The 71255-nt window shown below is 45.4% G+C and overlaps 6 protein-coding genes across 6 annotated transcripts in view; 4 read left to right on the plus strand and 2 right to left on the minus strand.

The window, feature by feature from the left end:
• Positions 1 to 18195: 18195 nt before the first annotated feature.
• Positions 18196 to 19804, plus strand: LOC128708319 (coiled-coil domain-containing protein 63). Its single transcript, XM_053803292.1, has 3 exons — positions 18196 to 19261; positions 19337 to 19508; positions 19579 to 19804. The coding sequence occupies exons 1-3, from the start codon at positions 18196 to 18198 to the stop codon at positions 19802 to 19804; spliced, it is 1464 nt and encodes a 487-aa protein (XP_053659267.1).
• A 703-nt stretch (positions 19805 to 20507) lies between these two features.
• On the minus strand, positions 20508 to 21700 carry LOC128707622 (protein-S-isoprenylcysteine O-methyltransferase). Its single transcript, XM_053802581.1, has 5 exons — positions 21503 to 21700; positions 21119 to 21380; positions 20936 to 21045; positions 20760 to 20867; positions 20508 to 20690 (listed from the first exon to the last, which is right to left on the minus strand). Exons 1-5 carry the CDS (start codon positions 21698 to 21700, stop codon positions 20508 to 20510), a joined length of 861 nt encoding a protein of 286 aa, XP_053658556.1.
• Positions 21701 to 22086: 386 nt separating this feature from the next.
• Positions 22087 to 22631, plus strand: LOC128710151 (39S ribosomal protein L20, mitochondrial). The gene is made up of 3 exons (XM_053805191.1): positions 22087 to 22173; positions 22255 to 22546; positions 22615 to 22631. The coding sequence occupies exons 1-3, from the start codon at positions 22087 to 22089 to the stop codon at positions 22629 to 22631; spliced, it is 396 nt and encodes a 131-aa protein (XP_053661166.1).
• A 291-nt stretch (positions 22632 to 22922) lies between these two features.
• LOC128719033 (succinate--CoA ligase [ADP/GDP-forming] subunit alpha, mitochondrial-like) lies at positions 22923 to 24858 on the plus strand. The gene is made up of 4 exons (XM_053812653.1): positions 22923 to 22962; positions 23322 to 23767; positions 24287 to 24571; positions 24643 to 24858. Exons 1-4 carry the CDS (start codon positions 22923 to 22925, stop codon positions 24856 to 24858), a joined length of 987 nt encoding a protein of 328 aa, XP_053668628.1.
• Positions 24859 to 26518: 1660 nt separating this feature from the next.
• On the plus strand, positions 26519 to 40351 carry LOC128719129 (myophilin). The gene is made up of 2 exons (XM_053812752.1): positions 26519 to 26572; positions 39839 to 40351. Exons 1-2 carry the CDS (start codon positions 26519 to 26521, stop codon positions 40349 to 40351), a joined length of 567 nt encoding a protein of 188 aa, XP_053668727.1.
• Positions 40352 to 46999: 6648 nt separating this feature from the next.
• The window catches only part of LOC128710152 (uncharacterized), a 32556-nt gene continuing 8300 nt past the window's right edge, over positions 47000 to 71255 (minus strand). Inside the window, exons 2-12 of the mRNA XM_053805192.1 lie at positions 59641 to 59697; positions 59226 to 59315; positions 58177 to 58570; positions 57962 to 58092; positions 56473 to 56643; positions 54807 to 54932; positions 53214 to 53690; positions 51706 to 51882; positions 49652 to 50925; positions 48920 to 49581; positions 47000 to 47657 (exon numbers count right to left, since the gene is read on the minus strand). Coding sequence (XP_053661167.1) covers positions 47000 to 47657; positions 48920 to 49581; positions 49652 to 50925; positions 51706 to 51882; positions 53214 to 53690; positions 54807 to 54932; positions 56473 to 56643; positions 57962 to 58092; positions 58177 to 58570; positions 59226 to 59315; positions 59641 to 59697 — 4217 coding nt within the window. The remainder of the gene's footprint in view (positions 47658 to 48919; positions 49582 to 49651; positions 50926 to 51705; positions 51883 to 53213; positions 53691 to 54806; positions 54933 to 56472; positions 56644 to 57961; positions 58093 to 58176; positions 58571 to 59225; positions 59316 to 59640; positions 59698 to 71255) is intronic.

Genomic DNA, 71255 nt, shown 5'->3' on the forward strand with positions numbered 1-71255 from the left:
TGTTGTTTTGTTTTTCTTGTCGAAGAGCAGAGGAAAAAAAAAACGCCCTACCAAAGTGAAAAGAAACAAAAATATTGTTAAAATAACAATAACAATAGTAACGATTCGGTTAAGCGCGAATTAAATACCGTTTGCCGTCATCAACGCGTGGACTTCACGGTAAGGCACACACCATACTGGGCCCAGCTCCACCATAGCCGCAGCTAACTGTGTATGAGTGATGCTCGTCTTTTTTTGTTGTTGGTGTTGCTCCCCCCTATCCCACCCCCCTTGCTGGTAGATTTCACCCGCACCCGAGACAGACAAAGTAAGCGAAGAGCAGCACTGGGGCAGCACTCGTCTTCGGATGACTCAACTGGTGGTGGCTTTTTATTTATAGGTGAACCAATCGGAGTAGTTCCGCTTTGGCGTTCCGCGACCACCGTAGCAACTTTCGCCCGGCCACCGCGTTCACGGTAAACCGAACAAACGTCAAATCAATGGCCCACGGCGGAGGTGTTGGATCGATGCGTGGCTCAAGATGGGTTCTAGCACTGCTAGATGCCGTGCCACCTGACGCTGACTCACGGCACTGGTGGCAAAACATTTAATTTTGCCGCTTATCATTTGCCCGTTTGTGCGACAAATGACCAACAAACCGCGCACGCTTACACGTACACACGTACCTTGTTGTGCCGTATCTTATCACCCCTAGTGGCACGAGATAAAGAGAGTACCAGGCTGCTGATACGGCCAATAAATTGTATTTTACGGGATGAAAGTACCTCGCTGCCTCCCAGCTGCAGGTGACACGTTTTATGCCACCAAATCGACCAATGCACCACTTCAACACTACTAATCGATCAAATGCGACGTAGTTCAATGTCAACCAAATATGACACATTGAGCCGTTCTTCCCGCACTTACAAGCGGGACACTGGGCGATGATTAAGTAATGGCGACAACCGTCAGGCCAATGTACGCTTGCCTGCTCATCGGCCGGTCGATGGTGATGGTGACCACCCGATACCTTCCCGGACGAGCGAGCTGACCACGAAAGCGAAAAGATCTCATCGTAACGATTACAAGCCCATCTTCCATTCCCTACCCCCCAGTTCGATCACCGCTCGCGAGGGAACTTGAGGGAAGCAACGAAGGCAAAGATGTATATCTAACAATCGATAAACTTTATAGCTGTTTGGAACCCACAAAAAAAAACTAAACAAGGGAGAGTTTAAACACAAAAGAAAAAAAAAGATACACCGGACATGGACAAACAGTTGGATGAGTTGATGCATTGTAATGATTGGCTCGTTCACCCGGTGGGCCTTCTGAACGATAATTTCCGTTTCATTCCAAACTGGATTGCTTCCTGGCTGAATAATTTAGTGCACGATTTGTGTTTATTTCGACTGGCACGGTAAGTGAGTTTAATATTTTGGTGAGGCCATGTTTGTTTTTTTTACAGCCGAAAAGCCTTTAAAGAAGCTTTTTTTCGCATGACTGACTTTCCAAAATCGATCGCTGCATTCATTGCAAACGCCCCCGGGCGACGTTGACCTAATTCCGTATCGACCGGTAACCGGGAGGAAAATTGCACCAACGGCTGGAAAATCTGCCTACACGGGGGAAGAAAACTCCACCAAAACTCGGGTGAACTCGCGCTTGTAATACCCGAAAGGGGCCCCAAGGCATGAAATGGAAACTTCAAATGTCAACAATAAAACCACAAACCGCACTGAACAAAAAAATGGGAAGTGATAATGAACGGTGATCGAACCGAAATTTTGGAAGGTTCGGCGCTTGGTGAAGCTTGAAATACAAACGGCACAACAAGGCCCGAAACCAAAACAAACGGCGGAAAACAACAGGCAAACGGGCGCGGCAGCACCCAGAAAGTCAATTTCCCTCAACGAGAGACCTTCGAAAAATTCGATTGTCTTTGCGGTGGTGGCGCTCGTGTCCGGCGGTTCGCGATTGGTTGCAACCCCGAACAACTGTTGACCTCAAACACCTGGGCGGCGGGTGAGATCGCTGGCAAAGTGTGCTTCGATATTAGCAGCAGGTTGACACCTGATAAGCTGCAAACCGATCGTATTTTCACGTCGTCCAAAAGCTCACGTTACGATCCAACTCACACACAGTTTGTTTGTGCTACACTTTCGATGGTGAAGGAAAGCATTTTTGCTTTCATTAATTGGGCTTTTGCTCATTACAAACTCAAAACCTTACCGAATGAGCACCATTGCCTCATTCCTGCCCAACGATAGTGTTAATTTACTTTATCTTTCACCAAACAGTGCAGCAAAGTGCCTTTTGGCGCGATAAAATTGCCTTGTTTTCCGTTTTCTTCGCGATCTGCCACAACAACGCTTTCATAAATGTGATCGATAGGTGCTGAATCAAGCTTTGATATCACAGCCAACGAGACCTAAACAGGGGTCGGCACCGTGAGGCACTTTCATTGTGGCACAGCGTGGAAAATGATCCAAAAAATGGTATAATTTTACCGTAAAATGTATTTGAACTTTTGAATCTTTTTGTGTGAATTTTTTTTCCAGTTCAGGGACATTAGAAGCTCAAGAGGTATAAGCCAGCCATTTCTGGATTACTTTGCTGACCACTGGACGCTATAATTAAGTGAAATAAACCCACGATCGACTTATGTGTTTGGCGTGGCGTAAAATATCGCTTCCGACTTCCCCCCATAACGTGTGATTAATTTGCCTTATTTTGGGTGGAATGTTGGACGACATGCAGGAGTTTATTTCTCCTGTCGCCTGTCGGAAAGTTTCCAAACTTTGTAACCCCCCTTATGGTCAGCTGAGGCCAAGGACAACAACGAGCAAAGCCTCTTTCCATCCGCGTGGTAAGCGGCAAACACGCGCGCGAGCTGTCTCGGTCGTCTAGTAATGGCCTCGAAACCTCGTCATGCCATAAGACGTACCCCAATGGGGTGGTATATCGTGACCACACACACACACACACCCCAGCCAAACGCACCAAAAGGCAAGTCATGAAATTTTCATCGTTACACACGTAACACCACCGCACAACCCCGTGAGATGCGTCAGCTGGAATCGGTGGTGTCGGTGGCGTTGGACGGCGAAGCTTTCGCCTCTTCGCATCTTCGCGAAAGTGATGCACCCTTGCCAAGTCACCTCCAATATTTTCCACACACACCACACCTCACAAAAGGGGTGGTGAAAATGTACCAAATCACTCTCATATGTGCCCTTTGCTTTCATCATTTTCCATGGCCCATTCGCTGAAGGAACGCGAACGCATTTCGGCGAGCTCCAATTTAGCGGTTGCCAAACGGCACTAATTCCACAAAAGGATCCGTGGTGGATCATTCCCTTGAAACTACATGGGCCTTTCGATTTGGCAACGGAAAAAAAGCTTTACCTTCGCAGCTTTTATTTGCAGTTGGCGATGACGGGAGAAAATGCAATCCACGGCCAAACAAACATTCAATCACGTTCTGACCAGCTGCAGAGCCTCGTACCGATGGGGATTTATTTACCAAACGGAATACTCCCGTGTGGAAACGTGCCCATCAAACATCAACCCCAAGGCAAGATGCACCTGCAATTCCGATGGACTTATTTTACCGTTTCACTTCACCGCCCGAATATTGTCGAAACTGAGCCAAGATCCGTCGGATTTGCACATCGCGACAACACCGAACGGTCATCGGGGGACAGGTGTTTCGTGCTTAATATTTCGTCCCTTGCTTGCGTACACCACGCCGTGTTTTCGTGGGCTGACCATTTCATTAAAGGGCGCCAAACACGCCACCCGATTGCTTGCGGAACCCGACTCCTCCACCTTATTTGCAGGAAATTCCCTCATCGTGATGGACACGGGTGTAGTAATGTGGCGTTTGCATGTTTGCACTCGGTGGGTTCTGTGTTTGTTTGTGACCCCCCCTCCCCCCCCCCCCCACCCTTCCCATTCGTACCCCTTTCGTGTGCCGCCATGAATTTATCGATCAAATGTTTTTCCTCTTGCGGAACTTGGTTGGTTCCTATCGAACACCTTCAACATGGTTGCGCTCCGTCGGGGCCCCACATTGCGAGGGGGGGGGCAAGGTTGCTCCACGACTGCGTTGGCACACTGCATTGTAAACTCACGTGCTCCAATAAGCGACAGTGCGGTACGAAGGATGTGCATTTCGTTCCTACGCTGTGCGCGTGCTGTGGCCTGCTGGTATTTAATTTCTCCACAGGCCATTTTGCGCTTATTGCGTACCGCCATGGCTTACTATGCTTCTGTTGCGTTTTGCACAGTTCTTTAGTTGCTGCACGGTAAGTGAATTTTCCTCTCTTTCCCACACACACACACTCACAGACAGACACACACACTCGCTTGCACCTCGTTTTACAATCGATTTTGGGGTTCACTGTATATTCCAAAACGAAAAACAACAGCCACTGCACGGTGCTCTATGCTACAAGCAAGGAACTCGAAACACGAGTGAGCATCGAAGGAGGGCATCGTGTTCGGAGGTTGGTCACTTCCTTTTTTTGTTTCGCTATGTTCCTGCTGCTGCTGTTATTTGTTGCTAATCTATTTAATTGGCCCTTTGCCGCCGGATGGTTCAGAAAAGGGCTAGCCCTCCCACTTGGGCCCGTCTTTTCCAGGCTTGGCAGGCGGACTAAGGCGGAGGAAAATTGCGTGTGCGAACAACAACACCGAACAAATAAAACACGCGAACCAACGAGAGGCGAACGAAAGAAAGAAAGCGAAAAGCTGTGCTTAAAAAGCTTAAAAAAACAGCTAATCGAAGAAGACAAACGCATTTTTTGGGTGATTGGTAGTGGTAGTAACGGGGGGAGATGTATGGTGGTTCGATCTTCGCCCAAACAACCCCTCACCACAGCCTCCCGAAACCGAACCGAACACGTTTTGAGCGATTTTTCCTGCGGTTTATCACACAAAGAAGTGGGTCGCGCAATTCCGAATGAAACTCGATCACAAACGAATACTTATTGGCGCGTACTGTACACACACATACACTCACGCACACACACACACACATGCACACAAACGAGCTTAAAGCACATCGGAATGATCGACAGCACGGATGGCGGGGAAACACTTGCGTGAAGATGGCGGTTTGCATGATGTGGTAGGAATCGATGAACAGGAAATTATGAGCGTTACTTGAGACAATGCAGGTTTTGTTACAAAAAAAAAGCTTCCCCTGTTTGCATGATAATATTTCCAAACAATCACCTTAAGTGTTCCGTTTTCTGCGACGGTATCGAAAGGCCCAAAAGGCCACTTGGACCAAAACTATTTTTCGGTTCACAGTCAAACACGCTCCTTGGCAACGCGCGCGAAACACAACGCCACACAACACACGCACTGACACGCTGCGCAAACTACACCAGTACGGGATGCCGCAAAGGGGTTGCGATGAAAATAACAAAAAAAAAACTACCCCCCGACTGACTAACCACGCGCAGTAACAACAGCAACCACAACAACAAAGACAACAACGAAGTCGTCTCGACGTTCGCCTTTCCAGACGTGCTCCTGGCAAAGCCTACTCTGATACTGAGAGTGGAGAAAATAGACAACAATACGCAAAGGCCCCACGAATACGCAATGGTTGATGGTGCTCCCACCCGATTCATTGCGGTTGTCAGGTGAGATTATGAGCGGATTGAGCGAAGCGTCAGGGGTCGGCAAACCATTCACGAAAGAGGTCATATAGTGCAAGAAAAGCACTGAAACTGCGGGCCAGATACACCAAACAAAGGTAAAAAAAAAACAAGAATACGTTGATGCCATACATTTATGTTAAAAATATGGTAATACATTCTCCAAGCTGTCAACTAATGTAAGGGTAAAGTAAAGCAATAATTCATGTTGAAAAGTTAAAAAAAAAATATATAATGTTCAGATTTTTCATATGTTTATCCTGCCGAGCTAGTGGTTGAACCACCAGTCAGCAGTCAATATATGCTAATTGGCTGTATAGAACTGTTCGAAAGTTTAAAGATTCGAAAGCTCCAACAGTATGTTTATGGCAGCTATGGCAAGAACAGTAAAGGAATTTCTGTTTAAGGATTGTTCGTTCCGCCTAATTCATCCGAGAATAAAAAATAAGTCCTCCACTTCGTGTCAACCAGGTAAGATTGCGAGAATATCTAAAATATTCTAAAACTTGTGAAGAGAGTCCATTGAACGGAAGCCTGGTTCTGGTCTTTGGACCGTTTTAAGCGACAGTACACTACGGTACCGGTATAGATAACACTTGCTTATCCATACCAGTTTGTCAGTGGAGCCAGTTCCACAAGACAGGACCGATCAAAATCTCAACTGGACCATTCTTTCTTACGCAGGACTGACCATCCAACTACAGTTGAATGAAATTAAAGAAAGTCAGAAATGGTAGACTTCTTGGAGTTGTGGTGCCACTAAAGCAGAAGAGGTCCCTGTGGTTCCCAGCGAACGTGGTGGAGACAATGTAGAAACTCTAAGCCAATTCGAGAAGGAGAATATATTTAAATGATAATTCGAAAAAAAATGATTTGATCGCTCGATAAACGCTTCGGACAACGTATAATGTTGTAAGCAATGTCCTTACTAGCAATCCCTAGAAAGCTTCCTCATCAAACTTTTTGAGTGAACAATAACTTAATAAATTGATAAACAATACTAAAAAAAAACCTTCATAGATGCAGTTGGTGTCCACGTAGACCCACAGGTAAAAAACCTGATGTTGTGCCGAGATCTTGAGAGTTTGTCGTGAGCCACATAAAATCGGTTTGCCGACCCCTGTTTAAGAAGGTTAAGTGTGAGAGACTATCGAGCGAACCGTGGGTTTTCACAATTGTTTTTTTTTTCCTAGGGTTTCCAGCAACGCGTGAGCTGGAGAGCGTGCGAGCGGTGTTCGCTCCGGTGAGATTCTACCGTAGCTCACTACCGCGGATAAAATGATACCGGTCACGGAACGTGTTTGGTACTGAGGGCTAGTTCCGCATTTCAGCATACATTCTTCACTCTCTTCTCGTTCCTTCTTGTTGCTCTTGAAAGTTCTGTCAACCACTCTATCCTAACACATCCATGCTAATGATACGACTTCCATAAATTATGTCAACCTTTGGCGAGTGTGTGTCGGAAAGATTTCCAAACCGGGTTCGTCGCTTAACGTCACTTTACACGAGACAAGAAGGCCAATTCATTTCTGCTGATGAACCACAACATTTTCGGTCAGTTTTGCATTCGATCGATCACAAATAACTCCCTGAGGGCAATTTCACCATTCGACAACATCCGCATTTGGCTGACGTCCGACAAACACCACCCGGGAGCGGAAACTATCCCAAAGAAGTTCTTTGTTTTCCTGCGAGCGAACGGGCTCACCCGGGGCACGCATTTGGCGCGATCCAATTAGCGAAATAGCTTAGTACTACTCCTACATCCCACGGATGCGACAACGTTTGCCGTGACACGGAACACACGGGTATCACAGAAAACGGGAACGGAAGAGCGAGCTTAATGTTTTGGCTGGAAGTCACGTCGTCCGTTGCTATGACGACGCGCCAAGGTATCGCCGGCCCGTTTATACTATGGTCGCGATTGTGCTATGGTAACGGTTTGTTGAATTGCTTGGTGGAGTTTTTTTGTATTATTACCCTGCCCGAAATACCAACTCGCGGTATTTTTATCGATTAAAAACCTTCAAAAATCCCATCATATTGATTTTGGTTTTTAGCTCGTTGTTGCTTCCCTCCATTTCATGCCAATGGCTATATAATCTCGTTTCACGGGTGAATAACTTCGAGTTCTAGCCCCACCAAAGCCCTCCCAAACCGTGGATGTTTTGCTGAAAAATTTCATCACACGCGTCTGCTTCACGGTGTTCCACTGTGAACGCGCCCAGCCCCAGACAGCGATCACGAAACAACTTCATAGAATCGGTTCTACGTGACCAAGCATACTTCTGCGGTGACCAGAAGCCTCCGAAACAGATGCTGAAAAATGCTCCTACTCCTACCGGAGCCGTACGTACGAACGTGCCCATAATGATCGTCGAAAACAAAAACCCGTTTTGCGAACGAGTGGAATGATGCTGGATTGTTCTTTAGCGCCGGTCGGAATGGGAAGGACGGAAATGGCAGCAAAATCCACCACAAAGACCACCACCCCCCCGCCACCCTTCTATATCATGAGAAAAAAAATCCGATGAAACCGCGCTGCCGAAGACGAAATAAAACCCATTCCATTGATTGAACCACGCTTATGCTGTGGTCGGTTTTTGTTTCACCTTGGCGTGGAAACTGTGGTCCATTGACGTGACATCGGTATTGGGCGATTTTCACAGCCCGCCACGGTGCGATGGACGGTTTGCGTGAGCATTTGCACTTTTCACGATCACGCACGTCCCGTCTGGTGGCATTTCCGTTTGCGTAGGTCAACTGTCTTCGAACCCTGCCCGGGGGAAGATCACATCACGGCGATCGTCATCAATCTTCCGATCATAATTGTTTGTTTCTTCTAGCCACGCCGTGGCCCTCTGCCATCATCACACGCCAATTCGTCGCTCCCTTTGTGTGCTCCCTTTGCCCAAATTCAGGGCCAAACGGCGTGTAACAGCGGCGTGTACCGTGGCCATCTTATTTCATTGCAAAGCACCACGCAACCGTGATCATCATCCAACCAGGCCACCGGGCGTTAGATGCCGGTGACTAATCGGTGAATCTACAACCATTGTGATGTGCAGGAGGATAGTTACGCAGTGGAGCTTTGTTTCCCATTTGCGTATGGCGTACAGCAACAGGTGAAATCTGCATTTCACAATTCTTTCCACACGTACACACAAACGGCTCGCGAACTTTATCCGAGTGTTGCTGCGTACGCATTGTTTGGGTTGACACCGCCACACGCTACGTACATAGCAGAACGAAGAAAAAAAATAATAACAAGCAATAGTTGATTGTTTTCCCTTTTTCATTTGTGCGGAATTGAAATGTTTCACTTTTCCCAGCCCAGCAGCAGCAAAAAACAAGCGTTGCGGGAAATGGCATTTTCAAGTCTAATTTCCCAAAAATGTTACATCGCCCTCCGTCCGGTCATTTGTCACAGTGGACGAGGTTGCAAAAAGCGCTTCTTCGTGGTGTATTTTTTTTTGCCCATTTGCAAATGTTTTTCTAAGCTCTTGTTGAGTTGAATTTGTATTCTAATCTCAACATTGGTATTAGCAGTCGGTATGGTTTAGGCCAGTGGTCGGCACGTTCATTCTAGTTGTTCGGCTAAAGGCTCGTCTCCAAACTGCTCCAAACTTGCTGAATTTAGACCACAAATTGTAGCTGCATTTAAACTTAATTGCTGTTTCATGATAACAAATGGGATCTTTCTGTATCCGTTGCAATCTTTTACTTGAGGTTTGTGCCATACTACAGTGCGTCCCAAAATGATAGCCCCCGCAACCAGTTTTCCCCAATCTGGCGCCATGATGCAGCATCGGATGGTTATCAAGAGTTTATCAGGTATTTTTGTGCATTTCATAGATACTTTTCGTTGGTAAAAATGTCTGAAAATAAAGCAAAATAATTGTAGAAATGTACAAAAGTAAAATAAAAACATCCCAAAACGAGAGCCTCACTAAGTATTTTAATAGATTGCGGACTGAATCGATGGGAAAAAGGTTGGTTTAGTAGTAGTAGAAAAATGGGTTAGTAATCGGAAGAACCTCCTTCACAATTTACTACATGAAAAAAACTAGTTTAGTGACTCTTTATAGAGACATCGCCATCGACATCTTAGATAACCTTCTGGTGTCTAAATCTGGCTCTTCACAACTATTAAAAGCTTATTTTCCATCACTGTAACGCTCTTTGGGCTCTTTAAAACACATTGAATGTGCAGTTTTATGAAATTTAGCGCTCCAAAAAGTAGTTTACCACGACCACTGGATTAAGCCGCGGCTCGTTAAGATCCTGGACCTAAGGAAAGCATTTCCGTAATATGTTAATAACAACATTTAACTTTAACATTTTAAACTAAACGACTGTCAAGAAGCGAACTTTTGATTTCACACGATTTCCTGCTCATTACAGCCTGGCATTTGTTCATTCAACTTTGGGAACTTTTGTCCCCCGTTTGTTGGGAGACTTGCGCGTTCTTTTGCGCGGATTCCCCTCTTGATGCGTTTCTAATTGTTCGTCCCAAATTGCCCAAATGCTCACCGTCTGGATTGGTGCTAAACGCAAGTTTTATGCTCTTTTTTTCCAAGCGGAATCCACACGAAACCATACAAGCGTGTTCGTTGACTTGTGTGGCGTTTTTTTTTGCAGTATTCACTCAATCTGTTTTTTTCCTCTTTAATCCCAGCTGTGAACATTGCCGTCCATTACGCATCGCATCGGACAAGGCAACGGCACAAAAAACGCAAACGATTACACAAGCAGGAAGCGAACACTTTTCGGGTGCTTTATCAGCACATATTGCACGCCTTCTGGTCGCGGTTTTGCCAATCGATTATTTACGATTAATTGAATCAACGAGACGGTGTTGAAGCGTTTGTGTAATGGTCACGGTGGCACCATGCACACACAGCCTGCAACAAAGGCATCGAGATGCGGTCGCTCGATAGCCAAGCCCTCCCATCGCGATTCATCTCCAAACAAACGCATCTTAAGTTAGAGCTCTTGCGATCTTGCGGGAGGGGGGGGGGGGGGCAACATTATGCAACTGTTGCCAAATTAGCATTAGGCACAACATCATTCATTTGCATGCAATTGGCCCCTGAAGGCTCCTAGTTCTCCTCCTCCCCCAACAGATGCCACGATACGCAAATTCCTCTAGCATGGCGCGCAGAAAAGCGCCCACAAACGAATCATAAATTAGTGTTTTACACCACAACAAGCAGCGCCTTTCTTCGTTCGTCCAGTTTCCGTTGCTACTGGGCAGTCCGGGGTCCGGGGGGGGGTGGTTTTGATCAGCAGAGGTCATCGCGTTGGAATTGAAAAATATGCATCATCGCGCTGGTATGTGGACCGGGTTGGGGGTGGGAAGGTGGCTCCACACACCCGACAATCCAACAACAGCATCATCATCATCACCGTGGTCCATCTACATTAGCAACGGACACAATGCCAACGGTTTGCAACGCAAGCACCAACCGAATCAAGGGAAATAATAACAAACAACTCCATCAACCGTAACCTCGGGATTGACCGCTCTGACCGCCAATGGCACGCCTAGACCAACACGGGGGCTTAGTTCTCGGGTCGGTTCCGTACGTCATGTGGGCAGACGGATTGAAATTTTCGCCTCCAAAATGAAAACTCCAGTGCGAAACCAGCAAATCAATCTTAAAGGCACAAATATGACGCGCAAGGTTAAGAAGTAAACCAAACTTAATGGCTGTAGTGAATGACACTTTTCAAGCACGTGACTTCGCCCTTGAACGGTGGGCGAAATAATTCCCATAAATTCGATCTGATCCATGAAGACGATCGTTCTTACGGTTGGTAGACAAATCGGTACGTCCTTTTGGATAGTTAATCGATTAAGTACGGTCACAAATTACGGCCGTAGAACTAGCTCAAGAGCAGGCCATCGTTACAGGGCAGAGGAATGCATTCTAATTCCAAATGCTAATGAGATTCGCTTTGGAACGATCTTGAAGATCTTGTGGTATTGGATCTGTTCCCCTCACAGAATGTATCTTCCAACGGTTATTCTTATCTCAAAACTGCTTAAGTGCATCGGGGGAACAGGCAGCTCTTTGGAGCTTTTAATGCTCGCCTCCCCTAATGACCAGGAAATAGACACGAGCCAACCACACCACGCTGGCTTGATAGTGCAAATCTTCCAATTAGCCTTTTTTCAATTTGGTTTCTGCCCGTGTGTTCCACCAAAAAAAAACCTCCCCATTTCGGCCACCACCTTTTCAAAACCGACGCCACATTCGCGCACACATCTCGCGGTTGTACTCAAAGCCCATTCGGGGGAGGTTTGTCGCTTCCGCTACCGTTCAGCTCGAGTGTTTCGCAGCTTCACACGAAAACGCTCCATGGCTTCCTTCGACGCTTCCTTCCCAAAAAACAACGCACACAACCGACCGACAGATGTGGTTGTGTTTCGTACCACCAGCTTTGAACGCCAATTAGCTTCCATCAAATCATTATGAAACGCACGATGATGCCACTTTCGCGTCTGCACTCACCCGGTGGTCGGTTTTCTGTGGGGGGTGGGTTCGCACCCGAAACCGTACGAATAATTTGTTTATTGATTGGCAAAAGACTTTCACGCCTGCGCGCTTTCGCCCGGCAAGTGCGGGAAGGAGCATGCAGTGTGTTAATAATACTATTAACGATACGACATTGGGGCACTGGAAAGGTTGATTTGGTTGTTGGCGATAAGAGGTGGCCGGCGCAGCATCGTTAAGAGTTGTAAACAGAGCTTTTCATGGGGAAAAATAAAACACGGTGGGAAAATTGGCCCATTCCCATTCACCGCCGCTGGTGGTGGCTTCCCCGGCCCAGTACCAAGTACAAATATAGCTAAAATGTTTCATCCGAAAGGCCAATCGTTCAGTCCCGTAGAAAGCGTGGAGTGGATATCGTGTGTTTGCCGCAAGCCAAACAAGGAACAAGGTGAATGTGCGGTGCATCGTAAACCATAATTAGATGCATCGCTGCATCGGAGGCCCAATTTTACAAACGTACACAGGGGAGACGAACCATTCGGTGGCATCCCCATTTGACAGATTGCATCACGCTCGATTGCCGTTTGAATCGACGGAAGCGCAACAGATAAACACACATGATAGTGGCATGGTGGGTTCCATCGCCATCCAGCCAAACGTTGCCAGCATGCCGATCGGGGGGGTAGGTAATTTCCGTTTCTGTTGGTGCCACAGGAAAATGATGCAATGGAGGCTGTTGCACTTCTGCATGCACTTTTTCCATGCACCAGCCCATGGGGTGGATCGGAAATCGAATACGAAACAGTGTGCTATGCAAATGCGACCAGCTTCCAATGCTTTCCCGACGCAACATTGCGCCTCCCTGTGAAATGTCTTGTATTTCTGGTAAAATGTTTTATTCATTCGCTCTCCATGCATCATGCAAGGCTGCCCCCGGTAATAATTGAAGCCGTACGATTGGAAATGCAAACAAATGCAGCTAACAGCAGCGCGATTCTTTTCCTCAAATCTCAACTAATGGTCACTGTCGGGGCAAATCATAGCCCTCCTTTCGATCGATTCCACGCTGAACGGTCGGTGGCATATGGATTTGGTGCCACTGCGATTAATGCAACGAAAGCGGCGAACGAACTGGGCTGGGCGGGAGAGTTGTGGCACAAAACTTTAACTGCACACCGACTGGGTTTCGTCGTCATTTCCCCATTGCGCCTTTCAAATTCATTGGCCATGAAACAATTTGCTTGCAATTCGTCTTCCTGTTCGTATGTTTATGTGGCGTCCACGTCCACCCCATACCCTGATTTTCATTTCCCCCATCTGGGTGGCGTTCAAAGGCAGCCAAAATAGTACGATTAGAAAATGGGGTCTGACACAGAGAGAAGAAAAAAGAAATGCAAGTAAATCTACCAAACATGTGAGCTTCGGTAAAGCTCCCAGCGCAGTGCGTTCACGTGCGACTCGCATCGATCGTTTGAATGCAACGCATGCTTTGATGCGTGAGTAGGTGAATTGCTACGTTCCTGAGGTGCCCTCCGACATGGGCTACTCGGATGAACGATAAGCAAGAACGTGCATAGTAAAAATTTCAATTTTGACAGTTGTTCGACTGCAAAACTGTTCAAAACTCGACTGTAGAAATTCAATGTTATGTTTTGTTATTCATTCTTTATTTATCCTAAGAAACTTGTTCTATCGATTCCGTATCAAAAATGCAAAAAAGAGAACGTCACCCATATTTTGGGTGACGCAGGTTGCTGGAAACATACCGCGTCACCCATATTTTGGGTGACGCGATACGAACCGTATTTAATGTCTATTCGTCGCACAAGCCACTTTTGAACGCGCCGAACCGAAATAGTAATAACCACCGTAATGATGGTACTGAGACGCAACCATTTAGTACCGACACGCGGTGCCAACTTAACGGCATCCCCAACCGACGGCTCGTCACCACCATTACCAACAAATGCCGTTTCTTTTTTCGAGTGGCAAAGAAAAGCCACCGTGTGACGGCATTCATGTGGCTATTATTAGCATTATTACCATGTGCCAGCGTTTGAGCATGTGATTTACTGGGTCATACAAGAGGCCGCCCAATTTCCTCCCGCGGGTTGTGATTGAGCAATGCGCCACCTGTGCGCCACCGTGGCGTGACACCCTGTTCCGTGGTTTTCCTCCGCGGGAAACTCCCTTATGCTCTGTACGCTACAGAAAAAAGGTGTCACTAAAAGTGTTCCCATAGCGTCGGGAAAATGTCTCAAGCGATGGCGGGGGAATAAAGTTTATTATATGGGACAGCATTTGATACACATTTTAACTCCGAAATAAACAACAAAACCCATTAATAATAATAAACGTCTATCACGCTGGAAATCTCTGGCTGCTTGCTGCTTCTGTTCAAAAAAGGTTATTGTCCGGGGTCCCGGGTTTGTTCATGAACTTGTGTGCCTCAATGGCATTTATAGGTCCGCTCCAGAAAATGACCCCAAAAATAATGCGTGAGCTGCTCCGGATGGAAGTGCACTTGCCCAAGATGCACTTTTGACCCATGAAATCCCACCGTAAACAATGAGTGGATGGAGGGTTCGACGCAGATACCGCTTCTGGGCGGCAATTCTGGCACACAACCATTTCCCAACGATTGTTAATGTGCGCGCTCGGTGTGTACGATCGTGTGTTTACCCGCTAGCGGACGCACTTTTGACACGAAAAGTAGGTAATTAAGCAGTTCGCTGTGTTCAATTGTTTCGCGCCATGCCCCAAACGCGACCGCGATACCGAAAATCGACAGATATTAACGCTTTTCACTTCCGCCACCTTCCGGAAGGGTGGCAAAAAAAAAACAACCCAGCGTCTCCTTTCGCAAGCCCTTCCCGAGATGCCTGAGAACCATCCACACTGCCATCCGAAGACGCCATAAACACTGGCACACGGGTGAATGGTGGATGTGCGCAACAAACAAGATCGTAAAGAAAATTTCCCATCACGAGCTGCACACATTTTCCACCCAGTTTTATGGCCACCGGGAAAGCCCAACAAACCCATTCTCAGCTTATCACTTTCTCTCGGTGAGATTGTTTGGCCAGACCAGCCAGTCGGAAGTCTTTCTTGGTTGAAAGTAGCAACAAAAAAAAACAGGGTACGTTTTAAACGAGCGACGATCAGCACGATCATTCATCTGCATAAACGGGGGTGCTATTAGGTGCGCGAGCGCGGGAAAATCTTCTCCCGTCATCCTAATCACTCTATTGCCGTGGTTGGAGCAGCTACTTCTGGGTTCCGTTTGTTAAACTTTAACGAACGTCATTAATTCGATACCGTCAATACCGGGGCCGGTTACAGTTACAGCCGATAACCTTTGCGATCGCTAAACACGCCGAAAAGGTCTCAACACGTTGGAATGCACTGCTTCCGCGCTGTAGACCTTCGAAAAGGAAGATCACTCACAGTGTATGCTCGTCAACATCAAATGAAGCGTAAAATGTTCATTCGGAGTTTATCGGTTTGGCACAGAAGCTTAGGAACATCTGCTTGAGGGTCGACATAGTAACTTCGAGCGATTAATTATAAGGTTACGGGCCGTGCAAGTAGTAATCACAAGGAAGTGATCGCTGGTAGGTGATCTTGTACGTATTTCTTTACCTCACTCGCGAGGTGTGATATAAATTTGAACCGTTTACGCATCATGCAGACTTATGTAAATTGTCATAAGCATACCGGCACGGATCGAGCATAATTCATAGCACACCAACAATGCCCGGCGACTTGTTTCCAATGTTCTGTCCGCATTGCCGTCTCTGTAGAACAGGCGTAACAACGCTCGGTCGTATTATCCTCAACTCGGACGAGGCTCCCGAACCGCACGAGGGGAGCTCTTTTTCGAACATCGCACAACGCAACGACCTCTACCGGTGTGGTACAAGAAGATCGTGGTGCTCGATGCGAGCGTAGCCAGTTGTAAATAATTGTGTTCTTCAGCGTTGCGGACGGTTGCAACTTCACAAAACATACAATTTTCGCAACCCTCCTCCCCTGCACTCCGTTGCTTTGGATGCACTCGAGTGAAAATGCACCGTAAATGCAGCCACGTATGGCCTCGGGCAATGGGGTAAACTTGGAGCACAGATGATGCTATAATAAGGCTCTCCCTCCCCCCGCTCAGTCGGATTGCCATGTGTGTTTTCGGAGGCGCCCGAACACAAGCATTGTGACAGGGATTGCGTCAGCGTGACACATTGTGGCCGGTCCGGTGGTTGGTGTTTTGACGCAGGCCCTCCCAAAAAAAAAGGGCCAAACGCGCGGTCTAATGTGTACGGATGTTCGCGTCACTTGCCGACAAGTCTAAAAACTGTACCTATTTAGAGGTTAAATTGGTCTAATTTAGGGTTTTTTTGTGACCAAAAGCATGGTGAGTTATGATTTGTGTTAAGCCATTTTTACCAACAGAAGTAAACACGCTTAAACCTACTTTTTAATATATAAAGGAAATGTTACGCTACTAATTGCATACGATTACCTGCACTAAACAACACCAAGCTACCGGACGTTTTTTCGCGCCGAATACAGAACCGAACCAAAAAGCCTCATTACAAAACTTTACACACCGGAACTGAGACACTTTCTGAGACAACACGAAGCATGGTGGCCACTTTTCTGGCTGCATAGTTTGACCACAATAAAAAAAAGGTCAGCTGATGTCGAGTCCCAACAGGGAGGTGTCGGCACTTGTTTTATGACACTCCACCATTCTTCCGGAAGTGAATGCCGCGACTTTCAGGTATGCGGTCCACATTATTAGGTGCCCCTTTTTTCTCTATCTTACCCATCCCCATTTATATTGACAAAAAAGACTATCGGTTTGGAATTTTTAAAGGAAATGATTAAACCCTGTGTGCCGGCCGAAAGCCTCTCACTTATTGAGCTTGTGCAGTTGAACAGGCGATCATTCATCAGTGGATGAATGGTGCGACATAAATGCAACGGGAATAGCGATGAATGAAACCAAACAATAAAAAGGTCGCAATAGGCCGGCAGTATCGGATTCCACCCATCGAGATATCCATGGCAACGGTCAACAATGCAATCGATCAAACGAATAGCTCGATGGTATTTCGCTCGCTCTTCGCAACTTCCTTCTAATTCCGACAGAGAGTCGGAGTGTCAGTTGCTTGCCAACGTCCGCCATTCTTGGGCTGATTTGATTTTTTGTCGCGTAGAAAAACGCGTCAGTCTAGTTCCGGGTTTTCCCAGCCTCCAGCGCCAGTACCGATTGAAAGTGAAACAGTTCTGAAACAAAGGTAAATGTGAAATAGAAATCAATTGTTTTGTCGTGTGCAACTGACGCATAAATAGAATTTCCACTCAATCTCGCTTTTCTTTAAAGTGTCCCATTTGTCTTCAAGCGCTGTGTTTTTTTGTTGTGTCTGCTGTCCTCGTTTTTCCCCAACTTTTTGTCTTTTTGTGCGTATCCAGAGATAGAAAGTGTTTTTTTTTTCTTTTTTGTTAGAATTGAAGATCGCAAACAATATTCGCACCATTGTTTCACACCCGCAAACAAGTGCGGGTGGGATGGAGGATGGGATCAAGAGACTAGTGGGGGTTGGGGTAGTTATTTTTTCTTCTCTGCCACTTTCGGAATCTGTCGGTATTTTACTTCCGCTTGCAGCTGTATGCACCGATCACGCTTTACGGCAAAACTTTCACGCAAACAAGCAACCGCAACGATTGCGCTACCTTCCTCTGTTCATGTGTGCGGTGCATGCTCATCTTCAATCGAAAGATTTACTTATGCTAATTGTTTGCACCAGTTTTGCACCGTTGTTTCACCAGTTACGCCCCCGCCCTCTTCTCCCAGCTCCTCCCCCAGTCTTTCAACGGTGGTTCCGGCATGCGCATGTACGCAACTGTTTGTTTTCCTCATTAGAGGTTGCATCTTGTGCTCGTACTTTCAGGGGGCGTTGCAGTGTTGCAGAGACAAAAAAAACCACCCACCACCCAAAGACCGATCGTTCTTCACCCCGGGCACTGCTCACGGGAATTTCACAATGTCCAGCCAACCGAAGATGGCGTCGGAGATCGGGGCTGCCGAGCAGTACGAGATGGATCAGCTGGCCGAGGCGGAGATATCGCGCCTGCAAAAGCTGCTCCGAACGCTACAAAACGAGCGTGCCACGTTTCTGGACACGAAATCGAAAGCATTGCGCAAGTTTGAGCAAAACATTCGCGTGCTCGAGAAGGAAAAGCAGCAGCTGCAGCTGCAGCTCAACTGCGAGGAGAATGGAACGCACTCCAAGCGCGAACAGGAGCTGGAAGCGGTGCTGGAACTCGCCTACGATCAGCAGGAAAAAGCCCAGCAAGCTTTGAAGGCGAAAAAGGACAGCCTGTGGGAGTTGGAGGGACACATCAAGAAGATCCACCGTGAGATTGCCGAGATACGGAACAACGAAGTGACGGACAATCTGTACAACGAAACCATTGCCAAGGCGCAGCAGTCCGTCAAGAAGCTGGAGAACCGACTGGACGTGGTCAACAAGCGGGCCGGTGCGGTAATGGCTGAGAATGCGCAATTGCGCCAAACCATCGACCACATGCTGACCGAACGGGCCACCTTCAACATCATGTGGGAAAAGCTGGTCAGTAAGCTGAACGAGGGCAAGCGCTACATGATCGATCTGATCGAGCAGGCCACTTCCGCGTACGATACGCGCGAGGAATTGTGCACCAAGCTGCAGATCCTGAAGGATAAAGGGCAAAGCGACAAATTGGCCCACATCCAGGAGATGCGTGAGCTGCAGCGCAAGCTCGATCATGACGCCAAGCTGCAGGAGTTCCTCGGCATCAAAGGCCAACGGCGGGCGAATGCGGAGCTGGAAGAGCGGGAGGCACAGAAGCGCAAGAAGATGCTAGAAAATCTTGAGAAGCAGTACCAAGAGTACGAGCAGATCATGACGCGCATCATGAACTTCTCGGGCGAGGATGACATCGATCGGTTGGTGGCAAAGTTCATCAAGAAGGAGGAGGAAAACTTCGCCCTGTTCAACTACGTTAACGAGCTGAGCCACGAGGTGGAAACGCTTACCGAAAGTGTTCAAATGTTGCAGGACAACATCGGTAAGATGTCATGGGGGGAGTGTATCGGTTTGGGGCTTAATTAACACGTGTGTTTACCGTTATGCATTTCCACAGCGGAACAGATAGCAATCAACGAGTCGAAGGAACACTCGCAAGATGACAACATCGACGCACTACGCTTGGCCGAACAGCAGTGCCGTGAGGCGGCGGATACGGCTCAGGAAGTAAAGCTCAAGTTGGACGTTAAGCTGGACGAGCTCTTGAGGATGGCCGAAAGAATATACAAGTAAGAACGACGGTCGTATGAACTTACCACTCTGCAACAATGTCTGATGTCCTTCCGATCACTTTTACAGGCTGCTCATGTGCGACGAAGCGCCCATCTTGAATCTGCTCAACAACGAACGGCGGGTTACACTGAACAATGCCAAACTGTTCCTGGGCATCATCGAGCGACGCGTGTTGAGCATCATTAGCAACGTGACCTACATCGAACCAACGACAAAGATCCTTGGCAAGAAGGATCGCGTACCGAACTTTAACGTGAAGGAATCGGCCAAAGTGCGCATCGAAAGGAACTAAGAAGGGGAACGCACGTGCCTTTTTGTTACGAACAGTTTTGTATTCGTTTCCACTTTGCTCCAACCAAGTTTTGTGGCACCAAGTTTTGAGAATGGTTAGCTTTTTTGGTAGGAAAACGGAAAACAGACGCATTTGTATACACGTAAATTAGTACAACCACACTTAAGCTATGTTTTACAGTAGAAAATATAAATATACACCGTTTCGGTAGTGCTATCTTCTGTGTTGATTAGTGTGCTGTAGAGTTCACTGACTGCCTGAGGGTTTTTGTTGTTCTAAGGGAGACTTTTTTGTCATACCTTCGACTGACGTATGTGCTTTCGTCTAGTGAATAACTATACTCTAACTAAATAGCTAAAATATGTACGGTTTTCTGTATCAAAAAGAAAAAAAAAATGCAGCAATATAAAGTCCATCGGAAGGAGAATGAACCGTGTCGGTCCTACACCAACGATGATGCGTCCTGATCATCACAATTATCATACGTTCCCGAGTACCTTCGGTTGCGACTATGGTCCAAGCTAGCGCCACCGATACTACGTCTGCGCTCCACATCTAATTTTGCCATTTCCATCACCATTCTTTCATTATTGTCCTCGGCGCATCGCCGGACCGTGCCGGATCCTTCGCGCTCGTCAGTCTCATTGCGTATGTCCGTGTGGAAGCTGGTTTGATCCTCGCGGGCGGGATCGTGCTCGAAATATCATGGTTCCACGCGAAACCCTCGAATGAATGGCAAACCGGAGGAAACTCGTTCCTGATACTCGATGTACTCTTCGCCGAAAAAGTTAAGCAGAGTAATTTCCTCCATCAGTATCCGATCGTGGAAGAACTTCCAGCTAGCGATCGCGTAAATTACGAAGCATACGGGATTTGCTAGCGTTATCTGTGGGGTTAAGTACAAGGAACGTTTCGTAAAGGATCGCACGATTTACCTTTGATGCTACTTATCTACCTGTGTTCCTATCGACCAATAAAACCATCCCACGTAGGACGGATGTCGCATCCATCCGTACACGCCGTGCGTCACCAGTTCATGTTCATTGTGCCGTTCGAATTGAACCTAAAATGAAAATCAACCATTAATTTACATTTCTTACATTTGAAAGGATCATCCACGGGCGCTCTTACGATGTGACTAAAGTTTTTGCTGGCCGTTATCATTGCCACCTTCCGGAGTGATTCTCCCGCCAGACATACGAATACTCCTGCGGCCCACACCAGTTTGTAGGTTTTTATTTCTAAAATCAAAGATACACCATGAGTGGGAAGAATCAGCTCACCACACACCCACGTTGTGTTCACATAACTTACCAGGGAAATAGTGCGACTCGACGAAATATTCAACCCAACTAGCAGCGGCTGCCAGTGCGTAGTGAACCGAATGGTTCAATATGAACGAGTCTGGAGACAGCGTTTTGGGATTACATATGGCAATGCCCAGATACTCTGTGTAGTGAAATAGAGCCATGAGGGTGGCATAAATACCAAACGATTTGTACTGGTCCTGGGTGTAGAGGAAAACAACAACGCCAGCCGATAAAACAGTCCCGAGGAAAGCAGCTCTTACGGCAATCTGTGAAAAACAGTTTTATATTTTTAGACTATTTGATGCGTGCATTACATAAAGCAACGTTGCAGCTAGGGGTTTATCCAAAACACAACGATAAGACCGATTGTCTCTGGCCGCTTACTCACCTGATAGTCACGCGGATTGTACCTTATCCTAATGATAATGTTTAGCGAAATGTAGTAGCCCACCGAAAGGGCAACTTTGGTCCATATGCTTTCTTCGTGCAAGAATGCTTGCGCACCGTAGAAAACTAGCAAACTTGCCATTCCACCGAGAAAGCAGTAAAGGCTCAGCCTCCCTTCGTAACATAGCACCGTAGCCATGACTTTTGCGTTCCACAGCTCTTTCCAGCCTTACGAAATGGTTGTTTTGATTCGTTAATAGTTGAACCTCACACGTTCAACCTACTTGGTGTACATATTGTGCTTCAATATCGTTTTCACTGCGAAATACCACTCCTTCCCGTGTGATTCTTTGTGCAGCACCACCTAAAGTTACGATTAAATTTTTCCGGTTTTCTGTGGTGTTTATTTTGATACTGCTGGCGCTCTCTTGCGGAAAATATACGAACCTACGACTGACAACAATTTTTTATGAGCAATTTTGACAAGTACCTGACATTACGTAAAATTGCACATGTTTGTTTTGTTTTGGGTCGCTGCAGCATCACCGGGTTACGGCAAATTAAGCTAGTTTCGGCAATTTTAACATGGTTTTTACCTCGGTCGTTAACTTGGTGCGTTCTCGAGGGCCAGATGAGTTTTGGCGGAAGCGTAGAATTTTCAAACTAGCCGCAGTGAGTAAACCAACCGCTTGAAAAGCACCTCTTGCAGAGAACTGATCCCACTGATTGTTTCTTTCGTTTTATCAAGCGAAGCACTTTATTGGACGTCGGCGTAACTGCTATTCTATTGCAATTCGTAATGTAAACAGGGCTCTAGCCTACGCCACTAAAGGCCGTGAGCTCAAAAAGCAGGACATGCGAGAACTATGGGCACAGCGGGTGAATGCTGGCTGCGAGCAGCATGGTATGCAATTTGCCGACTTCCAGTACGGTCTGTACCAAAACGATATCTTGCTGAACCGGAAAGTATTAGCGGATTTAGCTATCTGGGAGCCGAGAACGTTTGAGGCACTTGCCAAGATCAGCCAGCAACTTCCCGAGAAAGGTGAACGAACACAAGCAAATCCCACGTGAATGCATGGTGCTAACCTTTTCGTTTTGTTTTTATTGCAGAAAGCGGAGACAAGTGAATTATTTGTTAAATTTTAGTCCATTTAATAAATCCCTGTATAATTACAAACGGAAATTTATTTTATATCCGAAAATAGTTTTTCAACACAAAACTTCATTCCCAACGAAAGTTGGCTCGTTACTGGCAACACTTCTAGCAAACTGGCAGCCCTGGCAGATTTGTTCGCGAGCTGTCAAGTTGAGTCGACCAATTGGTGATCGAATAATTCCGACGGTTCCGATTAAAACGCGACTTTGCACCTTACGGCCTCGGATTTTACAGCTAAATTCCGCATTTTCTGCTACGAAAGATGGCTGCCGCAAGTGCAAGGCTTTTCTCGCGGGTAAAAGGTAAGTTTTGGAACTGTACCGGTACAACGCAGAGCCATTCGGAGCGGTCTAATCGGGAAAACAGTTGGCAAAATTACATAATCCCAAATAATAGAAAGGTCCTGCGGTCACACCGCTGGCATTGTGCTGCGTGTGCGATTCGTAATCAAGCCGTGCTGCATCTATTATCAAAGCTGCCCAACTCGTTTTGCGCGATTAAATCTTGTCATCGAAAGGCGGTTTGTTTATTGCTCGCGCTTGTACTTTACTCCCGCAGCAGCAGCTGATGTGGTTCTGCTGTTTGCATAGGGCTAGTTAACCTGCAATGACGCATTGCCAGTCAGTAAGCTGGACATAAACATTTTGTTCTTCTATTGTAGATGGCTTCACAACCAGCGTCCGTTTCGCGAGCTACGAAGCTACGCGAAAGAACCTGAAGCTCAACTCCAACTCGAAAGTGATCTGCCAGGGTTTCACCGGCAAGCAGGGTACCTTCCACTCGCAGCAAGCCATCGAGTATGGCACGAAACTGGTCGGCGGAGTGTCCCCCGGCAAGGGAGGTCGCACGCACCTGGATCGTCCAGTGTTTAACACAGTGGCCGAAGCCAAGAAAGCCACGGGAGCGGAAGCTACCGTGATCTACGTGCCACCGCCCGGAGCCGCAAAGGCCATCATGGAGGCAATCGAAGCGGAAATGCCATTGATTGTCTGCATTACCGAGGGTGTGCCGCAGCACGACATGGTGAAGGTGAAGCACGCCCTACTGGCACAGGATAAGTCGCGCCTTGTCGGCCCCAACTGCCCCGGAATTATTGCACCCGAGCAAGTAAGTATATCGAATGGGCATTGGGTACAAATGGGAACGTCCAATCTGGATGCGTGTAGCGTTGTTTTTGTGTGTGATTACCGTTTACCATTCCACGGATGCATTATCTTCAATGAGACAAAGTTCAATACACAGCGAAGAAATGACCTCTTGCCGCGAAGCGATAAGAAATGTAACAAGCTACTGGTGCTGGATGCGAGACCCACATTGGAGTATGTAAACAAGATCCACTGATAAACCTGAGGGTTCTCCCAAAGGATCACGGAAGTTACTCTCGCTCTCTCAGACACATACACACACACACGCGTATTACATCGCTACTAGCATATGTTGAGGTTGGTTTTGTACCAAGTTTCAATGCCATATGGAACCGGTGAACAAATTAAGCAAACTGTCGTGGATAAAAATAGAACAATGTGTGAAGCGTTGGCACGAACTAATGCGGCAACAGATGATGCTGTCTCGTGATTACGTATAAATGAATGAAATGTTCGATTGTTTTCGCTCGAATATTTGCAGTGCAAAATCGGTATTATGCCGGGACATATTCACAAACGCGGCAAAATTGGTGTCGTGTCTCGATCGGGTACCCTGACCTACGAAGCCGTTCATCAGACAACCGAGGTCGGCCTTGGTCAGACGCTGTGCGTCGGTATCGGCGGTGATCCGTTCAACGGAACCGACTTCATTGACTGCCTGGAGGTCTTCCTGAAGGATCCCGACACCAAGGGTATCATCTTGATCGGTGAAATCGGTGGTGTGGCCGAGGAAAAGGCTGCCGATTACCTTATGCAGTACAACCAGGTTCGTTTCTTAGTCATAGAGATCGGTGCTATACCTCATTTGACTAACATGTGACATTCCTTCTTTCGTAGGGCATCAAAGCGAAACCTGTAGTATCGTTCATTGCTGGTCTTTCGGCTCCACCCGGCCGTCGTATGGGCCACGCTGGTGCCATTATTTCCGGTGGAAAGGGAGGTGCTCAAGATAAGATCAACGCACTGGAGAAGGCTGGTGTGATCGTTACGAGAAGCCCGGCGCAGATGGGCAAGGAATTAATCAAAGAGATGAAGAGATTGGAGTTGGTTTAGACACACAAAACACACGCATATGTCACCATCTCCCGGCACGGTTAAGCAAGAGATAACTCATAATCACTGAAGTACTGCGCGATACCACAAGCGCAAAGTATAGATAGTTATTTAACGAAGCCAATAATACTTTCGATAATACAGCTATTTTCCATCTCAGAACCACAGTCCCTTCCAATGATGTTCCGTTATAGTGGTGTCGTTCACGGTACTCAAAAGTTACCACCATCAGAGAAAAGAGCTGCTAATAGGGAAAACACGAGACACATTAATTTATTTAAATCCAAATTAAATGAACGCGTAATGGCACGTTTGGTTTGTTAGCTGTTCAGGTATTGTTTTGCTTTCCTTTTTTTACCAATCATTCACCAGATCGTTAGATTCTCCTTCCCGAAGAGGATCCGAATGCCGAAGAATTCTAGATGTTATGCCACCGAAAGTAACACTCATATGCACCAATGTACTTTATCTGCACGTCCATTGTATGTAACGCAGCACTATCCCACTTGCACGCCACTGTTCACGATCGATGATCATGATCGAGGATGATATTATAAATGTTAGCAGCTTTTATGTGATCCACACCGAAATTGTACGAACAACCACGGCAAACATGCACACTATCTCGATGTAATAGAATTCGGCGTGCCCAGAAGATAACTGAACGAAAAATTACAACATAAATACAGAACAATGCAGGTACGGAGCAAAAGCGTGATCATGTTGTTATGGTGCAATCGAACGCGAAATAAACGTTAAACTACGATGATACGTATGTTATTAATAAATATTAGAACTACGTGTGTTGGTATTGTTAAAACGCTAGTGTATTGAACTAACATAACATTATTTATACATGATTTTAACGTAAACGTAAATTTCTTTAAATATCGGTTTTACCATGAACTGGTGATCAGATGTGCAAACCAGTTGGGAATGTTAAGATAAAGATAAAAAACAAAGAACCAATTTCAAATTACTGCTCCTAAATATTTTTAATTTGTAAAAAAAAACACGACGCATGGGGTTTCATCTCGCATCGAATCCAAACTTAAACCTTGAACTACGTGCTATAAACCGACCTATTTCAATAGCGGCAGTTGCAATCCGGTTTCTCCCAGCTGCGAAGCCTTGCACCCGCTGGCCTCTGGCCCAAAAGATCTACGAGGGTTGGTCAATGTTTGTGTTTTGCCTTTGATAATCAACCCTTGTGAACAGGTGCCAATGATTAAGTTAATGTTTTCACATGTTAAGTTTCAAAACAATGCCAAACTACAGCAAAAAACTTTGCGTAAGTTTGAAAAGGAATAGGAAAACCACGGATTTAAATTAATAATATGAATTGTATTAGCGGTCATTGGCACCCAAAGGTTAGGCCAATACAGGTCTCCGCACATACAGGTCTCCGTGTGGTAGAGTGCGTGTTGCGCGTTTCAATTCTTCAAGTGCCGTGTTCGCGTCCGGACGTATCGCTCGTGGTGTTTGCGCTTTTGTCATCGACCCCGCTATTCCAGCTGTCCAAATTATTCCGCGTGTGCCCCGTTGCCTGCCGGTTTTCGACGACGTTTCGACAGCTTCTGCCAAACGGCCAACAACCCGATTCGGATTAATCAAAAGCCTATCGCTTCGTGAGTGCAGACAGTGCAATTCCATCGAAATCATGTCGACGCATCGTGCACCGAAATCCGGATTCGCCGCCGAAGCTCAGCGAAAGGTAAGTATCAGTGTGGTCGTCAATTGGGTGGTTCGTCCCCCCGCGTTGCGTCGTACCGGACCAACCCGCTTATGAAGCTCGTGTTGCGCGTGGGAGCCGTTGCATCTCAATGCTTTCTCCCATGCCAAGACAAACGTTTGCAGGAATTCCGTTTTGGTCAATCTGCATTTCTCCGCAGCGGCAGAGAACCTTCGTCCCACTCGAATCAAGCCGAAAAAAGACCGATTGAGTTTTCACGCGATAATACCGTCCCATTCTGTCCGGTTTGTTGTGCCGAGTGGTCCAGCAAAAGAGTGGGATAGATATCGGGATACGGGAATGGAATGCTTCCTTTTGTGAACCCTTCCATCCTGGGTTCTCCGTCCTTCCAGCCAGCCCGTGCGCCTCGTGGAGCCTCTGCTGGGTTTTTCTTTTCTTCTGTTGGTTATGCTTTTAGCTGCCTTACTTGACCCGGTTTGTACCACGACCGAACGCGACATGCATGTGGCTGCGTGCACTTTGCCTGCTTGTGATCCCGGTGCAGTGCGATGGCAAGTTGCTTCGGTGTGGAAGAATTAAATCGGCTTTAAAGAGGCTCTGCCACACGGGGCATGTTCATCGAGCTTGAAAATGGGAAAATGGGAAAACGTGAACACAGAATTATATGCACGATCGTTCCTTACAGAGTTTGAAATTGATTGAGACATCATAAAGCAATGCTAATTTCCGTTTACTGTCCCATTGGTGTAGTTAATTTGCGTCAAAAAAATTGTACATTCCAAGCAGATGTCACGCACTGGAATGGTTTAAAAAATGCGTGCTCATGCGAAGCAATCAATCAAAACCACTCCAGAAGACGCTAGTTCGTACCACGCCTTCGCCATAAAAGTGGGAAACAATTTCGATTACTATCGCGACACCGTTGTCCTCTTGTATGGATGTATGAACTACGTCCAAAATTTACCGCAACACGGACATATTAAACCATAAACCCGTTTATGCTCTTTCTGAATGCGTATAGACAAACAGGCCACCATAATATACGTCGCTTTGGGAAGATCATTTGAGATACATACAGATTGACCGACAACAACGCTTGTGTAGTTCACCACAACAGTCGTTTAATTCCTATTTCAACCAAAAACCGTTGCTTTCTTTTCGTTTTTATCGCGACTCAAAACTAATGTGTTTTCCATTATGCTGATTAGCAGCTTTGCCCAGCGTTTGCCCGCATTTCGCGTTGCAAATGCAATTAATTCTCAATTAGCCAAAAGCATCTGCTGCAAATTTAGCCCGCAGCACACACACACACTATCACAAAATTATCTGTTTCCCTCCCCAAAAAAAAATCATCTCCTCTTTTCCACTCGGCTCCATCCGTGTCGGCTAAAGGATGGAATGGCCAAAGGGAAGCTCCCTTAGCTTCAACTTGACTTGCGTTTCATTTCAATTTCCTTGCCTGGCTCGAATTAATGTGTCGTTCCCTTAACCATCAGCCGGACGTACCATCGTATTTCCGTTACTTCCGACTGATTCCCTTTTTTTGCGTGGCCTTCACATTATGCTCGACAGCCCGCACACATATCGCAACCGAGTCAAGGATAAGGACCCAAGAAAGGTTACCCATGGAATCCCTCCTTTAGTGGCGGAAATAAATCGGAACAAGCGCTACAAAACTGTGTGAGGTGTGTCGCGGATTCATATTATCGCGCTGGGCGCGCCTTCACCGTCCACAAGACTCGACATCGTTAAAGCTGAATGCAAAAAGAAGGCATCATATTTACCAGAAGAAGGAGCGAACAAAAAATCGAATAACTGGCAGAATGATGTCATCCTCTTCACTTGATCATACTTTGCGTGTTGCCTGTACGGTTCTTCCCCGTCACGTCCGTTTCCGTGGCAGATACATTCGAGTTGCTTCATATTCCAAACCATTTATCCGGGCGTCAGTAAACACGGATGTTTGGCGTCCTTATTCCTTGTGCCGCACACGGGGTGCAATATAAAAAAATAGCATGAGAAGCAAAAATCACGAACAAAGAAGATCCCTTAAAAACCCCCACCAGAATAGATATCCCTCCATGTGCCAGGTGATGCGAGCGTGTGTCTGTCGCCTCTGTCGGACATGTGCCACATGTAAATGTTACCTCAAAAAGGGATGATAATACCACTTTTTTTTTCAAACAAACTAAAATCACCCTAACGTCTTATGGTTGATTTTTGAACTCGAGGTCACCGAACAACAGCGTTGCCGTCTTCGGAACGTTAGTTGCCATGGCAACCGAACCACGCTCGCACGAAACGTCCGTCGCGCAGCGAGCATTTGAAATTCGAATTCAAACTCAAATGAACGTTCGCCAACGGTCGGGGAATGATTCACGATCGCCTACTGCGGTTTGCATAATCTCAACTCACATTTTTCGATGTGAAGATCGAAAAGACGCTTCGAGCGTGTACTTCACCATCCCACCAACTTTTGGCACATGGCACTGGAAAAGTGCTACCACTCGCATTGTAGCTGATGGCGATTAAAATTTGATGAGGCAATAGGGTGAAGCAAAACGTCATACCTCCCCTTCCTAGTGCTCCACTCAGCTGCGTTATGATTATTCTGAGGAGCGTGGGATAATATCTCAAGTGTCGCGTTCAAGGACAGTAAGCATTCATACGTCGGACGTCGGTAGGTTAGGGGGATGGAACTGGATGGAAGAAAGTAATGGTGTTTCCAGATAGAATTTCTGATGACTTCCAGCGAACGAACCGAGCTGACTGTATTACTTCTTGCTGTAAATAGCGAAACCTTGGCTTGGTTTGAATAGCCACCGATGGGCCTTGCACAGCCCTGACATAAGCACCTAACTGTGGCTTGCTTTGGAGCACATCGTGAAGATGACCGCCAAACACGGCTCTAACCCAGCGGTGATGTTACGCATCGTGGTCAAAGATCGCCCTTCAGTGTTGCGAAAGGAAGTTACGGAAGGTTACCAACATAGGGGGGGGTGCAAAAATAGAAAAGAAAACACACCGCTTTAATGCAAACCAACTCCATTCCATCGCCCGCTCCAGCACACTCTCCCCAGGGAGAAGTTTGTTTGTTTTCCGCCGTATAACATCATGGCCCCAGCATATTCCCAAAAAAGCCCATTCAGCTGCCAAGCGGGCGGCACGCGATTTAAAAGAAGGAGAAGGTTTATGTGGAAAACTTGACCGTGAAAGCGTCACGACAAGACGACACGAACGTTCGAGTTTGATAAAGTAATACAATAACGAAAGAGTGTAACAGTTTTAAGTGCAGCCTATCACAGCGAGACTACTAGTCGTGTGTTGGGCAATAGGTTTTGTTACTGACGTGTGCAATTGTAACTGAGATTGCTACTTGCATACGAAAGCCAAAGCCAGAGAGATAGTATTCCTTCCCACTTTCTGGCTGTGCGTAACGCTGCACCGGAAACGATCTACATCAACAGTCAAGTCATCGTCTGGGATGCATTAAAGTTTAAGCTTGGCCTGTACAGCAGTACTCTGCCTAACCCGAAAACAATGAATTCATGCGTGACGTGTTGGTGCCGTTAAGCGCTGAAGAGCAGATCTGGAATCTAAACCTCCTCCTACTATCTGCTCGTAGCGGTTTTTTATATTTGAGACAAACGTTCGGTGGAAGTTTCTCGGTTCGAGGGTTTAGAGTGATATTTTTATTGTTGGAAGTGTTCTTTAGCACGTGCACGATCATTTCCAACTGGGATCTGTAGTCGGTCCCGTTACCGAGACCTTCGTTTATGGGGGCCTCCGAGATTGTTGGATAAACTATTATTTATTGTTTTCATAAACAAGGTAAGCTTTGGTTGTTATCAGCCACTATCGCACCCTTACATCTGCAACCACTCTTCAACGTATCGCGGTACAATGCGTCCATGTGGCACACTGGGAGGATGCATTCCTTTGAACAACTACTTGGATGCATCACTTCCATCCCAAAAAATTAATAATTTTGTGTTGGAGATGGAAATCATAACCCAAAGACGAAAGTGATCAGCTACATCAGTTGATGCTGTACGCACTAGTGTTAGTTCGGAGTGTTATTGAATTTTTTTTTGCATTTCCTATCAAAAAACAGCTCTAGAGATGCTATCACTGCTTAAGAAAGTAGGCCATTTATGCAAAAATTGCCTACCCAACCCTCGAAGGTGAGGTCGGTAGAGATGCCAGACACCAGTGCCTTAAAGTTGCGCCTCATCGCTCTAAAATCTCCAGTTACGACGGGTAGCTAGTAGTGGGCAGTTCATCATCCGAGCAGTTCCCTTTTCCAGCAGCCCATTAGCACAGTATCTAATTACTGCGCACCCTCACCACCGACAAAACCACAGCGGAACTGTTTAATTGCCGAACGAATGTAAAACGGCACCAAACATTCGGCACCTAAAACCCGGCGTGCCCCAAGAAACACGCCGATCGACATAGACATAATTTGAAAGTTTCGGGAATCAATGAGCTTTTGTGCGAACTGTGGACGAGATCGCGCGCGAATAGTCGAATAATCGACCAGGTACGATTTGAGTACCGTTTTGGATAGGATATGATTAATTACTTTCTATTCGCCGTGAAGATTACCGCACCACACTGCCTGCAGGCTAAGGTGCTGCTGAAGCAATTTAATTATATTTTTGAGATCATTTTACTGTGCCGCTTTTCTTTCCTGCTGTAACGTCCGTTGCACAGATTCGAGATAAGCTTGACCTTTTTGTCGGGAAACGTCGGGCATCAACAGACGGTTACTGGACTGGCCCGAGGAAGGAGAGACGTTCCACACCGATATGACACTATTGAAACCCAATAGTCAATTCGTTCCCTTAGTCTTACTCCCATGTGGATCCACCTTTAATACCTTAATCCGATCACTTTTCCCTGTCTGGAAAGTATCAAAATCCTTTCCCTGCTTAGCCCAAGCCCTTGCCGTCTCTAAGGGACGCAGGTTGCCCACCTCCATATCGTGTGGTTCTTGCCCCAGAACCGCCCATCTAATGGAATTCGGTGTGCGGTGCTGATAGCGGCTATCTATTGATTGGCCCAAACAGCACGTAAACAACGTCGTGCCGTAGCGTTCAAGGTGTTCACTTTGACTTACTCACGATCACCACCCATGCACTGCGTTCCACCGACGCCGAGAGATAACGCTCGCACCGTCTGCAATTGGGGGCCGGCGTCGTCCACAGGCCATGATGACGTATTTCCTGTCTGTATGTGTGTACGACCAAAAAAACAACAACAAAATGCACAGCAGTATTTGCCACCTCGGACACGGGGACAACACATCTACTGGAACGCAACCCATTTCGATGTCGCATCAATCAACGGAGTTTGTTAAACGGCGACTTCCTTCCGCGACTCCGCGACGGAGGTCCCTGGTACGGGTGGTCCGGGTTACTGACACGGTTACCCTTTTTTTTGTTGCAAGATTTCGTGTTTGCGCACTGCAATCGTAGCTAAGTATTTACTGCACAGGTTAGCAGAAACGCCGGTGGGAATATAAGTTCGTAAACTCTACCAAAAAAAACGGTGATCCTCGTCTGTATTTGTGTATTTTATGAGATCATTACATGCTGAAGTCATGCCGTGTGGATGTGGGTCAATCAATCAAATGGAATATTTTTTTTTTCCGCTAATAGACAGCGTGCTGCTCGATGGCATCATGGCGTCCAATTGTTAGTGAGCTGCTGGTGGAACATCCATGCGAGACACTCTCCATTAGCGCACGATTAGTGCGAGGATTGTCGTTAACTCGTGTGCTCACTCACACATCACGTCCAACCGTAAACATGAGAAAAGGGTGTCTACGGACACTGGTAAATTGTGTAAATCCGTCGCAAGGTTTCCCGGTGCTTGGGGTTGACGTTTGTCAACATGCGGAGCGTGCACCGGTGACGTTATGGATTTCATTAGCCCGCTAAATGAACCATCGAAGAAACGAGCGGGAACAAAATACAACATGCATAGATAAGCAACACCGAGTCGCCGCCGCCGAACGAGAAGAGTTCTTACGGAGGCGTCGCAGGGTTACTCCAGTTGCAACGCGTACTATTCCACACGACCAGATAAGCTGGTGACATCTCCCCATTAAACCGTGTGCGACAGTTAGTTAGTTTGTGTGGCTGCACTTGTGCCACGGAATACGTGCCTTGCAATACTCGTCAAACGATCGATGTTTCAATAAAGTCCAGCGGGACTGTGTACCATATTTCGAGCGATGAAGTCATCCGTCCCCGTATCAGTGCTTTGGTGCCGCACTTCCAATGGGAGAACTTGACTTGTTTGCGCACCATAATACCGGAGAGCTGTACACAGAGCACGGAGCACTACACCATGTCATCTTCACACGTCCCCCGGGACACGCTGTTGGAGTAAATCGTTTCTAAACACATTATTTTACACTTATTCATAGTGCTGGGAGTGTGCTGATTCACTGCAGTACTACAACTTGTCACCGAATGGCTACGGATGACCAGAGCTACCCCAGCTCCCTCTCTCTCTCTTTTAATGTTAAGTGATAAGGTGTAAACATGTTTACTGCAAGTAAACAGTTGCATCACGATTTAAAATCCCTTGCCTCAACGATAAAACAGCCGTCATTCCGATTCGATTTTGTACCGTGTAATGGTAACAGCAGAACATTCCACACTCGCGATCACGACCCGTGAATCATCTCCATAAGACACTTCATGACGTCGTGTCTGCGGTCAGCCCGACGATGGCTGAAGATGTATGGGGCAAACTACTAACCACAGTGCCCGATTATTGTTTATCGAGCAGTTCGAGGTGATCCCGCTCACAATAGTACTGACATTCTCAGGCACCAACTCCGATGGCAGATCCTATGGCAGTTGCCTTGAGGCTTTGGCAGTGTTGATCCTAAGCTGCACAGTTGACCCTGTGTCTGTTGAAAGATCTTAAGATTAATTGAAGCGAACGTTCCGATCAGTGTTTGGACGTACACGAACGCAAAGGTCGCAGGGAAAAAATCGCCCAAATCAAATCAAACGCCATGATTTGGCAGTCTTGCTTTTGCGGTACTAGGATGGTCTCGTGATGAAGTTGATTCGCAACGCCCCGAAGAAACTGCGTGGCGTTCTATACCAAGGGGAAAAAAATGTAGCGGCCTCAAGATTCCAGCTTCAGCTGAAGTTCTCCCCATTCTAATCCTCTTTCAATCATAAATCGTTGTTGGGGAGCTCGCCGGAATTGGTGGTTGTTGATAATTGTTGTCAGTTGCCTCTGACAGACAGACAGCACACGATGAGCTGTTGAGATCTCGTGCGCGTAGTTACGGTTCCTGATGCGAGCGTTAATATTCAGTGTAATATTTCAGCTCAGCATGGCGTTAAGAATCGATATCTTGCGGGAGCATGTTAAATTCGGGGCAAACAACATGAAGTACCCCTTGTCGCAGCTCCGAATCAACTGATAATAGTACCTCCAAACTAAAAGCACTGCCAACACCTGTCAAATGATAAGCGTTTGATGTCGTCCCAAAGATCATCATCTACCGATGAGATGGTGAAGCACATCGGACACAGCGAAACGGTACTACTGGAAGAGGCATTTAGCATTTACAGAAATAATTTGACCATTTCGCCACTGGAGAGAACTCCGTTCAATGAATGATGCTTAATTTCGATCATTTACCTCTGCTCCCGACAACATCGCCATCATACGCGAATAGGTTGGAGAGGGTCCAGGAACACCGAATTTGAAAGTAAAACAAGTTATCTGACCCATTTTGACGTCTTTTCGGTGCTGAAGCGGTACCAGCACAGCGTGTCTCGCTGTCCCTTACGAAGGAACCGCTGCATCCCCGGCTCCTGCCCGCCTTTCACGGCCAGATCTCTAGCTCGCGTCCGGCGGTGACGATGGTGATCTTAACCAAAGCGCCGAGCCCGAGGGTTGTCTTTGTTCTGCTTTCCCCTCCCAGTTGGACAACCTTTTTCCCGTCGATCATCATTATCATTACCCCCGTCACGCGGTACCAACCCGGTCAGTGACGTGTACAAATCGATTCCGAAATGTGCAACGGCACAGTCGTGATTTTACTCCTCGGGCGGGTCCCTGAATTCCACGGGAGGTGGAAGAATATTATTTTAAAGCCGAGTAAGCAAACTTAGGCCCAGCCGGAACCGGTTGCGTGGGGTGATCAAAAGTGGGTCGTTTCGTTGTGTACCTAAAGGAAGCTTTTTGGAGAAGATTTTGCGTCCCATTATCACACTTGCAGCCAGCAGAACGGTAAGGTGGTATACTGACGGCAAAGATTGAACGTTTCCGGTCTGAAAACAAAAAGGACTTACAACGGACCAGCCTGTAAACAATACGTTCGATAGCATCGGCATCGCCATGTCCAGCGCTCTCCTTGTTTTTCGATGCGAAAATAAATCATTTGATCGAGATCGAAACCCGTCCACCGGGAACTGTGTTTGGTGCGCGGAGCGATATGCATCTAACCTTCCCTGCACTTCATCTCTTCATCAACACGCCCGAAAGTGGTCCCCGGACGACATTCAATTGTGATTGTGATGGCAATCGAAGAAAATTGAAAACGATTGCCATTTGTTTCCATCGGCTTGCAATATCAGTTGCATAGCGTCACACAGTCCAAATCAGACCGGCAAAGAGAAGACTACGACGGGTGTGTATGATTATAGCGCTGGCACTTGAACGATGCACTCGAGCGAACGATCATCACATGATCGCACCTATACGCGGTGTAATGGACCGATAATAAACCATAATCAATAAACTTCAGCACCCTCTTATCACGAGTATCCGATGGGAATGGAAGTTTAGGCCAATACTTCACAGATAATGTCACTTACAGTCTGTCAATTTGTTTCAACAATTACACCCGCAGTTGAGGCACGATTTTATGGTCCAACGTTTAACAACGTGGAGGAAGATGGAGTTCAGCAGATAGCCCATCAATTACGTAAGGCTCATAACGATTTATGGAAGTGATAATTTAAGACCCGGAGAGCCCCCTATAGTTGATAATGCTTCGGAATTGTCCCGGGTGCTTGATTGTTACTTGGGAGGAGAGGTATTCGAATTAAACAACAACAAAAAACCCCGTAAATGTGCAAACTTTCCAACCATTAAGAGAAATGGCCAGGTGCATCTGTGGACATCCTGTTTCATCAAACGCAGATGCACATCAGCTCACAAATCACAAGCTCGCTAGGAAAGAGTTGCCCCTTTTAATTAACTCGCACCATACGATCCGTACACACCTCGAGGGTGCACATGAAAGATGATCTTGCGCAGTTGTTTTCCCATCGTTGCGTTGCGAGAGTTGCCTACAATTTGTGGCTTTTCTACCGATGCTTTGGTGTGGTTTTACTGGTTTTCGCATTGGGCTTGCATTAGCTACCGCGGTCGGGTTTTTGGGTTCTTTTTACACCAGCGCCAGCTATTTGTATCTTAGAACCTGCTCCCAGGTAACACACCTGTGCCACGAACGGTGGCGTACACTGTGTGCGTATGCTTAGTGGCCCCGTGGGGGGGTGGTTGGAGGCATTGTACTGCAGCGAAACATAATGTCCATATATGAGGATGGCTCGAATTTGCAAAACCACCGAACCCCGGGGTACAGTAACCCTGCCAACTCCGAGCACTCTGACGATCGTAGCGAGGTTCACCCATCGGAATTGCTGACTAGACGCGCATATCACCAACTGCGTGCACCACCACCATACTGTACACCGAAAAACGGAAAGCCACACAACCCCAAAGGTTGTCCCCCGGGGTGTGTGTGTGTGTGCGCGCTGTTGCCATTGGACTGACCTGGATCGTGGCTCTTAAACTCGGCCAGACTGAAACGGCAGCGAACATACCAGCATTTGAAGGGTGCCGTCGTGGTGGGCACATTTGTGCGAGGGGTGTTTCCATATTTGAATGCAAAGTTTTCAACACCGGTCGGTGGCGGAAGGAGCATAAAACCATCGACACCCGCCTATGAGGCTACCAGTCCATTTTCGGAGCAATAAGCGCACCATCTGTTTGTGTGTGTTTTCCGGCCGATACCGTCGAGCTCGTTTCTTATAAACGCAAGGGTTTTCAGCGCTACAATGATTGATGCTCGATTCTTACTGGATATATCACCACAGCTGCTAGTGATTATCGCAGCCGTTAGTAGCAGCTCATAATTTTCACCGATGAAATCGTATCCTCAAAACCCAAACAAAGCATAACAGAGCCGTTGTTGGACCTCGAACGAATGCCCCGCAGTCATCGTTATCGGAAAGCAGGTCACATACCCAAAACGCACGCGCATATGTCCAAAGTTCTCGACCGCAAGATTGCGCACCACCCGACGAGTCGATGAGTAAACGATAAACGTTTGCTTATCCGATTGCAACATCGGAGCTGCGTCCCCCCAAAATAAGCGGAATGGTGATTGCCAAATGTGTTTAGTCACTTCCACAAAAGCGGTGAAGCGGCACCCGAGTCACAGTTTGGTAAAGTGCGTCCGTCACTTGAGAATTTGTGAGTTATTACTCACTCCGATGATTGAACGCTCCAGAGAGCATCTGGAGATCCTGTGTGCCGAGCCGAGAGACACGCGTAGGCATCGCAGCTGAAGAAGCGGCCAAATGGAGTCATTGGCGAAATATTTGTATAAGCCTTTGCCGCGACTACGCTCAAACCCACCGCACCGTGGCACAGGTCCACGCGCGTCCTTCGCCGATCTGTCAAAAACGCCATTTTTGGCTCCGGAAGCCTTGGCTTCGATGACTTCGATTAGCCGGGATAGGATGGTGACGCTCGTTCGCAGGCCCCCTCCTGCTTAGGTGGAATGGATCGTGCGATTCTCACATGGCCATATTTAGACAGGGCAAGGAAAGCGACACAATGCCACTCCAACTGCTAGACGCACGGATCGATCGTTCTGTCTCCGCGTTGTCCAACAGCACCGTGCCGTCCGTGATCGGTGTTATGAGTCACGGAGAAAAGGTGGCCGCCTAACGATCAGACCGGGCAGTGTGAGCAGTGCTTAATCCGCCCATCGTTCAGTACGACTTCCAATTTCTGGAAGATTCCGGTTCGTTCCGTGTGCTTGGGGTGTGTGTACTTTCGGTTTTATCATCTTTGCCGGTATTACGATGGAACAGGTTTTCTCAACCAGCCACGGTACGATGCAACAACGGTCGTCCACACGTACACACCTACCGGAGGTCTGAGCAATCGGCACACATACAAGCGCTCGCAGGCAGTGTCGCAGCGGCACACGCAACCAGGGACAACCGGCGAGACCTCGGACGAAACAAGTTGTTGGAAGTGGTTCTGTATCACCATCGTCTCTCGGGCAGCGCCATTGGTCGCACTTTTTTAAATCCAAATATGGAAGAATCTTTAAACGGCACGCTGTCAATGTTTGTGCCTTCGGAACGGTGGAACATTGAAATACGAAGGTTAGCGGGCTGTGGAGTTGTACCGATTTGCTGTCCAGGCTTTTTTTCTGCTGAAGTCGCTTTCTCTGGACGATGAGATGCGGTTGCTTGTGTACAATAGAACATTTGTTTACGGCATTCGTCCAATTACCTCATCTACTATAGGGCCACGATCGTGATGCGAGTAGGTAAAATCGATCACTTCCATGATGATATTCTTCGCACGTCTCGCGCTTACGTCAAACAAACACAGTCTCCGTGTGCTTGTGTGCGCTGTGGACACTTTATTAGCGCTACAATGTACATACAGCGATGCTCATTTTCATCGAATAATGATCCATTCCTCCGAGCCCCAAAAACGACACGTCGCGCTCCGGGAAAAATAGCAATGAAAGCGCCAACTGCTCGTACGCCGGTGTCTCAAGACATTCCAATCTCGTTAAGCTTGTCACCATTTTCGGAGTGAGGAAAGGTTGCCGTGGTGTCCCCGGCTCAAATCCGTCTAAACGTTGACCAAAAATGGGTACGTACTCAGGGAACACCGTTTGCTTATATTGTTTTAGTCGCTGAACGGCCGTCGAGGAAAGCGACCAATGCAAAAGATCGCACGACATAAAAGGCGATACAACCATGCAACCTCCCCGGTACCTCCGGCCACTGGAGACGCGCACGATTAATCACCTCGAGCTAACGTGTGCTCTGCCGGACCGGGAAAAGCTAAACCTTGCCCACCATCTTTTCGTCGCGACCGGTGATAAACGGCTTTTTCCATGCTCGCTACGTACAGACGAGCGTAGTTTATGGAAATTTTGAAAAGCGAAATCAAACGACCATCTCGTCGATCGGGGGGCGCAATCAAACGAAACCGTGTGACATCGTTGCGCACTGCTAATTGCTGCGGGAATTAATTAGCACCCGTCTCGCAGATCTGTCGATCCCACCCTCCAAGTCCCCAGCAGGGGAAGAGAATGCAAACGAACTGCATTCGGTGTTTCGGGGGTTTCGCCGATCGTCGAACCGAATGAACCGTGCGTGATCGTTATGTCGGTGTGGGGTGACGCACCGTCTCCACGTCTCCACCTAATTGGCATGTAAATTTTATGCATTTGTTTGATGCGCTTTCGCTTTCAATGTACGAGATAACATCATTTACCCATTTGTAATTGGTATCAAAGAGGCTCGTTTGAATGTGCTATCACCGCTCGATCTACGATTGTATCGAAGAGTTGAGTGTTTTTATATTCTTGTTCCACTTGCAATTACACACGGAAGCTTTGAGGGTTTTGCGTTGTAAAGTTTACTTGTTGAACAAACTAAACCGCCAATAGACACCACGCGAGATCGATGCAACTCACTCCTCTGTTTGCAAAATGACATCAGACCTTCAAAATGGTCTCTCAATTAACACGATTCAATTCAGCATAATACGATGCTGCTAATGGGCAAACAAGTAACACACACGTCGATTCGAGTCTCGCGGCCCTTGTCCCCTTTTGTCAATCACTGTTTTACATTTGTAGCACATGCCGCACTCTGATTATGATTTGCGCGCAAAAAGGAAGCCCTTTTTGCCTTTCGTGGTGCAGCACCAGCACTCCTGTACGTGCGCAATAGCCTTGGTCACAATGCGTCGATCCATGGCGTCACGAGCCAAGTACCTTGAACCGATGCCTTGTGCTCGGGGCGAATGGAAGTTTTACATGCCCACCTGCCATTGAGGTGAGGTTCAAGGTGCACTGGGGGAACGCTCCTTCGCGCGATGTCACGGGTGTGAGCGTCCGGGGTCCGGTACGCGGAGAAGGGGTTTGTTTTTGGTCAAGGAAGAAACAGCACTCACTTCCGCTTTTACTCGTTACAGATCAACTCCAAGTACAGCGAGGAACTGGCCGCCGAATGTTTGGAATGGATCAAGGAGGTAACCGGCGAACCGATCAACACGTCCGGCGACATGGATAACTTCTTCGAGGTGCTGAAGGACGGTACCGTGCTGTGCACGCTAGCGAACGCGATCGAAGCCGGCACGGTGAAGAAGGTCAACACCAGCAAGATGGCGTTCAAGTGCATGGAGAACATCTCCGCGTTTCTGGAAGCGGCCAAAAAGTTCGGCGTACCGCCACAGGAAACCTTCCAGAGCGTGGATCTGTGGGAGCGCCAGAATCTCAACTCGGTCGTCATCTGCATCCAGTCGCTCGGTCGCAAGGCGGGCAAATACGGCAAACCGTCGATCGGTCCGAAGGAGGCGGACAAAAACGAGCGCCAGTTCAGCGACGAACAGTTGCGGGCTGGTCAGACCGTCATCTCGCTGCAGTACGGTTCGAACAAGGGCGCCACCCAGAGCGGCATCAACTTCGGCAACACCAGACACATGTAAGCGTTGTGCTGAGGGGATCGAATCCTTCCCTCCCTCGGGCTCCACACGCGTGTTTCCTAGCTTTCTAAGAACTCATTAAGAAAAGGGGTAGCATGTAAACCGCAAACACTAACAATCCTGGTGCATACACACATAACACGGCCTATTTGGTGAAGGACCAAACCGAATAGGAGCGACACCGAGGGAAATGCTACTAAGGGACAGTCAGGATCATGGACGAAACGAAATTATCCAGTATACAACGATCGGAACGCTGTGCAAGATTCCAGATCCAGAAAGTGCATTTTGTTATTAGTAGGAAGAACCCTAGAAAAAAGGACACACTTTTGAACGAATGTACCTTTTTAAAAATCGAAAATCACGATAGCGCCTTAGCAATGAGAGACTTCCATTCTTCTTGTATGTAGAGATATAGCGAGGATTTTCCTGGAGGACACGGTGTGTAGCGTATTTACCCAACCGTGCAATTCGGGTATATTTTTACCACTCCAGTATAGGAATTTTTGAAATCAAATCATAGTCAATCGTTTGCATTCCAAGCCGCCAGGAGTAGCTGTATAGAGCGCTCACACAAAGAATACGGATATTTCACACACACACACACACACACACACACATACCCACTCTGCTCTAGGCACTGTTTATACATTCCGTAGTGAGTTAACAAGTTGATCCCACGCCACAGGATAGCCAATTAGCCTTAAGCCTTCCGGGATGAATGACAGCCCGTTCGGAACCATCCCGACTAGACGGGTGCCCGCAATCCATTAGGGCAAATAAGTATACACTGTTATCGGGAAAACCCTCCCCCCTCCCCCTCAAGGTTGTCATTCGGGAAAGCAAAAAAGAATCGCATTCTACTTTGTCTGGCCACTGACCAACAGCTAATTTCGGTAAGACCGAGAGATGCAAACCGTTTTGTCGTTTTGGTGCACATTAGAGCAAGTAGAGAAGAGTGCAGCAGTAGAACACGATCAAGTGCATTGCAATAACCGACCCGACCCGAACCGAGTAAACCTTCTTCCATACCTGCGGAAAGGGTGACTTCCGTTGGGAGCGAGAAAAAAAAAACAAGCGTAACCATGTTTTGCGACAAAACCATTTCGGCGAATGACTAAAATCGTGCTTTATCGCATGTGCCACTAAAAACATAGAAAACCTTCTTTTTTTTGTGCTCGTCTTTTTTACTCTTTACGCCGAGCATTGATGCATTATTTTTTTTTTTTTGCTGTTTGTTTTTGTTTCTGAGATCATTTACCACGCAAGAAGGAAAAAATCGTAAATTATTGACAGTATACATAAATATATGTTTTGTTAAATGTAATTTGTAAAAGGATAAGTTATTGTCTAATAAATCAGAACATTAAGAAATTTACTCACTTGCTTGCGGAGAGCTTGGCATTGGCAGGAATATCCGAAACCGAAATCGAACTCTATTTACCAAATCAAAATCAGATCATTTTGCTTGAAATGGCAAAGGAGCTCATTAGACCCTCTAGACCTGCACACACACAGTTCATCGGTTAAAAACCCCTGAAAGTATGTTATTGTAATTTGATGTGTATGTTAAATACACGATCCATTGCATACCTTCAGGAGCGAACGCTGGAGGAGTGATATCTGTCGGATTCGTTAACTTCCCTGTCGGTAAAATCCATCCACTATCGTTTAAGGTGAAACGGCCAGATGCTAATGGAAGGAAATGTTAATTATTTGAAACTTTTTGTATCCACCCAAAGGCAGACTTACATTATCGGTCAATTTGTTCATAATATGATCGCTGATCGCAGACTATCCGTTACGAATTGATAGTAACGGAAGCGGAAGGATACTTTTTTCTCGATGGCACAACATAAACTAACCATCAGTATTGTTGTTTGTTAAATAGGATTTTTATTTATTTCTCGATATACTTCAGGTTGATGTAAAGCATTTATTACAAGCAATTATATGGTTCCTAGTGGTTCTTACCGGTATCCTTACGCTTTGATTTTCTTGTCCATAACGTCCCCCGTGGTTCATCGTGTTTTTCACAGCATCGGAAATAACTTCCATTTTCTTAAATTCAATTTTCTACTCTCTTTCTCTCTCTCTCTCTCTTTCTCTTTCTCCACCCAATCACTATATTCACATCCCCTGCGCCAGATGCCATATAATAAGAATAATCTCTGTTGAGTAGTATGCCGCTAGATAGCTCGAATAGTTTTGGTTTTGATCGATTATTGATTTTTTGAGATAACGCGCTCATTAAGCAGGTATACACTCCGGAAATGTTTGAACAGTAATGGACAATCCTTCAACAAGTTTTGTTTTTCGCGTGTGCTGGGATTTCTAGCTAGGAATATGGGTTTCCACGCGTAAAAAGAAGCTTTCTCTTGCAGTATTACTGCTGCCACTGGCTTAATTCACTCACTTCTATGGTAACTGTTCCCTTGTGATTGTACAACTCCAGCATCGTGTGAATGTAATAAATGTCGGGGCGGCACGGACCTAAAACTAATAAGAGGAAAAATAATCAAAATTAAAAAAAACACAACAAAAGAAAAACGACCAAAAACTCTTACTATTCTTCTGGTTTTATTACAAAAAGAATAAGATAAAGAAGAGGAGGGGGAAAGAATATTATCGTTAGAAAACATTCGGGTGAATAATTTAACTTTACTCATTCGTTCGCTTTCGTCAACCAACGTTCACGGTTCTGTCCTACGTGCTTGCTGCTGCTGTACTCTCCACAGTCATCAGTATTAGTCGAAGCGCAGTGTTATATCATATTCAACATTTCTCACACTTTGACTATATCTCCGGACCCCATCTTTCACTTTATTCGCCCGCTTCACACAATTGTTACTGACTTTTTACTGCTATTAAAAGAAAGAAACGAAACAATTACTGCTCATCTACGGCACCGCTCCCGTACTGGTGGGAGGGGTGCCAAGTTTCAAGGCAAAGAGATGTAAATCCTTGTGGTATATAAGTTAACACATTTATTCGTAGGATTAGTTTTAAACTAGACTGTATGCGTGTGGCTGTGTATTTTTGAGTGTAAACCGTGGTGTCCAATGCTAATGTACGTACGTGTCTTGTAACGTTAATTTTGGGATTGGTAATTCCTCCGATCACTTCCCTTGCTTTAGTAAACCTCGTGAATGTAGCAGTGGGTGTATGCGGTGTGTTGTGTGTTTACAAAGGACACTCATCCATTCACAATTTGTTTGGTTTTTATACATCATAATTTAACAGATTAGAATACTAGGATTATCTCTCGTTCGCGTACAGTCCGCCATTTACTGCCACAGCTGCATTAGCTTTTGCTCTTCCTGTTTTCATCTCCTTCCCGTACCTTCCATGTCCATGTGCACAATCAGCATCCGCGCCTTGTGACGTGTTTATACGTACAATAGTTCTATGCAAGCAAGAACAAAGCTGGGTGTAATAGTATAACTACCGCCATTACTACAACGTTCTGGTATTGTACCACCTTTACTAGGGTTTTGATGTTTCTTCCCCTATAACACCACGCTTACGACACAACGGTGATGCATCTTTGTAGTAAGGCGGGATCGGAAAAAGAAGTTCTTCCGCCCGCGTATCGGTGTGATTTGATAGCTTTAATCAGTTGTTAATCAATAATTAATCAAACGGTTTAGATAGTTGTTTAGAACGCACCCTACATTTCTTCCGTGCAAGTCCACCTTCTTTCTTCCTTAGGGTTTCTCTGTCCCTTTTCAAACAAACAGCATCTCTCTTCGCGAATACGTTTGCACGCAGATAAAACCCATGCTAGCGCACCGGATAGGAAGATTGCCCAACGTTTGCGCGCGTAACGCTCGTGATTTTAATAGCTCGATAGTTGCATTACTTTGTCCCTCGCTGTGAAAGCACATTAGATGTCCTCTTGTTTGGGTGTGTTTTAATTCTTCAAGAATGTTATGCACTTTAATTATATCAATCAATTTGTTGATTTCGAATTTTATTAGGTTCCTTTACACAATTTGAGTTGAAATTTACTGGCTAAACACTGCACAATCACCACACGTAACGGCGTGCTGTCACTTTGCCGAAACGAACACAGCGCTCAATCGATTCACATTCGATTGAGCGATTACACTGTAGCACTTGTTAATAAAAATGATTATTGAAGGCTCATGATCACGGTTAACTTAGAAAAAAAAAAACAGGGGGACTATTAATCCACGTGGTTACATACAGTTACAGAACAGTGCCGCGAGTGTGCTTAAACACCAAAACACAAAAGGTAGCTAACGGTCTAACATTCGCTAATCTGCCGCGATGCACAATAAATTATAATACAATTGTTTTTTTTTTCTTTTGGACTACACTGAAACATTTCAACAGAAATGGTACACAAACCCGGAAACATGTAAGTTGTTGAACGTTTTAAAAACAAAGGCTACCGATGAGCATGCCTTACTAAAGGCTACGGCTCATCGTGATGCTAGTACATGCAACGTGTACCCCATCATATTCCACAATTTTTCCGAACGTGCCACAAGGCGCTACACATGTAAATGGGGGCGCGAAAAACGTAGAGTTTCACAACGGAATTACAAAATCAGGTGATTTACAATGTTACGAATAAGTTATGTACGAAAGGAAACATAAACATATTGCACCACACCTTTACGTTTAAAGGATCGAAGGTCCATCAACGAACAAATCGCAAGCTATTTCTTTGTTCTTACTCATCTAAACTATTCTCTGTAGTATGGTTGCTGGTATGCTTATCAAAAAAAAAAAAACATTCCACTGGATGTTTTTTTTTTTTTAGTGCACGGGAGTAGGAGGAGTGCTTCCGTATGTAAGGGTTGTTTATGTTCTTTTTTGTTTTTCCTTCAGTCAGATTTACCATGCGTCCTTTTTACTGACTGGAATTACCGCGATCCTTTCATGATCTTCCTTTTTGATAAAGGTTCGCTAGAGGATATCTGTTTTGATTTCATCCTGATTCGTTTCTGTCCCATCGGTTTTACCCTCTTTGCAATGTTGTATGTGCACACACATTTCACTCGCTACTACCTATTTATCATATTCCTTCCTACCATTAACATTTGCGTTTTGATTTTTTTGTTGTTTTCGTTACCTATCCTACAGCGAGTAACAGAAACCTAGTGGCGAACCATATCCATCAGTGCCGGCTCGTACACACGCCGGTGTTCTCGTTCCTCTTAGTAAGCTAACGGGGTTTGCTATGCTTCTGCTTTCTCGTATATTAGCTATGTTTGACTATCGGTAAAAACACATCATCATCGCAGCAAACAACGGAACAATATTTGCACATTGGACCGAGAGCGAAGTGACCACAACAATCCGGCCTAGTGTTACACCTTCCCTCATAGCTGCTGCCACTGCGTTAGCTGGACGATCACTCGTACACTGCACTCATACCGTGTGGAATTGTCACGTACGACTGCTGCCCTTAGTGCTGGTGCCACAGAATTACAGTCATTTAAAGCCCATCGGAATTGATTAGCTGTACCACACCGGTGCGCCCTTTTGCCTACACCTTACTCGTTCACAAGAGCGACAAGTCTGCCATTTTGGAGTTTCATCAGCGGAGCGCACAATCCATGGGGTAAGGGAAAGAAGAAAAAAAAACAACAATATTAATATTTTGCCCTTTCATCCTTACACCCAACACATGTAGAATATTTTTAAGAGCTAATTAAACGCGTGCAATCGACGAAGAAAAAAAAAGGAAAGGAGAAATACATATTGCAAATGCTTTACAAAAAACGACATCCATTAGGCTCAACCATCTCGGCGTTATTACAAGCTTCCGATCGTATATCACACGATATAGTTTTAGAACACATGAATATATTATGTCATTAAGCACACATTATTTCTAAGTGTGTTATCAAACATGTGTGTGCTTGAAGGAATGTTAAAACCCTTCATCACGAATGGAATTCATTAGATACGTTCTAAAATAATACACTGTGTCTACTGACCAGAGCTGCCAAATTAATCGATGATACAACCAGACGGGGTTCGGGAGCTATCATCGGGAGTTGCGTCTTGAGGGCAATCCAACCACAAATAATATCCAAAATGTGTGACTAATACAGATAACGTAAACGTGAAGAGCCACTGCCACGACCTAGGACGAATGTTCCGGACGATGTGTTATTTTGAGCCAATCAGAGAATCGCATCATGTGTAAGAACAAAAGGGACAAGATCTAAAGTACTTGAACAAAGTTGGAACAATTTGGATATACTCTACGTTAAAATGCAATGAAACTGTGCCTATTAAAACAAATCTACAAACAAATCTAGCCAACAACATTGTACGAAAACAACGCGCGAAAAAGAAATACACTTCAAGCTACGAAAGATCAACACAAGGCTAATCAAAAATTAATACTCCACAAAGAAACACACTGGTGCGAATGTGCGACTGACAAAACATACAACAAAAAAAACACACACACACACACACACACACAGGTGAATAACGTATAGGCCGCGGGCATAGAGCACCTGCACTGTCGCGTTCCGGACATACAGTGCAAAGCAGCAAAGAGAGTACAAATCAACACAAATCAAAAGACCAGTGCAGTAATCGATGTGGAAGAGAGAAAACAAAGGCTGCCTGTGTGTGGTGGCTGCAGCCCGCCCGATCTTCCTATTTACCTCGATTATCTTGACCGTCGGATGTCGCTGAGACTAGCCACGGAGTGTTGTTGGATGGTGTATTGTTATTGTTGTTAAAAAAGGAACTGCTAGTGGTAGTGCTGGTGGTATTATCAAGGGCTAGATCAAATAGTACGGCTTCCGTCGCGTGGTTGTCGCTACATTCACGATCGCTTCCATCATGCACGGGATAGGTGATGTGCTCATTGCTCGAGAAGAACGGGTTAATACTATTGTTGTTGGACGCATTATTTACATCAAGGGTAGCATTATGCTGCACTACAGTCACATTCACGCTGTCGGCAGTATCAAACGGGGTGAGCGGATTAAAGTTGGCATCGCTGACGCTTCCTTCGCGGGGGATTGCTTGACCCAGATCGTCACTGATGGAAAAGCTAGCGAAATCTATCAACGGATCTGCAGTGGTGCTCGCACCGCCCGCTGTAACGATGGTAGTTTCTGTCGTCACAGTTGAGGCAGTGCCAGAAGAATCGATCGAAGAATGCTGCTTTTCACCTCCGGTAGCGTTCCGGTCGACTATGGAAGGATAGCTGTCATCACCGTTCAGGTGATGATCACCATTTTTCGGGCTGATGAATTCGTTCAATTCCATCGGAACATTATCCGCCTTCATTAAATCATTCACGGCACTGGACAAGCAGAGGGGAGGGGGCAGGGTCAGAAATTTGGTGAGAAAATAAACAAAATCGGTGTAATTAATGGGGTGATTGTGTCGTTACTGCACGCGGGATCGGTTAATATCTGAGGAGTATGTTATTATCAACCAAAACGCGTGATCAATTGCAGCATAAACAAAGGTGCAAATAAAACCCATGTTAACGCTAGTATCGTAAACAGGTAAAGAAATTGGAAAATCATCGAAATTAACATAAAACAGACATTACATGCAGGGGTACAACCATAAAAAATCAATCCTAAGGAGAAAATAACCATAAAACAACTATTTAAATTTACTTTTATCTTTTAAAACAGTAAGCGTTTTAGTTTTTCAATTTTGGTGTGTATGTTTAGTGTTGCAACGACATTCGATCTTAGGACCTTTCATCAGATTTTATTTATGGTTCTTCTCGTTCACACGACAGTCAACAATTGACACACCGGCAAGAATGAACGTTGAACTATTAAAACACAGTAAAAAAGGCATGTCAACACATTTGCTAATCAATTATTAAAACGGTAAACAAGAAGCTTGCATCTAACACTGGAAACAATCAATGCAGAATTAGTTCACATTAGTACCTCCTTCTAGATCGATCGATTCCATTCATTGGAAGTGATTTTATTTTTAGATTCCAGATGGTTGGCAATCACTATGCAGTAAAAGATAACAACCCAATCTGGGAGGACACATAAAGATGTAGTAGACGATAGGCTAGTTAAAGGGAAATCTGTGGCTATAATCATCTCAGCAACTGTTCGGGGGAAGATTTCCGCAACCTTACAATCAGATGTCGGAAACGCGAGGAAATCTAAAAGAGGAGAAGTTACAGACAGTTAAAAAGTGCACAAACTGCGAAGGTCGCTATCAACCGCAAATTATTGCTTAGCAAGCGGACAGGTAAGTGAATACGTTTTCACGCTTCAACCATTCCTTCACACAACACGGCACAACCGAACAGAACCATTTCGCATAAGCACAGCACAAATGCATCTTCAAATTGTGTGACTTAAATTTGGAAATCTCCAGACGAAAAGCATTTTAAATTTGCTATTTTTCGCTTTTCCCATACCGTCACATTCTCCAGAAAATATAACCATTAAACAATAGTTCTAAAGCAAAGCTACACATACAGAACGATTAATGCGACCCAATTTTTAACCAACTGACGACGACGACACTCCATCCGCTCCGTTTGTTCTAACTTCGATTGACGAGTACCCATATACTTACAACACATTGTCCATGGTGCCGTTCTTATGTCCGTTAGTTTGGCCCATCAGCGCATCCTCGATGATTAGGTCCGAGGTGCTGTTGGCTGTGGCATTACTGCCATTGCTGTTCGCCATCATCGCCGACGACTGTTGTTCCGTTTTGCCGTTCGTCGTTAGTACGATCGATTCACCCTTCGTGCCACTATTCGCACCTTCCGCGTTAGTGGTCGATTCGACGACGGTGCCATTGCTGGTGCTACCGTTGTTGAGATTGTTGTTCGCCACCACGGTAGCACCGGTACTGCTGGTCAGCAGCAAGTTTTCCTTCTCCGTCACGGACTTTTCGAACTGAACGTTATCGCCATTGCTACTGTTGTTATTGTTGTTGATGTTGTTAATGGCGCTACTATGGGCTAATGTTTCGCTGCTACTACTGCTATTACTGCTGTTGCCATTATTGTTATTGTTGTTGCTCAGCGACAGCGACTCCATGGCCTGTTCTAGCGACTGGTGCTGCTGAACCTGTTGCTGCTGCTCTTGTCGAAGTTCGGAAGCAATAAACGAATCGGTCATCGATATGGTAGATGCGGACATGGCAGTACCGGTAGGTAGGGCAGCCGGCGTGGACGAAAGTACAATCTGGCTCTTGGACATGGCATTTTCCTTGTCGTCTTCGTTATTCTAAAAGATAAAACATAAGCATTTAAATATTTTCAGTACAATTCATTTCCGCATTTTTCCCGGCAAATACCTTTGTCGGCGTACTGTTTGCCGCTCCCTTCGCTCTGGTGCGGGACATGATTGCTTCAACGCGCTTCCGGCGTTCCTCCCGTTCCTTTTCCTCCTTTTTCAACCGCTCAGCCATCTCGACGCGCTGCCGTTCGGCTTCCTCGCGCGCCTTTCGTTCGGCTTCCTCGCGCTCAGCCTTTTGTCGAGCTTCGTCTTCGCGCCGTTTGCGTTCCTCCTCATCTCGTCGGCGCGCTTCCTCGATAGCCTGCTGGAGCCTTTCCTCCTCCATGCGACGTTGCTCTTCGGCTAGCCGGATCGTTTCCTCCTCCAACTTTCGCAAGCGTTCCTCTTCTTCCAGGATACGTTGACGTTCGGCCTGCTCTTCGGCCTCGATACGTTTGCGTTCCAGTTCCGCCTGTCGTTCGGCTTCTTCGCGTGCCAAACGACGACGCTCGGCAAGGGCAGCCTTTGCTTCTTCCTCCGTAGTGATACGTTTTGCGATCATAGAAGCAGTCATTGCATCAGCGCCGTTTCCGGACGCATCAATAGTCAAACTACCATTGATGATTTCGGTCGTTTCTTCCACCGGCATCATTGTGGTTTCCGATTTAACAACACTGATTTCTTGTTGTTCCATTTCGGCCTGCTCAATTATTGGCGTTGGTTCTGTCTCGACGGAGACAGAATCTGCTTGCTGCGACTGTTCAACGCTCACTGTCTGTGCCGGGGACGGGGCTTCTTGTTGCACCGCAACTACCACTTCCTCCTGTTGCTGCTGAGGTTGTTCTACTTGTCCGAATGATTGATCCACCTCTACCAGTGATGTTTGCGGTGTATTTTCAACTTGTGGCGCAACCTTTTCAGGCTCGACGCTTTGTTCTTCCTGCATGGGGGCAACAATTGGTGCTTCCTGTTTTGCTTCCACCACAACTGCATCGTCCTTTGGAACCGGGGCCTTCGCCATAGGTTTTTCATTGGTAGCTGGAACTTTCTTACTGACGTCTGCCGCCTTCTTCAACGAATCTTGCAAGCTGCGGGATGCCTTTTCCGGGCCAGGAGATTGTAAGGGCGTAGAAGAAGCTTTCGGTGTGGTGCCCCTGACACTTGTGGATCGTTTTTCCGCCGAGTGTAGTGTCACCGGCTTTTTCGTTGGCGTATCCATGCCAGAGGATGATTTTGCGGGGGTCGTGTGAATGCTACCAGATCCAGCACTCGACAATCGATGTTTGCTGCTCGCGCTCGTTACACCGCTTCCGGTCGAAGCACCGGATCCTGTCTTTGGGAGTGGAGGTTTATCTGCAACGGTTAATTGAAACACTTCAAGTTAGCTTCATTGACGGGCAAAGAGTATTAAACAAGCATTTCCCTACCACATCGGAAATGCATTTCACGAGATATTAATCTCGCTAGAAACCGATCCATCATTCCAGGTTCTTTATTAATTTGTTAGTAATGCATAAACTGCATAAGCATATGCTCGAATGACAAAAGTTTTGAAAAGCTCATGTCTACAAGTCGTCTTATTTATTAGCGCTATTATATAGTGCCCTTATTTCAATAATGTAGTGGTTAAAAAAACTGTATAAATCGTAATTCAAAACATATTATTTTCAATAAACTGTCCTCCCATTTTTAGATACTATTCGGTGTGTGACAGTTGAAATGTGGATGGGATAGATATTGATGAATTAGCAATTATTAATACAAAATTAATAAAAACATTTTATGGAGCTTCCAAGAAATTTTACTAATCTCTTAACTTCATAGACATGTAATGCAAAACGTGTGACGACACGTAGCAAATTTATTTAATGAAATAAGTTTGTTTAGTTATTTACGCAATATGCCAGTTAATGATATTTTACACTGCTTACAAGTTTATAGCTATAAACACAACCAGTGACATATGATTTTATACATTTTTTTACATTTGAAGTAAAGCTTACTCTACGGGACAAGTAAGGATCCAGGGTTTGCCGTAAAAAGTATCCTACGACGCATGGCGAGGAACGTGTTAAGGTGCGAGCGCACTAACGTCGACAAAATGTGTAAAATAGAACAGAAAAACACACAAACCTTCCTTCAAACCAGAGGCAGTTACGCCCGTAACGGCGATACTAGCCGGTCGTGGTTTACGTTGTGCTGGCAGGGTTCGTCGATACACGATACCGGACGCGGTCGTCGAGCTGGACATTGCACTGCCGGGCCGCGAAGTGTTCAGACTGGTGGGAGTCATTTCACCGGAACGGAGACCTGTGTTTGCGCAACGCCGGGAAGTCACACGAAAACCATCAGCCAAGCCGCAGTGCATCATTATCATTTCGTCCATAGAAAGTGATTTGGAGTGTTTGTGTTTCAATCCGCAACAGGATCGCCGCGTACAAGCACACGAACAAAGACAACGGCCGGAAGCAAGGATATTTGAGATATAAGCGTAACCACACGTAACGACACACGACACCATTAGCGACAATGTTGCGTTGTGTGTTTGGTTATTAGAGCGTTTGATAAATGTGTCACGGTCAGGATCCGCCAGATTCGGGGGGTCAAGGATTGATGGCATTTATCAACAACAGCGAATCGAAAAAGGATATTACGGGTTTAGTTTGAATAGGAGGGAATGAAAAGAAAAGAAGAGAACATCGAATAATCAGATGGCGGTAATGATGTGTATACAATATGCGTCTAGCCATATAGTGTTGTATTAGCGATTAATTATCTTATAACACAAAACCATAACTGTAAACGTATGTATTTCTATTGCACATTCCGGCAGCAGTAGATGTATGTAGTATGTACAGTTGTAGCATTAACGATAGAACAGCCATTTCACATTAGATGCGAAAAACAAATTAATATTTATGACGCACAAACACCTACCAGGCATGATAGAAGTATAATGAGATGGCTTAAGATGAGTTTTCATTACACTACCAAGCAGATGTGAGTGTCATGAAGTATGGTATGGTTGTGGTTTGGTATCGTTTAGTTGTGGAATCAGATTTACCTAATATTATATGAAACAAGCTCAGTACATCAAATCGGAGTGATTATTAGTAGTTGGAATTATTAGATATATTACTAGCATTATAATGTTACGTAGTATAGGTGAATGTGTGTATGGGTGAAGTTACTGTTTTGTCAACACACCGTCGTCAGAAGCCCATTAGCTTACCGAAAGACTATCTCAACTTTTTTGACCCTCAAAAAATTCCCCAAACGCGTACAGAAAGGACATTGAAATCATTCAAGAATTCCAATTGCAGAGAAGAAAACATGATCATTTACAATCACCAACTATTAGCAGGTGCAGCAGGGTTAATCGTACGAGATGATAAGCAAAAGGAGTTTGCTCCCTTGCTGGAGAACCCGGTTAGTGCATTACTGTGTCAACCTAAACACCCATCAAAGTCGTTGGTGATGCCTTCTCGTATATTAATAGAAGAATATTTGGAAGATCCACAAATGGACAGAGCTGCAGTACCCAATTAGAATGCGAACCCAATGCCACACACTTATCTGAGACCTCACAAATCGCAACCATTTGTTCGAGGCCACCGAGACAGAGGACGCTAGAGACCCACCGTTCGTCACCAGAAGCTGATTCTGAAGCTGCTGCTGTTGCTGATGGTGGTACTGCTGCCGTAGACGTTCAGTTTTGGTAATACGGGGTGTGCTGCCAACTGTGTTCAGCTGGGACATACTCTTGGAGGTATCGTTGCGACGCATGGGCGAAGTGCTGCCACTGTTCATCGATGACGAATTGAAGGATGATTTGCGCCCACCGCCAAAACCGGGACTGCGGCCAGAATTAGAGTCCTGCGATTGATTGCGATACTTAGCCCCGCTGCCGGCCAGCTGGGACATGCTGCGCGACATTCGCTTACTGTTGCCACCACTGCCGGTTGGAGATGACCGGGACGAGGAGAGTGATAGACGGGTCAGGTTCTCCAACTCCAGGGCTTGACGTCGCTCGCGCTCCAGAATCGCGCTGATGTGCTCACCATTGCGCCGTCTTGGTTGCGCCAGCTGATCCAAACGCGTCATCGAAAATGCTCGGCCTTTTATGGTTGTGTAGTTTAATATGTCCAAGATGTATGGCGAAGGTGAGGCGAAGGGTACAACATTTGGCAACAACACAATATTCGTAGCAATATTGGTACCGTAGCAACGTGTAATAAGTAATCCGGCATGTGTGTGAAATTGTCCATGTGGGGTTACGTGTTTCAATGTTAATATTCGGTGTCATAGTGTGTTTCGTGTTTGTGTGACAGCCATCATCATGCAGAAGACGAGCAATGTATAATGATAAATTGAATTGTTCATATTGTTTTGAGGCAAATAAAAGGGATAAAAAAGAAAAGCATAGAAAACTCCAATCAATAAAGTAAATCATCCATTTACACGAGCGTAAATGATCTGTTCTAATGATTTCGTTCAGTTCACAGTAACATTTTGTCCGTCTTGCGCCGTTGGCGCCATCGTATCACGAGATGCAACGAAATATGAGCGCGAATGATCATGGAGATGAAATGTCTAACCAACTGATAGGAATATGCTTAGGTTGCACCACAAATACTTGACTGATCTACATAACTTAATAAATTCATTCATTACATGCAAAATATCACAAGCATGCACACTAAACCGGATTGATTGAAGATTCGAACAAAACGAACGCAATCGATGTAAATTTCCCTTTATGACAATCGATCAGTACGTCGCACAGAAGCAAACAAGTTCATGAAGAGTACAACGGTAAAGCAAAAGCAAACATAAGCAGCATGTAGGCATGTAGTGGTACAACGATGAGGATATTTATCCGTACGCAAGGAGTGCAGAGCAAAAAGACATTATGACAATCCGCAGAGTAAGATCGAAAAGGGCAGCAGAGATTGTGTGAGTCCCCATGCGATAATGTGTTCAAATTTTAACATAATAATATTGCCAATATACAAATATCAATTAAAATAGCCAATTCATATGGAAAGTATAAACTGAAGAGCATTTTGCATCAAAAAATTGCATACGAAATGGAGCGTTTCAGGCATAGACAAAACAAAGTAACAGACAACAGATCAAAACGAAACGTACGAAGAACGAAAGTAGAACGCAAAACAACTAAACAATTGCTAAAGAAAATAGTAGACGCGTACGCCAAAGCAATAAAATACTACCTGGTGTTCTGGGAGTGTGTGTACCGAGAGACGATCTAGAGCTATCACGAGGACTAGGAATGGTAGGCATTAAGTCAGTCTTTCGACGATTGACAGTGCGCTGATAGTTCATTTCTGCTGTATCGTCTGCAGGAGAAACAGAGAGAAAGTGATAGAAAGATGGGAAAAGAGACAGAAGAGAGAAAGGAGAGAGCATTGTGGGATTGAGGATCGAGATCGGGATGGTGGAGAACATGTTGGAACCAAATAATGTCACCAAGAAGTTTCGATGGACAACAATCAGCGTGTGGCCGTATGAAACCCCGTGAACAGAAAATTAGTAACATAAGGACATAGAAAAGAAAAGAAAGAAAAGTGTAAGTTACATAACAAGAACGTCCAGCATGTAATGTTTATCGTTAACCACCCACCGGTAACAGGTGTGTTATCCAAACGATGAATTTGGACGTGTTGTTGGGAGAAATAGAAGAGATAGCCGAAATGTCAGACACAGATGAAGTGACAGAGGGTAATCGAGGAAATGAAGAAATAACATAGAAATAAATATGGAAAGAAAAAGAAAAAGACAGAAAGAGACAAAAATGAATTTTATTATACGGCAACAAATGTTGTATGATATTTTTCCGTTAGTCACGAAAGAAATTTTGTTATTAACAGTGTTTTGTACACAAAGAGTTTTAGTCGACTAAAATTTGAAATTGTTAAACACAGCACAAAGTATTGAATCGAATAATTCAGCATAGCAGTAGATTTTTTTGAAGACATGTATACTAAACACACCATGCTTTAAATTGGGGTGTACAACCCATACAAACATTCAATCATTAGAGGAAGTAATGTAGTTCAATTTCAACGAACAAAACAACATTAATTATGTTAAAAAAAAAACATAAAAAACATTTAGATCTATCATTCTTTACAAACATGCTAAAACATGAGGCAAAATGAAAAAAAATAAATGTGCTAGATTGAAAGGGTGAAGAGTGTGCATAAAGGAGCGGAAAACACATCATAAAAAAGAATAAACGCGCTTCAAATTAAATTAAACTCAAGTTAAAAGAACGAATCGATGATTTTGCCGTCAAAATCAGCCACATTCAAACAAGGTTTGAGAGCAAAACGCCGTTCAACAAAACGGCATCGTATTAAAACTAACTAAACACTAGAATACATTCACCTCACCGAAGAACTAAAGCCGGGCGGCAAAATGCAGAGAAGACATTGACATTCATCGGCAACAAAGAACAACAACAACGCGAATAAAACCACAATATAAGACATGTTTCAACATAGTAGCGAAAGAGAAAGAATAAAGCACCTTAAATTTTGTCGAAAAAGATAAATAAATAAACGCACAGATGGTGTAACTAAAATAACAAGGTGGGAAGAGACCGAAAGAGCCAGTAGTCATTGCGAATTTATACAACAGTGCAGCAAGTTACATTTTCATAGTCAACGAAAGAAACAAAAGAGAACAAATGAGTAGGAGTTGAAACCAGAGCAATGTACAAAGAGGAACGAAGCGGAAACTGATTAAAATGAAATCAAACAAAATGTGCACACCAGAACGAAATTTTTAAACAAGGATGCAAAAGAAGGCGAAGGGAATAAAGAAGGCATAATGTTTTTCGGTTGGCTTGAAAAACACCCGAAAGGATGGCTTTACCCTTTCCGCTAGCATAATTACGCGGAGCTGCCGGCTGATATTCGGCGGCCGTTGGAGGATCGTCGATGTTGATGCCGGAACCAGCCAGCGAGAACGTTAGCTTTCTCGGACACTCGCTGGTACTCGTCCAGTTGAACACTTCGTACATCGAGCTGGACATTCGCCGTTGGTCTGTTGGTGGGCACGAACAAACATGGGTCGTCGGGGGTGTGTTATTTTATTGTTCAACATGGCACAGAAATGTTAAGCGATGAAACCAGCAGGAACCAATATTGAGAAGTATTCGGCAAGTAATAGTAGTAGTGAGTACATAAGAAAAGTTTAACATTTCGTGTCACAATTTGTAGCCGGAGAGGGACAAATAAATTGAATATTCATTCAAGAAAGGAGTGCAGGCGTCCATTTTCATTTTCACAAACGTCATCAAACACGAAGGTGTGTTGTAGTTTTGAGGAAATAGATCCGTTTGGTTCAAGCAAGGCATTGACGTGAATAGTGTGTAAACAACATGTACGAAAGAGAACAGAATTGAAAGATAGATTAACACTGTGAACAAACAAAGATAGCGGCGAATAGAAAACTTTCGTAACAGGAACATGAGTAATGTGTAGAAATGAACAGAATTAAAACAAACGGAAAGTATATGTATCTGATCATGGTAGTACAAATAAAGAATCATGAACTGAACTAGAAAACTAAACAATATTGAACGCTATCAAGCAAAAGATAGAACCGTCCACTAAAGAAAAGAAAGACACCCATATAGTTTAATGCAACGAGGAGAATGATCCATAAACTAGCTAGGGCAATTAGTTGAGAAACGGAAAGAAATATTCGCATATTCTTAGGTTGCAGTAATGAAATGCAGAAATCCCTTCTAAATAAAAAGCCCTTTTAAGCAAACCACGACCAGCAGCAGTTTAAACTAAAAACCATAAGGCAAAGCTCGTAAAAAGATATACTTCATACGGATGACCGACTACCGATTAAGGGCACAGAGAGGACGAAAAACTCTTTGCGTGCGTTCGAACAAACAGTGAAACACTATCAAAGATAACATCTGCTAACGTAGCTCGACAAGAAGACCTAGTTGATGAAACTATACGGTTGAAACTGATGATGCTAGAGAACAGAATAACTGTAACAAATATTGTGAATTTGTTTCCAAAAACAGTTCGCCTTCCGTGTTCTTAGACATCTTTCTACAAAAGCTTAACATACTGAACAACATAATAATGTCCTAGAACGAGCTCTACGGTAACTCTTCTTCACGATTCAGGTGTTTATATGACGAGTAAATGTGGACTTCAACCACATCCGCTCGGAATGATAATGCTTTATGAGAGAATGTTCACTGTTGCAATAGGTGTGACCGTTGTATGTGGTATGTTGTACCCTAACTGCGGAACATCTACGACTTCAGATTCCGCTGGGATATGCCAAAAGACGGCTTGAGATGCGTGCGGCATCGCAAATCCCAAATACGTACCGTCGGTCGATCGGTCGAGACCACTGGCGGAGGTAGCTCGTTTCTTCGACGCACTGTCGGTTAGTTCACGCTCGGAACTACGCCTCGTTAATGCCGCCCCTGTATATGCTACGTTCGTAATGGATGTGGCTCTAAAATGGTAAGGACAGCCAGTTAGAAAATGATCGTCAGCCCTTTAGCCAGGTGCGTCACGACGGGTGTAATCGGTGCCATACCTCCTATGAGCCCAGAACGAGCTGCACATGCCACTGTCACTGGTATCGATCATTCGTGGCGTCGACGATCCAAAGGCGAACTGGATCGAACCTCGATCATTTCGCCGTTTCGTCTCCATGCGCTGTTCGCGTTCCTGATTCTTGCGCAGAATGTACTCCCGCCGCTCGTTATCGGCCTCGATTATGGCGCGGCGACGCTCCTCGACCTGTGACCTTCGGTCGCTTTCCCGCCTCCGCAAGTCATCCATCCGGCGGCGCCGTTCTTCCTCCTTCTGCTCGCGGAACTTTTGTGCCGCTAGTGCTTGTGCCTTCAGCTCCTCGAGCTTCTTTTGGCGTTCCTCGTTCTGTCGTTCCTTCATCTGTTTTATTCGTTCCTCGCGTTCCTTTTGTAATTCTGCAGAGTAGCGATGGACAGAGGAATGGAAAGAGTTAAGCGTTAGTTAAGCATCGTACACTGTGTCACAGGGCGACATTTTAAAAAGGGTTATGACAAATAAAAAAACTGTTGTACTACTTTTAACCCTAAGCAAAAATGTTAACATTTCACTAATCACTGCTTTAAGCACGACTTTAAACTTTCTAATGACCTTGGCTTTCACATTTGTCATGCATATTCGATTACAGCCTTAAAATATTTTCTTCGCGCAATAATTACACTCAAAACTTGAAGTTTACTTGTAAAATTTAAATATTTATATACACTCTTTAAAAAAAAATCTTTACATAAGCTATGGTTCGTAATGTTAGTTGAAGACATCAACAGCACAAGGGGATTTAGTGGATATGAACGTGCGATTACAATTAAACCAGGAGGAAGAAGAACTGTTCATTGAGCAACGGATGCACCGCTGATCGATGGCAATAAAAAACGACCATGCTATTATTATGCACACGTGGTCAAGCACACGCCACAACATCAACAACATCGCATTGCCGTCGTAGCACCATGGTCTATCGCGTGCTCCAGGCATACCAAGTACATGGTAATCATTTACACCCGGGACTACGCTGCTACTAACGTACGCGATCGACTTCGGCTCATAGTATACCTTCTGGGTTTCTACCGTTATCGACACTATCATCACCGACGCAAGCAAACCAGTGAAGGGTATGCGCAACAGATTGTTCATGCAGACGGTCTGAACAATCCGGTTCATTACGTGGATCAAGTGAGACGTTGTTGGAGAGAAAATGAAAATATAAAGAACAGGAAATACTATCATTAGCAGGACAAAAGGACCACTATGATAGAACATGATGCGCATCGCATCGAACATGTTATCGATAATTGAATGCACAGAAGACCGCAATATGTAAAAAGAGCTTTCCCAGCGACGGTAGCTTCATTCCGAAGCGCATTGAAGCACATTTTCTGCTTCTGGCCCCACGTCGAGACAGCATTCACCACGCAAACCACTATCGCCGCGTTTAATGTTTTGATGCTGGCCATATTTGGTCACTTACCTCTATTGGCTGAAGCCGGCCTTGATTGTTTTTGTACGGTTGCATCTCTGTTTCCAGCTGAGCATGACATAAAAGAAAATAGAAAGAAAAAACAACAGTCAAAACAATGATCTTTTAGGGTGAGGGCTCTGATTAGACTAATCAAACCATCGTCATAAATGGTGTACGTGATGAATAAAGAAATATTTCGAACGATTTTGGTTTGGTTAACATTAAGCATTTCCACTGACAAATCTGCTCCTTTTCCTGGTCCCTAAACATTCTTACCGAAACTAAATTGAACATGGCGTTCCTTCCGCTCTCCCAGCAGCTGTTGCTGATCGGTCAGGCTGAGATTCTCACGGGACAACGATTTCACTAGTATGCCGCGAAGGACTGCGAGCGTCGTGCTCGGAATACGATCACTTTCATCCGTCAGCATGGCGGCGCTTGAGGGCATTGATTCATTGAAACTGTCATCATCGATCAGAATCATCACTGGCGGCCAGGCGCACGCATTCAAGTACTACCACTTTTTCCTATAGTGAGTTTGAATTCTGACTGAAGTTGCTGACTAAACACACACAAAAAATGGCAAAACGATATCATAACACACTGTTCTTCAAACAATACATCTTATACCAACACTGAGGCATACAACTTCCTTATCGGCACAACAACCTCAAGAGGTCTAAAGGCCTGCCATTTCTGGCTTTCTGTTACTTTATTTACTCGTAGTTGGATGGTCAGTCCTACGTACGAGGGAGTCGGTCCGGATGGGATGTTGATCCGGTCCGCTCGTGTGAAGAACGGCGCCGCTACCATCATGCCACCGACCCACCCCAAACAGCAGGTACACAACAGCTGTATAATAATCTCCCAACCACTGAACAGCGCCATACAAACGCACACATTTCGCAAGTTATCAAAACGTGACGCTAGCAGATAGCTGCTTGTCCAATTCGCAAGACCTTAGCTAAAAACGAACACATTCACAGTTCTTCTCTTCCGTTGTACAGCGGGAGTAGCAGTTGGATGGGAGGAGCCCCCATCGTATGCTAAACAACCTGTTCTTCTCTACTCACAGATCGACACTAACACCCATTGAGTCATGCTCATTCCAAGACGTTGACATTGAGAGCTGTTTATGGCCATTCGTAGTATAAGTGGATTTTGATAGCTTGCGTTTGGTAATGTCATTTCTATTCATATCAAATCATTCCCTCACTCACGACACGATAAGAGTTTTCAAAATCGAAAAACTATCAAACATGCGGACGGATAAGTATTTTAAGCAAATTAAAAACGAATACATAAAATTAATACTGATCATACATTAACATGATCATCATTTTTCGCAATTGAATTAGTTTCGCTCAAAGTAAGTCAAGTGCATCGGCAATAATCTACACCGTAATTTGATAAGACACCAGCACTCACTACTGCCCTTGGTACGCGAAGCAGCGAAGCAGAGCACTTACTCTGCACCGCTCGTTTCTGACCCATTCACCTTTCACTGCACTGGATTTTTACGACACACATCTTCCGTGAACGGCCGCCAGCAATGAAGCGAACAAATAGGATGAGTTCCTACTATCAAACAAAATACACAAACATTAGATCATCTTTGCGAATTTTGATCCACCTCCCGATTTGGTATGGATCAATGCATATTTGTTCAATCATTTGCACATCCAACCATTCCTTATATAGGGAAATCGAGATTTATCTTGCGCGACGCACCGATTCAGGTGGGGTAGAGATGTAACTGAGATCCCGCTTGCTTTGCAATGACCCATAACCTTACTGTAGCACTGCAATAGTTTTGAGATGTACGTTATAGCGCACTTGTTAACAATATTGGAGGTTGAATACATATCATTGCCAAATATGTTTCAACTCAACTCAATCACATCACAAACTAGCCGACGCATGAAGCGGATGGAGCGTGTCAAATAATAGTCATACTTCCACTACCACCCGACAGCTGGATGCTGGAGTTTCATCAACAAAGACGCCACATAATGCCCGATGCAGACCACTCTCATGCTATTTCGCCTACACTTAAGCACACAGCTAAGTAACATCTGGAGCAGACAACATAAAAGCCATCACCAAAGAAAAACGAGAGAGAGTGTGTGTTTGCGTGATGGAGTAGAATTGCAACACTTTTTTTGTGGTTTATTTTAATGCTCCCATGATTAGCGTGGAGTTCACCGAAGAAACTGACGTAATCGCTAGCATCGCGAGCAAAGGTCATGCTCGCTGGTGAGCTACTGGCCTGGAAGCGTATGGGTTTTCCGTTGGCTAGGGGTTAGATTTTAATGATGATTATAATGGTCCTAGCAATTTCGCTGCCATTCGCTGAACGAACGGGTTAGCTTAATTCGAAAGCACTGTTCAATTCCCGTTCTGTGCACATCATTCCCTGGTCGAAATGCAACCGACCCGAACAATAACAGACATTTATGACGTGCGAATGTAACAAAAGAAGAGTCCCGTAGCACTCGGGAGCAGCTACCAATGAGCGACTCTACACAAACTGAGGTGCAACACGGCTTTAGCATTCGTTAAGCATTCGACGAGTTCGCACGTGGGTGAAATACTACGTGCACTGCATTAAATGTTGCAATTAGCGTATTCGGACAACAAGTGGTTTTACCAACACTAACACCAGCGAACAGGAAGGAATACTCGTGGCCCAAGGGGCTTTGCTCCGTATACGGTAGGACATACACTCGAACTGCGGGTTTACGATCGAATCGATGATCCGTTCACGATCCCTACAAGCAGATGCATTTCATACATGGACAGGAATGCATCATTTCACAAAGAACATATGGCGACCGTGGAAAGTTGCCATCTCCGTAAGAATCCGGATGGCAAATTCGAAAGTACTTCACGGTGATCGACTGCAACGGGAGTTCAGGACGGCTGGCAAATGTGTTCCCCGTCGCGTAGGTTCGCTTCCATTATCACGCAACGTCATGCCACAACTGGAGGCGAGCTTAATTTGCATCACCATCCCAAAGCACTGCCCACACGCGCGCGTACACGAACGCAAACTTGCTTCGTCATAAACGTTTAACTCTTCAAGAATGTCACCTCCGCCAAGGTCGTACCGTGCGCGAAGAACCGTGGAGCATGAAGCGATCCAGCTGACTTAGCATTTCCATTGCTTGTGCCGTCACTTAATCGAACCACTTGTCCGACGCTTCCAATCACTGCTGCGACCGATCCGGGTTCGATGGTGCGTGAACGTGATGCAATTGACACCTACCGGAACACAATACGGGCCCGGTACTGTCACCCCGGATACGACACAACTCCGGCAATGTTATTCACGCCAAAGATCAATAGAAAAAATACACACCCACTTCCGACTCCCCCCCCAAAAACCAACATGACACCGTCAAGTCGAGTGGAAAGTGTGCCGAAAGTTCCCTCAACTTCCTTTTGACACTGTCTTGTCGGTACACGATGCTACACGTTTAGGCGTTGTCTTCTTACGGGGTGCTGTTAAAGTTGTTGTAATTGAAGTGAGTGGGGGTGAATCAGGAGGTTTTCTAAAGGGAGGAGAATTTTACCGAAAAAAAACACCAAGTAAACATTAGCTGTTATACACATATTTGCTCGACCCTGGCCTTAGCAAGATAAAGATACCTTTGCCCTTTGGATCTTTGGAACCCTTGGTCAACATATTTACAGTGTTTAACATTCACAGTCGCTTGGTACATACAATCCCGGTGGAAATACTAACCATTTCCACCCGTAACCAGTACCGATCGCCGTGGTGAACGATCGATGCAGGCGGACGAAATTATTAGTTCGCAATCGATAATCGTTCGTCCGATTCTTAGCCCCCAGCTGGTTGATCGTTCAACCATATCTCGGGGGACAGGTTTACATTGAGGTCGCGATACCGTGTCGATCCAACAAAAACTATGCTCGCTGTAGGGCATTGGCAAAACCATGAATGGAGCTAACAAGGTTAGTTCGCTAACGAACCAATAGGCGAAGATTTACCAGACGATGTTGGTGCTAGCGGCGGCGGGCGAACAAACACTGGAGAGCGAGATCGATAGAAATCGGCTCTGCGCACCACCACACCAAAACGGCGCGCTAAAACAGCATTATGGGAAAATAATTTTCAAGGGTTTTTAATGGCGCACATAAATTTGGTTTTAACGTCGTGCAAAACTGACGTCTTGTAAGGTATGTGTCGATGAGGGTTTACGATTTGATTTTAACCTTTGTGTTGATGTAAGTTTACAAATTATTTTGTTTGATAAGTGATTTCGGTAGAGTGGTTAGGGAGTGGTTTGGCGAAATTATTGGGTTAGAAGATATCTTTTCCGAAAGACATTTTCCATGTTATTCTGCTAATGTTTGCTTCTGCTAGATTGATTATTCCCCTGTGTACTTCAGAGCCCTCGAGATTCGTCTTCGTAAAAGGAAGGCAGGAGACCCGGCAAATATGTATTCTCTCCACCCAAAATTCCACACGTACACAAACATACACACAGACACTTGCAAACACAATCGGGCGACCAGCGGCCAAGAACCCATTTCCTCTATCTTATCGCGTGAATGGAATTCGCCACGAACGCATGCATTGAGCAGGGGCTGAGTGTACTCGTCGCCTTTATTAACTCATCGACCAAAAAGAACACAAGCTGCCAGCAACAGTTCCCCATTCGTCAGCGTGACGTTCAATATATGCAAGGGACACACTCATACGCTGCAGAATGGTCGACAATTGTAAACTTGTCAAACACGAACTCACTTAGAAAAAAAAAATCATATCCCATGCCCCGTGTCTCGCACGGAGAACCGCGTCACGATTATTTTGAGCAATCGATTCTACTTCTCCTTTTTTTCCAACATTCACTCAATGTGCTGTGCTGACGAAGCATCAACAATATCACGAAAGTAAACATAACACGTACCCTCTCCCCTGCCCTTTCACACGCACACACATGGCCCACAATCGGCCCAACCTTGCCCCATTCTGTGCCCCAGCCACGAACCCAACCCACACGTTAAACCGAACACATCAGCAGCAGCAGCAGCAGCAGCAATCTTTTAGTGTGCCTGTTCTTGCTCGAACCACGATCTTTCCCTTCAACGCAAAAGAAACACGCGCGCGCGATCTATCGCAGTCAACCTTCGTACTTCTTGTAGCACCACAAAGGAGCGACCCGAATGTGAAACGCACCACGCTCGTCGTACCGGGAGCGCTGGAAGATGGAGAATGGCAGCGACTGTACCACGACGGCCAGTCCAGAGTCGCGGCAGGCTGGTAGTACGATCACCACGACCACGGTGACTGATTTCGCGCCGCGGCGGTCGCGACTTGAAGCCATTATTTCACCGCACACAACTACTAGCGCAACCGTCCACACGATGACTTTACGACCGCCGTAAGCCCGTGCTAGCTTAGAGGCTCTCGCGTACGGCGCAAGATGACACGGGCCGCCCTCTGCTTGAAATGCACGCAACACAACAGTGAGCACGAGAGAATCTTTGCAACGCTAGCCCGCGGAGAGTGGCGAGCGACTAGAACTACAGTGCGTTGCACATAACAAAACATACGATTCCTCCGACATAAAATCATTCAACAACACCGAATTGTGAATGAAATGTTAGGTAGCTTTGGAATGATCATTGATTGTTCCCACTACAGCCCACCGTCTTACCATCAATGATCAATGAGCAAACTAGAAGAAAATACATTATTTATAGCATTTTGTCTTCATTATTTTCTTCGCGGTACATTAAATCTCTCGTCGGCTTAAAGCTTGAAGGTGCGCTAGTTCAAGAATTACACAAAAATTAACCAATCAACAGCAAATACACCTCCGGAGTAGAAAGTTAGAAGTGGTTTGTTGGAATTTCTTGAGGCTTTCATACTGAATTACCACATGTTAGTATCACTAGATCTATTGGCACTCTAATGAGAATTCCACAGTCAAGGGTATGCCAACTACAGCAAGTGATAGCATTTAACATAATGAAAAATCATAAAATGCACACACCAAAACCCTACCAATTTACAGAACTGAATAATAAATTCCAAACCGAATAATAACAGAATAAATTTAGGTAGAACTTAACAAACTAATTAAACATCCACTAGAATTGAATAGTACCATTTTTGAAACATTCAATAATTAAACCATCTTCTCGCGTTTTCATTTATTTCACAGCTCTTCCGAAGATAATTCGAAGTTCCCCAACAAAGTAACTACTAAAAACACCTCGTTGGTGTTGCTGTCTGTTGACTGAATTACTACCACTACCGTACTGCGCACAATAAACGCCTAAAGGTAGACTACGCGCAAAATACCTCAGAGGCCACGAAACGACGCCAGCTACAAATCGCGCTTGTGGCAGCGAAACCAACGAGCTGCTCAATTGTTGGATGGCTTTGATACATCAACAGTATATTATGCCTTCCTCATTTGCACCATCCATTCCGTCAGCTGATATGACAGCCGGTAAAATAGCAACTAAAAACGAATTAACTTCTTCCTTTCATTCGAAAAAGCCTATCCACATCTTGACCTATACATTGTGATGCTTTCCAGGTTGGTTTCCAATCCAACCCAACAGAGACGGTCTAACAAGTCGATGGCGCAAAAACAACGCTTTCCGTTGGTCACAGGTCGATAAAGATTCTACGGTGGAACTCGAATCGGTGACTTCAACTTGCATCAAAGCGCTTGCTAACGATCTCAAACGATGAAGTCATCATCAATCTTTGCCGGCAATGCCACTACAGAGTACAATTTGCTACACTCCCTTCCATTCTTCTCTCCAAAAGAAAAACCTCTTCTTCCTGATTTGCACACACACACACACACACAAACCCATGATCGTTACGAACTCCCCAAAAAGTCAACGGGTGCCGCCTGCTGCAAAATGTACACCACAGTCCAGCCGTGTGTAGATGATCGAAATCGTATCGTTGCTACAAAGCTGATGGGTTCCCGTTTCGTGACGTGACAAGCTAATGACAAGTTCCACGGCATCGAAACGCGCAACGAATAGCCGAGAGGAATTCCAGCCCACCTTAACCGATTAACGCGAGACGCTGCCGCGTGTTGTCTTTGTACCGTCTTGACCCCCCTCCGGACGCAGACCAAAATTCACGCAGCCGCACGGAGGACGCGAGATGAAACGACAGATCGAGGTTTTGACCCGTGGTACTGTTGGGAAGGATGTAACGGGATGGTCCCAAACCGGGCAGTATCTATCACATCCACTTGAACCTTACCGTTATAGGGCACTCAAAACAGAGTCAAAGCACGCTGCATGCCGGGTAGTTGGTTGTTATCGATGTTGGGGTTTAATTCACTTCTCCTAAGTCCCACAAGGATCACGACCGTTGTCAAGGAATTTCATGTTCAAAGTGCTGTTGATGAAAGGTCCATCTTTGAGGAGAACTTTGAGGAAATCTTCGACTAAATGTATTTTATTTAACAATTGTTAACTTTTGCTTAAAATTGAATAAGTCCAAAAAGCTCTTACTATATGCGCACTTATGTGTATTCAGTATCTCTAGATCTCTCACTGGCATTGGTTCATGTTTCCCACTATTCTCAGTTCTTGGTGCTTTCACTTTCACACAGTGACCCATCCACAAACCGTAAGCAGCTGCATTACATGAGCTTAAGCAACCACTGAACGATCGTTCACTCCATTCCGTATCTTGAATCAGCGACGATCGTCTGCATCGAGTGTAAAGGTAAACCCTTCTGCAAACGACGATCATGTCCTATCCTACGGGGGGAGACACACTTTCGCTCGAAGACGGATATAACGCTTTTACAATCGTAATGATCGTATAATCAAATCATAAAGATATTACATAATAAATTGCTTCATTCCTGCTGCTACGTGTCGGTATGGTAGCTAATGAAACCGATACATGTACAAATTTCTTTCAATTTACACTCCGTTTCGAACAAATCTTCTACGGACAACTCTATGCAGATAGCGCATGAGAGTTGCCATTCGACCTATCGACACCTGCACTCGAAGGCGGAGAGAAACTGTTAGCCAATCGTTTGTCACAAGCGAAGGGCTTACGGGAATGCACCAGCGTAAATGAGAATGTATGATGAATATTATCTATGACAACGATGATGTTACATCAAAATACATACCCACGGCGTTGAAAGGGAGGTTCATTTGTCATTGTTCCATTGCCCGGTGCATACACTCCATGAAGCATATGTTGATAATCATCAGCCGTACAGAAAAAGGATGCAATTTATAGTACTTACGAAGTAACATAAAACCCCCGACATAAACCGCAGGCTCGTGTGACTCTTCTCGCACCTTCTTCTTGCGGTCGTCATTCGCAAAAAAACATTACAAGGCCACCCCGCTGTACCGTTTTCACAAAAGTTTCACTTTCCTTTACCAATTTACAAACGAACCTCCTCCTTGTCAAGCCACCGGCAGAGCCGTAAGGTAATATATCCTGGCGTTTTGATCGCGGACAACAACAATTAACCCTCAAAATGAATAGGTTTCACATGCACTTGCGGAAGTCTCCAGTTCGTTGGCACTTTTTTTTTATTTTTAATTTTGAATTATTTCCATATTAACCCAACCAACGGACAGCACGCCAAGCATCCACACTATATCATGGTTCATAACGCTTGGGAGAAATCGTTCCATTTAGTCACTGTGCCGCCGAACGAAACTGACCGAAGCAATGGCAACGCGGGTAACAATCGGTTAACAAAATAACATACCTCTCTGAATTGAGGCTGGGAATTTAACAATTTCAGTCCCGTCTGGTGTTGCACACATATCCTCACCCGCAAAATAGGACGGAATGTGCATCATAACACAGGACCTGCCCTCGGTAAATCGTAACCGCAACTTTCTATTAACCATGCCCGGTAAGCCGATGATGATGAGATTGGTTGCCATTTCATTAGGAAAAGGTTTTACACCTAGCTTCCTGCAACCTGTACCTTTTTTTTCACCTCCCATTTCTAAATACGTTTCATAACGAGAGTTACACAAAAATGCTATCTCAAAGGTTATGCCGTTGGCTTTCGACACCTGTGTCTCCCCGGCGTGATTAGACCTGTCTGTCTCACCCACTTTCTTCCCACCGGGGAAGAAAAAGTTTCAATTTTGTCTCGGGTTTTAATCACAGCCCGTTTGCTAAACCTATTCGACGGTAATAAGCATGTTCGTATCCTTGTTGCTCGCCAGAACACACGGCCGACAAACCTTGCCGCCAAACGCTCCAAAGACACCCGAAGCACACTCTCTCTCTTTCTAGGGCGGGAGGGCAATAATTAAGGAATCGATGCTTAATTAATTATGATCCCGCTTTCGAGATCAGTCGTGTGATTGGAAAATTGCACCCCATTGGCATACTAAAACCATTAAAAGCCTCTCACTTCACTTCACACTGTACGCTGGTTGAAAACCGGATTGGAGTTTCCTGAACGATGATAAAACCAACTACCAACCAAGTTAGAGGTGATATTTTGAGCAGTTGCTTTAACGCTTCTTGTCACTACTAAGAAGCGACATGGAGTCGGAACAGTTCTCCCAAGGGAAACGATTATATTTTAGATAAAGTTTAATTTTTCTGTCAAAAAAGCGAGTGTTGTTGAAGTTAGACTCAAACTGAAGTTAGGAGAAATTAGAATGATTGCGTATAATAATTTTAATATACACGAACACATTCAAATACACTGTAATTCGTATTTATTACGGAGTATAAAACTTTCTTTGCAGTAAAGAACTAATCAAATATGAATTTAAAGATATGCTCCCAGAGCTACACGGCAGCAGTGTAATTCAGTTTTACATGTCTTATTCATCTATCTATAGATACCTCTATCGTGCTGTTGAATCAAAATAGGCACTTTGGTAGTGGCCAAGAATCTCAGTTCCCCATCAGTACAGCAATCTTTCCAATCTGATACATGAAACTTAATTCAATCCACGATCAAGTACATGCACTATACTACTGCTAAGGAGCAGATGAACGGAAGCACAGCCTCCAGTCAAATAATCGTTTGCCCCATATTATTTAACACCGGTATTACTTCTACACTCTCACTCACAGTGGACTTGGAGAGGCAGCGATGGTGTTGAAATCCCTGTAATTTCAACACTTGTTCCGATGTCCATCAGCAAGAGAAACTAATCTTGTGCGCCCCGGCACTGGGAGGGGGGGTGCGAAGGCTGTCCGCCTTCAGAACGTGCACGATGCAAATGGTAGATAGTTACATCGTTTGGCAGGCGCCTTTGGGCTGGATTTCCTGGGCTGTCTGGACCTCGTCTCCGGCGCATCCGTAGCGTTAAACGCATGAGAAACCAGAAGCCTGCCGTAACATAGGAAGCCACCCAAAACCAGACACAGCACCGGACGTTGGTGTGATGGTATTTAGATAAACCTTCCGCGGCAGGTCACGTCATTCGAAATGGAAAGCGCTACGAATCTTTCACGTTTGGACCGGAACCGAACAGGGAGAGGGGGCTAGGGCCTAAAAGGCAATACCGTTTAAGCGCAACGCTTAATAGAGTATACAGCGCTTCATAATTGCATGCTCGATTTCATACGTCAAGCAGTAGGCGCTGCAAACGGTTTACGACGATTCAATCGTACTGTTGCCTTTTTCGAACATCTCCCATACGCTGAAATGTTTCTGAGAGGGTTCTCTTTTTCCCTGTCCGGCCATAACCTATTCATATGTTTAAATCATTTGCCGATGTTTCATTACAAATTTTTCCCTTAAAATTCATTGGCAAACTTGAAGTTTAAAAGAAGATTTTTTCAAACAAATCGTACCAAAACCAAAACTATACCACAATAAGCCCGTTGCAAAAGCTTTTGCGTCACATTGAGTATCTCTCGTTTCTCGCTTTTGAGTCACACTTTTTTAGACGTTGGAGGCGTTTGCACAAACTTAACTTGCGTAGGTTTTTTTTTTTGGGAAGCATGGGGAGCATTACTAACGTGTGCCAGCGGACTACAGCATTTTTTTTTAAATACAAAAGAAAGCTCTTCCACACCCATTACTTCCTTGCGATGTGTAAGATAAACGGGGACGTGTAGGAGAAAATTTGCACCACTGACCGCCTACACACCTGAACCCGTGAATGGCGGGAAATTATCGTAAGGATACGAAAAGCAGCGGAGAAGGGTTAATTATGACTCCCTTTTGCAACAGGCCAGCTTCACCACTGGTGCCACACCCACCACCTGGAAGAGGCGCACACAAAACCGTACATCCGTGATGACATCTGCACGCGATGAGTTATGCATGCATGCGATGGCCCCCAGACGTACGTCAGCGAAGCGCACAATCAACCCACCGCCAGCGGTTCGCTTCGGTGTTTGCCGATTTCAGACTCATTCCATGCCACAAACGGACGGCATCCACAGCGCATCATCTCCACCACAACGTAACATCATTTTATTTTTATGTTTTGCTTTTTCAATTTTATTCCTTACTATCACGAATTGTGTGGAACGGCAAAAGGGCAGTTACGGCAGGACGGCGCATGATGGGCGCAAGCGGGGGACGGATGGGCAGGGAAAGTGAAAACGTAAAAGCGTTGCAAATTTATCGAAATGAACTTTTAATGAA

This window comes from Anopheles marshallii, chromosome 2 (genome assembly GCF_943734725.1).
Source record: "Anopheles marshallii chromosome 2, idAnoMarsDA_429_01, whole genome shotgun sequence".
Lineage (NCBI taxonomy): Eukaryota > Metazoa > Arthropoda > Insecta > Diptera > Culicidae > Anopheles > Anopheles marshallii.

Coding starts and splice junctions, on each gene's coding strand:
- LOC128708319 (XM_053803292.1), top strand. CDS start 18,196: ATGTCCAGCCAACCGAAGATGGCGTCGGAGATCGGGGCTGCCGAGCAG. Junction 19,262..19,336: donor AATGTTGCAGGACAACATCG/GTAAGATGTCAT, acceptor GCATTTCCACAG/CGGAACAGATAGCAATCAAC. Junction 19,509..19,578: donor ATGGCCGAAAGAATATACAA/GTAAGAACGACG, acceptor TCACTTTTACAG/GCTGCTCATGTGCGACGAAG.
- LOC128707622 (XM_053802581.1), bottom strand. CDS start 21,700: ATGGCTACGGTGCTATGTTACGAAGGGAGGCTGAGCCTTTACTGCTTT. Junction 21,046..21,118: donor CGAGTCGCACTATTTCCCTG/GTAAGTTATGTG, acceptor CTTTGATTTTAG/AAATAAAAACCTACAAACTG. Junction 20,691..20,759: donor ATTGGTCGATAGGAACACAG/GTAGATAAGTAG, acceptor TTAACCCCACAG/ATAACGCTAGCAAATCCCGT.
- LOC128710151 (XM_053805191.1), top strand. CDS start 22,087: ATGGTTTTTACCTCGGTCGTTAACTTGGTGCGTTCTCGAGGGCCAGAT. Junction 22,174..22,254: donor GAATTTTCAAACTAGCCGCA/GTGAGTAAACCA, acceptor TATCAAGCGAAG/CACTTTATTGGACGTCGGCG.
- LOC128719033 (XM_053812653.1), top strand. CDS start 22,923: ATGGCTGCCGCAAGTGCAAGGCTTTTCTCGCGGGTAAAAG. Junction 22,963..23,321: donor GCTTTTCTCGCGGGTAAAAG/GTAAGTTTTGGA, acceptor CTTCTATTGTAG/ATGGCTTCACAACCAGCGTC. Junction 23,768..24,286: donor GAATTATTGCACCCGAGCAA/GTAAGTATATCG, acceptor GAATATTTGCAG/TGCAAAATCGGTATTATGCC.
- LOC128719129 (XM_053812752.1), top strand. CDS start 26,519: ATGTCGACGCATCGTGCACCGAAATCCGGATTCGCCGCCGAAGCTCAG. Junction 26,573..39,838: donor CCGCCGAAGCTCAGCGAAAG/GTAAGTATCAGT, acceptor TACTCGTTACAG/ATCAACTCCAAGTACAGCGA.